At 35.0% G+C, this 72,089-nt stretch overlaps 1 protein-coding gene across 1 annotated transcript; it reads left to right on the top strand.

Moving 5' to 3' along the window:
* Positions 1-28,834: 28,834 nt before the first annotated feature.
* LOC145664658 (innexin inx2-like) lies at positions 28,835-56,293 on the top strand. The gene is made up of 3 exons (XM_081731498.1): positions 28,835-28,932; positions 31,180-31,236; positions 54,336-56,293. The coding sequence occupies exon 3, from the start codon at positions 54,337-54,339 to the stop codon at positions 55,552-55,554; it is 1,218 nt and encodes a 405-aa protein (XP_081587624.1). The 5' UTR covers positions 28,835-28,932; positions 31,180-31,236; position 54,336; the 3' UTR covers positions 55,555-56,293.
* The last annotated feature ends 15,796 nt before the right edge of the window (positions 56,294-72,089 follow it).

The raw sequence follows: 72,089 nt of genomic DNA, 5'->3' as shown, positions 1-72,089 counted from the left end.
TCTGACAGGTACTCAGTCCATGTAGGTTACACTGCTCTTGACCCTTGTTCTAGCCTCTTCACATATATCTTGGCGAGGCGAACATATTTTCCTGGTACACCTCTATTTCTCATGCATCTTTAGATCTGTTGACGTAGTACTCTGTCCAGGTGCTCTGGCGTAGTACCTGACGTAGAACTTTCTTCAGGTCGATAAATACAACATATGTTTCCTTCTTCTTTTCTTGGTATTTTCCGTCATTTGTATAATTGCAAAAATCGCATCTGTTGTTACCCCGATCTAGCATGAATGCGAAATTCCAATTGTTCTTCCTCTATTGATGTCCTCTCGCGAAGCCATCTCTTAATTCATTTTTCTCAAATCTGTATTGTATGAGACATTAGCTTAATCCCTCCATTATTACTGCAATCTTGAATATCACCATTCTCCTTAAAAATTAGTATTATTATACTATCTCTCCATTCTTTGGCAAATACCTCTTCCATTAAATTTAACAATAGATCTATTCCTTTTTCGCCGAAGAATTTCTATAATTCCACAGGTATTTCATCCGGGCCAGTTGCTTTGCCTTTTTTTTTTTTTTTTCATTTTGCATACCGCTAATATTTCTTCTTTCTTTATGTTGTTTGTAACTACTTGCTTTGATACCCGTTCCAAGATAACTTTCATTTTTTTTCATTTAAGAGCTCTCTATAGTAATTTCCAATTACACATCGACTTAATTCACCACTCAATACAATTCCTATCTCATTTTTACTTTGTTGATTTGCTCCATTATACGGTAGTTTATATCCACTTCCTAGGTTCTTTGCTTTATTTCCTCCCCATTTTGTTTTCTGAACACAGTGCTTTTATCTTCTTCTTGCCATTAGATCTACAACTTCATTTGTTTTCCGGTCATTGACCTCACATTTAAGGTTTCAAATCGTATCTGGACTAGCTTCTCTAACTGAATTCTCCCGTTACTCAGTAACTTTCACTGATTTTCCACAACGGGCAGGCGAGGCCTTTTTCCAATCCAAGATTAAAGCGTACCGTAATATTTTAGTTTTATTCATTTATTTATTTATACAGTTGAATGCTCTTCCTGACGCTGACCGTCACTATTTATCCGAACTTCAGACCGGCACTGAATTTTGCTAGCTTGCGTTCCCAGTGGTTGATTTTAGTACTCTCCCTAAATTCCTCCATTCGACGATGGATTTCACGACTTCATAGACCTTCCGCTGTCTAAAAGCGCACAACACTCCGTTGCTCCTCTTTCGACACCTCTACGGTTGCTGCTCGGTTTTCATAATTTCTCATCCCTTGCTGGACACGTAAGGCCATTTAGCGAATGAAACGCAGGCGAATCATTTTCAAACACCAGTAACTACATTTCTGGTTAGTCTCCGTATTTCTAAATAACAGTTTTTGTGCAAATCTTCTGCCTCATTATTTATTCCCTGCTCCTTATACAGTTGTTTATGCAAAATAATAATAATAATAATAATAATAATAATAATAATAATAATAATAATAATAATAATAATAATAAAAGTTTGATACCTTTTGAAGAAACTACGTATTCAATTAACATAGTGCCATATTTCAAAGGAGAAAAGCACCCTGAAGTCGTGATTTACATAAAACATTATCTTAAATGCTTATCGAGGCATAACTATGGTCTCGGACATAGTTTCTCCTAACAAAAGCAATTTCAGACATTCTCTTTATTCCTTGTTATCATGCATCACAATAATCGCAGAACATTACGAGTAGGAGGACACACAATGTAATATCAGAAAGGAACCACTTCACAAAGATTGACGCCACTCATGACATTGGCGCGGGAACTCCAAGCTAACAATGTCTAGTGGCACACTCCGTAACTACAAAACGTATCCATATTGTGTTGTAATTCCGGTTACTTTTGTGTACCCTCTCCTATTGCTGATTGTTATATGAACAATTACACTTCCACGACACCATACCTTACCTGTCTCTCCATATGTTATGTATATTTCTACATAGCTTATGGCATTTTCAGCAGCGCCCTAACACTTGGTCTGATGCCTACATTTTCATCTGACCCGATGTCCTATGGCCCAGATGTCTCTCCTGAAGTTTTCGTGCTCCCCTGTCTGTCTTCCCCCTATCCAGCCATTCTTTCAGCCACCCCATTGAAGCTGGTAGTTGAAAAGTCTTAAGTTGGCCTAATATCCGAAAAGAAGAGTCATTAACAGAAGAACATTGTGAAGACTCAAGATGGAGAATGCCCTTCTACCAAGACGTTATGCGAGAAGCTATTCAGGATACGTAATTTAATGGCTGCTGAATGAAGCTGAAGAAAATAATTAATATCTGTATTGATTGTGAGTGATGATTAAACGAGAGGGAAAAGGGAAATACCAGTGAAGGAAGACTTGTAACCGTCAAATTGAATGAAGAAGAAGAACAGAAGACAGAAGCTAACGTTGGAGATTTATATTTGCTTGTCAAAGACATTAGCCGTGGTAACATATATGCTTATGTTTTGTAAATAAATGTAAATTTTTGCCTTCAATTCAATGAGTTTTTTTTTTGTCAATAGGTTTCTCATATATATTTACAGTGTATATCTTCTATCTTCTATCTATTCTATATAAAACTACATGAACTGACATAAATTAAAGGGGTACTTCTGGTTGACGTGGAAAGTTGAAATTTAGCATAGTTGCAGCTTTCTGGGACTAACCCACAGGAAAATTACCAAAAGTGAATATTCTTAATTTTTAGGGGGTGTAAGGGGGATGAAGAATTTCCCCATGTTATTTAAATGGGTCTTTTTGGACCTATAATCTCATGTTTTAGGTATTTAGAATTAAAATAAAACCTTGAAATTCGGTATACTTGTGCGTTTTCGTTAGCATTATATAAGTAAACTAGTACAAGTAAAAATTTGCAACTTTAGAGTGGGTTTATGGGCAGAATTAAAATAAAACCTTGAAATTCGGTATGCTTGTGCGTTTTCGTTAGCATTATATAAGTAATCCAGTACAAGTAAAAAATTCCAACTTTAGAGTGGGTTTATGGGGAACTGAAAAATCTTTCCCATGTTATTTATATGGGATACCTTTTACACCCCAAAATTATTGGGCATTTCCTGTAGGGCTACAATAATTAAATTTGACATGATTGTAGCCTTTTGGGACTAACCGACAGAAAGTTGCCAAAAGTGAATATTCTTAATTTTTAGGGGATTTAAAGGGGAGATGAAGAACTTCCCCATGTTATTTAAATGGGCCTTTTTGTTTTTTTTTTAGGTACATGAAATTAGAATACAAACTTGACATTCGGTATGCTTGTACGTTTTCGTTAGCGTTAGCTAAGAAAAAGAGTAGAGCAACTCACATTATGCTTTATTTTTTGTTTAATTATGCTTTAATTTTTCCAAATTTTGCTTTATTATGCTTTATTGTTAATTTCAATTATTGCTTTACATTAATCGTGTAGAATTTATAATATTTACTACATATTAAATATTCTAAATATCTTGATCTATTTATTAATATTTTATGCAACCAGTTTCTTCCATATTTAATGAATTTTCTACTTAATGCACTGTAAAGAGATATGCTTTACTCGAGTCAGATTTTTATTATCATTTGTGTGCACCTTAGAGGTGCATATAAAAAAAAAAGGAAAGTAAAAGATGCCACCATAAAAATACAGAAAGTGCTCAAGTTCAAGAGGTACACATAACAATATAGTGTGAAGTTATTGTGCACTTTTTCCACATTTCGAATCATCATTCATAACTGCGCAGTTATACTTAGAGGAAAACTATTGCTTATTCATTATTGGCGGGAAGTTTTCTTCTTTTTTTCCCCTCTATTTCAAAGGATTACACCGAAAACATACAGAAATAAAACAAACTTTTCATTGTTGCATTGTTATGTTCTCAAAGATTTTGAATTGTAAATACTGGTTTTAAAAATATTAATACAGTATGTGAAACTTGCAATTAAACAGAATTTTCCTAGAATTGTGCTATATATTTTAAATTATGCTTTATGCTTTATTTTCTAAAATTATGCTTTATTATGCTTTTGAAATTAGCTTCTTCTGGACCCTTAGACAACCACAACCATGTTCAAGGTACCAACCATATGTGTAAAATGCCATTATACTTTTTATGCTTTTGGATTGCCCTATAAATAAGTAAAAATAAAAATTCCAACTTTAGAGTGGTTTTGCGGAGAACTGAAAAATGCTTTTGGGTTGCCCTATAAATGAGTAAAAATAAAAATTCCAACTTTAGAGTGGTTTTGTGGAAAACTGAAAAATCTTTCCCATGTTATTTATAGTGTACGTCTTCTACACCCCAAAATGTTAGGCACTTCTGGCTCGATTAGAATGATGAAATTTGGCATCATTGTAGCCTTTTGCGACTAACCCACAGGAAAATTGCCAAAAGTGAAAATTTTTAGTTTTTAAGGGGTCTAAAACGGAATGAAGAAATTCCCATGTTATTTAAGTGGGCGTTTTCTTGGGTTACAAAACCTTATCTTTTATATAGTTGAAATAGTAAAAGAAAATGAAATTCGGTAGAACTGTGGGTTTAAGAGGTGCAAAGCCGTAGGAGGGGGTGTAGGAGCGAAGCCCCGAACTGGGCAAATTTAGGAAATTTGAGAGCAAATGCGCAAAATTCATTCTTGATGGAAAGGTTGATACATAACAGAGGCGAGACTGTAGGCCGAGCAAACGCGGGGGACTTGGGGCGGAGCCCCCAGCTAGCCGAAGGCTAATCTATATTATAAAATTGAAAGAGACTATGTTTGTGACTCTTAATCTCTTAAACCGCCCGAACTATCTCGATCAAATTTTCAACATAGATCAGATTTGGGACTAGAAAGTTTCTTATAATTTCACCTTGACGAACCTAGGGGAAAAGGAGAGAGGTATATACAGTCAGTTTTCTAATGGTCATTTTTTTTATCTCGTGTGGAATTTAATGGTAGAGTATTGTAGATAATATCATTTTGTTCCTTATAAGGTAGGGAATGATAAAAGTGATGGTGGACATGTCAAACCCGCGACTGGGAGGGGGTGGGGGAAAATGATGCGTTATCGCTTCCTTAACCCCTTATAACTTCGCTCCTAATCATTCGATTTTAATTTTCTTTTTTTAAAAAAGAAAGATCTAAGTACGTTCTACACATTATGTTATTAGCACCTTTTACGTAAATGTGGCCATGTTGGTTAAACTTTCAAGAAAAGGATATTTCCTAAGAAAAATATTTCATTTGACAAAATTATCATTTTTGTATTATTTATTTATGTCAAATAGCTAAATATATAAAAGGAACATGAAATATGAATAAATTTTTATTTTAAAAATCTTATTATATAAAACATAAGGAAAAGAACAGTATACAAAATCTAATATTTCATTCAAGAGAAAAAAAATGTTGTAATTATCATTACACCTATTCTTACAATTTATTATATTATGTGATCCATATTAATATTAATCTGTAGATGTTAATAAGTATTTTAGTAATATGTTTTAATTATCATGGAATAAGTACTTCAGTCATGTGTTTTCTTATTATATTTATTTACTGAAAAGTAAAGGAAAGTTTTCTTCTGGTGTGAGTTTACATGTTAGTCATCGGGACACTTCCAGAATCCAAAGTTGTCCTTCTTACTTCTTCAATCTTCATAACATTAATTCTTCCTAATATTTTAATATACACTACACTACACCCTGACACCACATTCAGAACGCTAAAAGGGGTACAAAGGAAACACAAACACCTAGTAACAGATTCCATATCTGCATAGTCCGCTTCGAGGTACCTATCTCATAACTATGATTGAAATTCATCGCTGAGAGAAGCTCTTTAGGTCCACAAAAAATATCACACATTATTGGCTCGTATTGCCCTTTTCTATTAAAGTCCAATCCCAGTTAGTTACTGTAAATAGTTTAGGATTCGCAATATGTGCTTTACATCATATTAGGGCTTTAAAATATGTCCTTTTTATGGCCGGACGCAGAGTATCTTGTGTTGGAGGCATGCATGATCCATCGACTTGCTTTTTAGTGAAAAACCACCATCGCTATTCTTTCAGGGATGTTATCTTCGGGATTCTTAAGTATACAGAGCGTATAAATGCTTCCAGAACTTGGAACGTTTCTTCATTAAAAGTATCTGTTCCCAGTGATGACAAAGTATTAAGTAGGCATTAGTGTCCATAAATGTATTAATGAAACTTCTTTTCGTTTTACCATAAAATGAATCGGTAGTATCAGTCCCTGAGAGAGAATGCAATCCAATCAAAGCACCAGCTCGCTTGTGATCTAACGCTGTTTTAGCTCCTGGGACAACAAAACAGGTATCCTGTGGAAGTTAAGTGTAGAAATTCGTCGCCAGTGCTAGGACATCGGTATCAGGAGAAAATATGTTTAAATTTCTGCTCCATTTAAACTTGCGAAGAGTGCATGTGATATGATTTTCATATCAGCCTCTTCTTGTGTTGTTACTAGAGCTTCAACATAAATCTGGCTAGTTTTAACTCAAGGTGAAGGAAAAATATATTCAGTCGTAGTTGTTGATGGAATTGCAGAGGTCTACAAACTGAAAGCAGGAAAGGAGACGAGAACAATTTCTGATTTGACAAATCAATTCTGCAAAAATATCTTTTTCAGAATATGGTAAGTTTTCTGAGATTCATATTATGTTTGGTATACCTAGATAATTCTCTTAAATATGCATTAAGAGATCGAAAACAACAAGGTAGTGTTCCTGTAATGCACAAGAAGAATCCAACATAGACATAAAAATATTCTTTTGGAAAAACTTTTTTCTCATGATGGAGTTTACCCAAATCATTTACGTACCAAATCACAAGCTGGGTAAAGTCAGGCAAATTGCGTAACCACCTCATAGCAACTCCTCTGCTATTATTGAAATGCTCTAACGATTCCGAAATACAGTATATTAGACCCTAATGAAACTACATTTTTTTCGCAGAAATTTCGGTGTCTTGTTTTTAACAAACAAACAGACAAATATTTTCGTGTTTGAGCTTTTAGATATAATTTATTATTATTTGGAAGAATGTACAGTGCACATCCTAACCTTCAAAAATTGAACTAGCATGAGTGTACACTTTGCATCCAAAAGTTGTAGATTTTAATCTTGAAATTTGACTAAATACGTGTGGCTTCGTATAAACAAGCCATTAGAAAATAATGAAAATTGGACAATAGTTTCTACTTTTCTGATATAATTGTTAAATAGAATAACGCTGGTATTGACAGAAATCCACTATTTGCCATAATATTAACATTTTTGGAATAGAAGTAATTTAAATAAAGTGGACTCATCTCCTGTGAAAATATCGTTAAAAGTGAAATTTTATATAGGTAGTAATGAAAGTCAAATAAAATTATCCATTTTATTTAAATGAATATAGAAATTATATCGAAAAGTATTTCAACTACAAATTCTTTATACTTAATTGTGTTCTAAATTTAAGAAATCATTTACAGATAGGCGATAGTATAGTTTTATTATGGAAATCCAGCAACAGAGAGCGCCTTTGGCAAGCGCGAGACCCCCACCTTTGAGTGGGTAATACGTAATAAAACATCCTCAGTTTCTCGTAAATGTTAAAATCAGAGTCACATCTAGGGGTGGCTGGGGAGTATTAGTTCTTCAGAAACTTTCAGTTCTTCATTTAGACAAATGTATGTTTAAAACTAAGCAACCAAGAATGTGAAGTGAGCTCGAGTTAGCCCCCCTTCCATAATATATTCCCTCTCTTTGCCTTAGTGTTCTGACTACGGACCTGCTTAGAAATATATATATAATCCACATATATAATAGATTGTCATATTATGAGAATAAAATGTGTTGCTTAATGACATTAAAATATCTATACCTTTTAAATAGGTATTCAAATGAGATTGAGCATGTTTTGTTATGGGGGACTGGTAGCCATTGTTCGTAATTTAACCAATGGAGATGATAGACTTATACGGGCCAGTGAAATATGTAGACTGGCTTTTAGTAGGTTCTAGATACAAATATGAACCAATAAAAAAAAACTTGCGACATTTATTCCATGTCATCTTAGGAACGACAAAAGTTAATGCGAAAACCGTCACAAAAGAGCTGCAACATATAAAATGATCTGTGATCAAACCTAGCGAAAATGAACTCTTAATATAACTAAAAGACTATTAATAATAGCTAAGATAATGGGTGTCCTCAGTGGTGGAAAGGAAGGCCATTTGCCTCATACTACATTTCCAAAGGGGTTAAGTTCTTCGAAATACATTGCAAAACACAATAAATTTGCTTACTCACCCACTACAATATTTCATATATTTACTGTAGCTAATAAAATTATGCAAGGTGTATTAATAATAATAGTTTTAAATGAAGTATTATCTGCATCAAGGTTTATATATTCGCGACTTCACTTGTGTGTCGGTCATTTGTCCCCTTCCCCTTGGAAAAATCCCGTGGACATTTCTGACTAAAATAGACTATTAATCTATAGAGGTAAAGTTTTTTTTTTTTATGAGCCTCTTCAATATCTTTTCATACTATAGGGTTGTCATACTTCTCCATTGTAAATATAGGACATGTTTTAAAAAAGAACTAAAAGCATATTTCTTAACATACGTTCAATACATACGGTAAGTTACTTTAGCATTTAAAGTACGTAGATTTTTTTTAACAGTATAGAATACTTAATTATCGAATCGTAGGTGCTTTATAAACTTCATAAAGTCATTTCTAACACCAATTAATATTTAACAATGGTCTTCATTATAAATTTATAAGCTGATTTGACATTTCTCAACAGCTATTTGCCTTATAATACTTTCCTTGTATATACTTTCCTGTATATTCGTCTGGCAACCCCATTCAAACATCATTCTCAATCTTGCATTGACGACTTCAACTCAATTTAATAACGTCTTTTGTCACCAGAGCATTGCTTCTTATACTTTTCTGAGTACATGTTTCGGTTTTCTCGAACTGAAACACTTTGAAAGGTTAAAGATTTGCTTTAATTTATAGTGCTTATTCATTTATGTTCATACTAGTATATTATTGCAACGGATAAAGCAGATTTCAAAGATGGTTTTTGTGTAGATATTATTCAACTTGGCAAGTTAGAAGGATTTGTTACTAGTGTTCCAATTTCAATATGGTGAGGGTTGTAATATGATCCCGAAGATGAAAGAAAGCAAGATATCGCTTCTGGAGAATTTGTCTTGGAAACACTAATGAGAATCGAAAATTCAGATAATAAAGCAGTTTGTCTGTTCTGCGACGGTATAGTTGCGCCAAATAACCAAGGAGAACTGTGGGAGCAATGTGTTAACCGCGAAATGTGGGAACACAATGACTGCGCCAGATGCACGAAGAATTCATAGGTTTGTACTTTTTGCAAGTAGACGATACACAGGAACTCTCATAAAAGGGTTTAAACAATTTCTTAGTAAGCCTTTCAATTTGGTTTTAATGGTCCTTTCCATTGGATTTATACCTATGTAATCATTTTGCAATTGTCTTTTAATGAATTACTAGTTTCTCACCTCGTAATATCTTTTTTTTAAAGATTTTGTAATAATTAGAAGATCATTTTATGCATACATTTGCCAAATACTTTTCTAATCCATTTTCTTTTTATTTGTTATTCATGATGTATTATTAGGGTCTCATATTCCAACTGCAAAACCCTGTTTCTTTCTTACAATGACTTACTTTTGGTTTTTTAATTTTTTTCATATCCTTAAAGTTGCTTAAAATAACATTAATTTTTATTAAATATTGTAATTAAAGTTTTCATAAATATTTGAAAAAAAAAAACATAAAACTCAATTTTTAAAATAAAAAAATAAAAATGAGGGAGGTCTAATATTACCTTCATTTCTATATAGAAAAATGTGTGTATGTGTATGGGTACTGTAGTAAAATTTCTGGAAATTTTGAACCACCTGATTTTTTTCCCCTTTTTTCTGGAAGGACTGGAAAATTTGTAGAAGAACGTTTTATTTGTATATCATTTCGGTCAATATTGACCATATTTAACGAACTTTAAAATTTAATCCTGCCTGCTTCAAATTTGTCAACTATAATGGATGCAATTTTCCTAACCTATAGTAATGGAATTGAATAAATAAATAAATAAATATTGATTTTGATATTGATTTTTGATTTATTGATTTTAGAAAGGCATACAACTCGGTTAGGAGAGAAACTTTATACATCGTTCTTACAGAACTTGGAATACCGAGAAAGCTAATTAGATTAATTAAGATATGTTTAAATGAATCCCAAAGTAAAGTCCGGGTAGGAAAATTTTGTCCACGAGCTTTCACGTCGAAAATGGCCTGAAACAAGGAGATGCGTTGTCGCTATTATTATTTAACTTTGTTCTGGAATACGCTATAAGGAAAATCAAAGATAGCAACCAGGGTCTAGAGTTGAACGGTATTCACCAGGTTATGGCGTATGCTGATGATGTAAATTTAATAGGGGATGATAGGAGAACAATAGAAAGAAATGCAGAGATCTTATTAAACGCTTGCAGGGACATGGGTTTAGAAGTAAATGCAGAGAAAACTAAATACATGGAAGTGCGTCGGGACCGTAATACGGCAAATTGTGGGTGCGTTAAAATATTAAATAATACTTTTGATAAAGTGGATAATTTCAAATATCTAGGATCAATATTAACAGAGGAAAATCATATTCACGAAGAAATTAAATGTCGACTAAAAGCAGGGAATTCGTGTTACTCTTCGGTTCAAAATCTCTTGTCGTCGCGAATTCTGTCGAGAAATTTGAAACTTAAAATATACAAAACGATAATCATGTCTGTTGTTCTGTATGGTTGCGAAACATGGTCGCTTACTCTGAGGGAAGAACATAGACTGAAAGTATTTTAGAACAAGATCCTGAGAAGAATATTCGGACCCAAGAGAAACGGGAATGGGGAATGGCGGAAACTTCATAACGAAGAACTACATAATTTATACGGTTTACCCAACATTGTTAGGGTCGTCAAGTCTAGGAGGCTTAGGTGGGCGGGTCATGTAGCAAGAATGGAAGAAAGTAGAATCACTTTCAAAGTCTTGACTGGAAGACCAATCGGAAAAGACCATTAGGAAGACCTAGGCACAGATGGGAGGACAATATTAAGATGGATCTTGCAGAGATAGGGATACAAAGTAGAAAATGGATCCAATTGGCTAAGGATAGAAGTCAGTGGAGAGCTTTTGTGAACGCGGCATTGAACCTCCGGGTCCCATAGGCCATAGAGTTAGTTAGTTAGAAATCTAGTATTTTTAAGAGTATTCGAAAAGTCTTCATCTGATTCAGGCTGTTTTGTGATCTTAACCGCTTTGTTGACAGTGTTTATGTTCTAAGAGGGAAGGAAATAGAAATTGAACGGAAGGTTCTTCCTATGTCCACACTTTCCTGTTATTCTAATTACTTATCCTTCCTCCTTTCTCTTTCTGTCTTGATCTTTTACTAATAAGACGCCGTACTTCGTGTATCTCCTTATTTCCATCCCTAGCATATAAAGTCATCGCATATAAAGGCTGAAAGAACACTAGAACTCCCGAGAGCTTCTACGACACATTTCTCTCCTTTAAATTAAGAAATGATCCACTAAAAATGTTTCAAATAACACATTTAAATGCATAAACACGGTAATACGTATCGGAAATGTGTCCAATGATGCGTTGAGCAGTACGTTTCTTCAAAATCGTTGTTTTCTTGAATAAAAACTCATTGTCTTTAATAATATCTGTGTTTTACTAATACCTTGCGCTTCTTATGATTACGTTAAGCACTAAGCTTGAAGTTCTCGTTAGAAATTGTTATAAGACTACCGTGAATTCTTGATGTTTCAATACGAAATACCTAAGAACAACATTTTCTTCGCTTTAGTCTTTGAGATGGAAATTCCAAAATTTGTACAAATGTATTAAATTTTTTTTCGGTGAGTTGATAATAATTTTATTTTTAATATTTTAGTTAAATAACTTATACAATTTACTATAAAGTGTTCAGAATTTGAATTCTTGAAGAAATAAATATGCATGAGAAATTTTCAATAGATGTTAGCAGTATATGTATTGACAAAAAAATCCTTAGCGCAACGGTATCATTCTAGATTATCCAGGAACATGCAGCAGTAACACTTCCAATGACGACTCTAAGATTATAGAGAATATGATATGAACAAATTAATGTTTTTATTATATATATATTATCCACATAATTTAATATATATTTATTTATATATATATTATTCCACAACCTGCATTTTCCTATTTTATATTACCTTACGTTAAGTATCACATTTTGTAAGAAACACTGAACAGCAGAAGGATTTTGCTCGCTGCCCGCTCTTCATCTTTTTCAACATTGATGTATTAAAATTGTGTTTTTCGTACATCAATCTGGTACTAAAAAATCTCCTCTACATGCAACGGCTTCTGTCTTCCTATATAATGGTTGTTAAAAGCTTTCTCTTTTCCGTGTAAGTCTGCCGCATTAAATTTACCCCCTTTCTGAAATTCACGAATGGAAAGATTTTCAGATTCTGTATACCGAAACCCAATATCAGTTACGTGTATGAGTACCTCTTTTCCCTGTGTCTGTTGTGTCCGATTCGTGCGCGTGACTAATTTATTAGTAATATTTTCTGAATAAAAAATAACTCCCTCGATCAAATACCTGTCTTTATGTTCAGAAACTGAAAAGAAGCTTAATCTTAAACTTTGTGTTTAGTGTCGAGGTTATGAAGGATGGTATTTGCTATTAACATGGGCTCCGGGGTTTTGTATTCGGTGCAGTTGGCAAGTGCAAAAATTATCATTCAATATCAACTTTCGTAATGTAGACCGTACCCACCACACTATCTCGCCTCCAAAAGAATCATGCCACGATCTCCAGCTAGAAAGATGAGAATTTTCATCCAATAACCAGTTGTTGCACACCTTTTAAGATATCACTATTGAGACGAAATGTGTGCTAGATTATTCAATATTTTTTAAATTCTGAAACATTTTTCCAAATCAGATTATTCTTTCAGAAACTAAAAGCAAACATTTTCTTCTTATAATACAACAATAAATCAATTCATACTGCGTTTCTTGAAGTTTTCAATTTATCTATGATAAATCAGGTATGCTATTTTGAAAGTGTAGGCCAGGAAATGGGTGTAAGTTTGGGAACAGTGAAATCTTTGTCAAGAACGAGATGGCCATGCCGCTCTGAAGCTGTTTCTGCAGTGAAAACGGATACTCTGCAATTATATTTGCTTTGAAAGAAATCACTCAAATAGTCATAAGGGTGATGTGAGAGCAAAAGGGAATGGACTAAAACAGCAAGTCAGATCGTTTGAGTTCATCTTTTGTCTTACAACGTTACATCCAGGCCTAGAAATGATCGTGATGGTTAGCAAGTTACTCCAGTCAAGATGTCAATCTACTTTCGGTTGTATTTAATATCAGATCGCTTCGCAATGCTGAGCAATCCATGAGAAACTCATCTCAATTCATGAAATTTCACAACTAAGCTATTAAGATCTGTGATAGTCTGAAGATTTCAATTCCTCCAATGAACAAGCTCAAAATTACAAAGAGTCTTGACAAAACAGTCAGCTCTCAGTACTTGTACGAAACACAGGGAGAGGAGATGAGATTTTCTTGTTATTATCCTCTTTTTAGACTTAGTTGTTTGTGGTATTGATGACAGATTTAGTCAAACTGTTGGGGTCATCAGCACCGTAGGAAATCTGGTTGACTTGAATGTAAGGGGATGAAGAAATAATCCACTTAGCTAGAACATTCAAATTGTCAGGCGACGAGTTGGCAACAGAACTAAGACTTCTGAAAGGAAAATCGCCTGTATCTAAGGGAAGTCTGTTACGCTACAGGAGTAGTTCCAATGATTGGAGGAAGAGGATGTCTACTGCAGTCTACTCTGTAATCCGGTGTTTCTCTTCTATACCTATCACAAGCTGCACGTGTGAGAGAACTTTCTTCACTCTTACTCAAGTTAAAAAGTAAATTGAGAGCAACTCAGAAGCAAGATAGATTGAATGTTCTCCTATTATTGTTTGTGAAACAGGAAAGAGTTTTGTCTGTTGATTTAGATGAAGTTGTTGATGAATTTATGAACATTGTGTCTTTTGACAGACAGACTGTTATAGATTATGTGCATTTTGATGTATTTGTTTAGAACATTTATGAACATTTTGTGTGTGTGTGTGTGTAATTTCTATGCAATTTGATTTTTTTTACTACTATATAGTAATGCTCCAGTAATGTTCGGCACTGTCATTTGTGAATTTATACTCTTTTAAAAGCCTTAGTGCAGTTAATAAACCGAATGACTGTATTGCAAAGCTACAAATATATTAAAAAGGCACAAGGCCTAATTTGTTTTCTTTGTACACACCCAAATATAAAGTTCTAGCTACGCGTATAACATCAAAGATGTACATGTGCTCTTACGAAAGTACAGCGTGCCCATAAAATTACTATCATGTTTTGAAGTGGTATTACGTAGCTTTGGATAATAGTATTTAAATGAAATTGGTTATATTTTATAGAAAATCTCAAATATATTTTACTATACCACATTAAAAGTGGGCCCCACGAGTGGCAATGCAGACATCAAGACGATATTCCCATTCACTCCACACACGCTCCAACGTGAAAAGGACTGGATGATAGCACTGATACAAATTTGCACTTCTTGCAGGTTTTGAGACAATGGGGGTACAAAGACACAATCTTTTACGTAACCCCATAAAAAGATGTCACAGATCGCTAAGTGAGGCGACCTCGGCTGCCACTTGTAGAAGATATAATAATCAATTCCAGCACGTCCAATCCATCTTCTTGGAAACCACTCATTCAGGTGTTCCCGAAAATGTAAATGCCAATGAGGAGGTGCTCCATCTTACTGGAAAATAAAGCCATTTTGCCTTCTTCTTCCAATTGTGGAAATAACCAATTAGTGAACATGTCAAGATAAGTTGGACCCTTGACAGTGGCCTCTCAAAACAAAAATGAGCCATAGACTTGACATTTTGATACGGCACAAAAGACATTCAATTTAAGGGAGTCACTTTCAACTTCGAAAATGGCATGTGGATTCTTGCTCTCCCAAATCCTAACACCGCTTGTTCACTTTTCCACTAACATGGAATGGTGCCTCATCACCGAAAATTATTTTTCCTGACAATTCTTCATTATTCTCCATTAGTACAATAAAATGTTCACAGAAATCTAATCGATTCACTGTATCAACAAGTTTCAACTTTGCACTAATTGCAGCTTGTAGGGGTGTAACTTCAGTCACGTACACAGGATCTTAGATATGGTGGATTTAAGGATGTTTAACTGCTGACTAGTTTTACGCACAGACTTCTGGGCTACGTACAAATGCCTCCCGCACTTGTTCCTCAATTCTCACATTGACAGGTGGTCTCCCTGAATGGCCTTTCCTTTGATGACATATGCAGCCACGATCCACAAAATCACTGTACCAATTCAAAATTGACGTGTGTGTAGGAGCCTTATGTTGAAACCTTCGCCTAAAAGCACGCTGAACCTGCACCAGCCTCTACGTGCTGTGATATGCCCTAACACACCAACGTCATTCTTGTGGGGTTGCCATAACTCCTTAAAACTTATTCTTTAATAATAACACAACACAACGAAAGGAAATAAATTTACGTTAGCACATTACAGCATAACAGTACAGAAACATAAAAGCTTCCCAAGTGACCTCCAGCAGTAATAGCAATTGCCTGCTAAATACCCAACAACAATTCGCAATGAACCCGTGATTCATTCACGAAGTCAACATGGGTGAATTTACTTTTTCTGTGTTTGATCCCGTCCATTATTCACATTATTAACCCTTGTTGACATGCACAAAAATATTTGAGTTTCTCTTTCCAATCTAACCAATTTCATTTCAATATCATTATCCAAAGCGACATAATACCACTTTAAAGATTGATTGTATTTTTATGGACACTCTGCATATGTGGCAATCTAATTTGGAAACACAGCGTGTCAACGAGAACTTACATAATGTGCTATGAAAACTTATAAAATGTTCTAAACAACGTACTAAAAGTTCCCTGAAATCCCAGGTGACATTCGCCGCCATATTGGAAAATGGCCGCTGGATGTGTCAAATGTACAATACCCAGATAAAAATAGCAATATCTTCGCTGTGGTTGAACATAAAGAGATAAACTTAGTGTCGTTTTATAGAACACAGATGACACAATATTTTTAAAGTGAAACATTTTTTATAAAATGCATACTTTTAGAAATATTTAACTCTAAATTCTAAAATTCCGAAAAATACCGTCAAACTGATTTAAAATTTTATTGAACTTACAAAGTTATTATTAACAAGTTAAAATTTGACATGGATGTTGATAAAGATTATTTAAGTGATATACTAAAATCCCACAACTTCTTCGTTCGCCATATTGGAAAATGTCTAAATGTCCGAAGTAATCTATTATATAAAAGAGAACGCACAAATTCTTTGTTAGCTCATCACGCTAATACGGCTGAACCAATTTCTTTCATTTTTGGGGGGTTATTAGGATTTGGACCCTAAATGGTTTTTATCATATCACTTTAATTTTTAATTACCAGTGTCTTGAGATAATTGACCATTCAAGTGTCCATAACGTACAAATCCTTTGTTAGTTCATCATAGGTATAAAAATAAACGTATTTATATGCAACCCGCATGACCGTGTCACTCGGCGGGTTAACATAAATGACAGGCGCTATAATGTTAACATTTACTGCAATCTACTATGGTTTTTATCATATCACTTGAAAGCGAAAAAGTAAAAATTATCTAAGTAACAAAGTTTATTGCGTTCCGGGGTGACCGCAGCGAAGCGGGGCGGGTTAACATAAATGACAGGCGATATAATGTTAACATTTACTGCAATCTTCTATGGTTTTTATCATATCACTTGAAAGCGAAAAAGTAAAAATTATCTAAGTAACAACGTTTATTGCGTTCCGGGGTGACCGCAGCGAAGCGGGGTGAACGCTGCTAGTTGAAACATAATATTTTGTTAAGTGAAATACAAAATCTGAACCGGGCTAAATAATTGAGAAACTGTAAATGCAGTCGATCGAAATTTAATTGAGATCAATGACTTTGGGGGGATTGGGGGCGAGGGGAAACATTATGACGTGTTGAAGGTTGTTCTCCGCCATCTTCCAATCAATGTGTTTATTTTAAATGGTAACATGGTCGTGTGACATATTTTAAGAACATCCTCATTCGAAGAGAAACCCAATGGTAAGTTATTTTTACAAAACCTACAACAGTTTTGAAGTTGTGAATAGATTTAGGATATGTGAACAATATATGCGAAATGTTGAGAAATGTGCTGTGCGAAGTCTCGAATTGAAGGATCGAGATAAAGTAAAAAACAAGCTTTGTAACACCTCACATTACGCATTCTTTAATAACAAGAAAAAGAGAGAGATAACACACATGAGACAATTACAATCACATGACATGTTCAGCATACCCACCGTTCTGTTCTATGCATTTCCTTAAACGTGATACCTAGTGTTTGAGCACTCTGAAAAGCATAATTGGTGGTATTTGTTCACAGACAGTAATGATTCTCCTTTTAAGGTAGCCAATGTCAATAATTTTACACTGGTAGACAATAGCTTTAAAGTGCCCCCAAAGATAGAAATTCAATAGAGATAGGTCGGGGACCTTGGTAGACACTCTACTGGTGCATGCTGACCTATCCAGCAATCGGGAAAGTGATCATTGAGCCATCGATTGCATTACGAACATAGTGGGTGCCCCATCTTGTTGCCAATTTTGATGGAATCACCCTTCCTCTTCCAACAAAAGTGGCATAAAATGTTTTCAAGCATATCTTCATATTTTCAGCATCCAAGGTTTCATAAATGAAAATAGGTCCAATAGGTCAATGAATGAAAACAGGTAAAAAAAAAGTTTTCTCCTGATATTCCATACCACACCATTACCTTACCTGCATCTTACCTCTGATGCATCTATCCCAGGGATGCAAATAAGCAACAAAATTTTACTCTCCGAAGAAAAAAGCCACTATCCCACATCTCACAATAGAAGTCATTTACTTACCTTCGGTATGATATTAAATACTCGTCTGCACTGATGAACCACTCGCTTCGGGCGAGTGGCTATTTGCATCCCTGATCTATCCAATTAAGATTTGTATTAGCCCAGTATCGGACATTTTGGTTGTTAATCTCACCTGTTACATGGAAATTTGAGTCGTCACTAAAAACAATGTTTTGAAGAAACACTGGGTCACGATCTATCTGGGCCAACGCTTACTCACAAAACTCCATTGGTCTATCTAAATCATCCAGTGGCAGTCTTTGTTTCAACTTTCATTTTTAAGGGTTCCACTTCTCCCTTTTTCATATTCTTTGAACACTTTTGACACTAACATTATGTTCACTTGATAGACGTCGCACACTCTTCATAGGACTTTTTACCAATACACCCAACACAACTGCTGATGTGTCTGGATCAGTTGCATTTCGTAGTCGTCCTGATGGAGGAAAATCTTCATTTCCCTTTGCCATGAATTTGCAGATTAGTTTTCGTACAGCAGTGTCTGTCACCGGCTCGCGATTAGGATGTCGCTCTTTGAAGACGAATGTTAATGCTGAACTGCATCCTCCAGCCAAAAGGAAAATTTCGATTCTTTCCTCTCGAGTTAGCATCCTGTTCTACCTACAAGAAAAAAGAAAAAGTCGGTTCCTGTCTATACAATGTTCCACAACTAACAAAATTTAAGTTCAGATGATAACTATTCTAGCCTAAATCCATTCACAACTTCGTTGCAGATTTTGAAAAAAAAAAAAGAAAGAAAAGAAAGCTTTACCGTAGGATTTCTCGGTATTGGGTAAAATGTTCGGTACAGGGCTAATACAAATCTTAATTAAATAGATGTTTCAAAGGTGCAAGGTGCAGGTAAGGTAATGGTGTGGTGTGGAATATGGGGCAAAAATCTTATTGGATCTGTTCTCATTGAATGGACCTATTGGACCTATTTTCATTTATGGGACCTTGGATGCTGAAAATATGAAGATATGCTTGAAAACACTTTATGCCACTTTTGTTGGAAGAGGAAGGGTGATTCCATCAAAATTGGCAACAAGATGGGGCACCCACTATGTTCGTAATGTAATCAATGGCTCAATGAACAGTTTCCCGGTTGCTGGATAAGTCAGCATGCACCAGTTGAGTGTCTACCAAGGTCCCCGACCTATCTCTATTGAATTTCTATCTTTGGGGGCACTTTAAAGCTATTGTCTACCAGTGTAAAATTATTGACATTGGCTACCTTAAAAGGAGAATCATTACTGTCTGTGAACAAATACCACCAATTATGCTTTTCAGAGTGCTCAAACACTAGGTATCACGTTTAAGGAAATGCATAGAACAGAACGGTGGGTATGCTGAACATGTCATGTGATTGTAATTGTCTCATGTGTGTTATCTCTCTCTTTTTCTTGTTATTAAAGAATGCGTAATGTGAGATGTTACAAAGCTTGTTTTTTACTTTATCTCGATCCTTCAATTCGAGACTTCGCACAGCACATTTCTCAACATTTCGCATATATTGTTCACATATCCTAAATCTATTCACAACTTCAAAACTGTTGTAGGTTTTGTAAAAATAACCTTATCATTGGGTTTCTCTTCGAATGAGGATGTTCTTAAAATATGTCACACGACCATGTTACCATTTAAAATAAACACATTGATTGGAAGATGGCGGAGGACAACCTTCAACACGTCATAATGTTTCCCCTCGCCCCCAATCCCCCCAAAGTCATTGATCTCAATTAAATTTCGATCGACTGCATTTACAATTTCTCAATTATTTAGCCCGGTCCAGATTTTGTATTTCACTTAACAAAATATTATGTTTCAATTACTTCGGACATTTAGACATTTTCCAATATGGCGAACGAAGAAGTTGTGGGATTTTAGTATATCACTTAAATAATCTTTATCAACATCCATATCAAATTTTAACTTGTTAATAATGACTTCGTAAGTTCAATAAAATTTTAAATCAGTTTGACGGTATTTTTCGGAATTTTAGAATTTAGAGTTAAATATTTCTAAAAGTATGCGTTTTATAAAAAATGTTTCACTTTAAAAATATTGTGTTATCTATGTTCTATAAAACGACACTAAGTTTATCTCTTTATGTTACACCACAGCGAAGATATTGCTATTTTTATCTGGGTGTTGTTGATTTGACAATCCAGCGTCCATTTTCCAATATGGCGGCGAATGGCACCTGAGATAGCAGGGGACGCTTAGTATGTTGTTTAGAACATCATTCTCAACATCTGTACCAATTTTCAGCTTGTTGTTAATTTGTTTCTTTTTTTTTGCTAATTTGACTGCATTAATTATGCCTGTTAGGTTAAGGAAGACGATAACTATAACAAGTGTGTGGTGATGGAAGAATTGGTGGAATGAGAAAAAGGGAGGAAACTATAGTTTGTGAGCACGAGGATGATGACAAGGATGATGATGATGACGAGGATGATGACAACAAACTGACTTGACCGGAAATCGAACCAGGGATCCCACGTACCAGAACTAAGATCTCTACCACTGAGTCACCTTCTCCCCACTGGAAGCAAAGCGCTCTATGTTTATGATAAGTGCGTTAGTCATGGACAGCTGCAAACATTATTTAATGCATTTGGAATGCGTCAATATCCGGCATAACAGGATGTCTTTGGACAATTCTAATAACTGAGCAATAGAAAGGAAGTGGTTATTGTAAACATTCCATTGAACAATAGCTTTGTATATCAAATGTCCATCAGCTTGAGGAATGTAATGTAATTATAAGTTATATTAATTGTTATGTTATTCGTCTTAGATATTCGTCGAAAAATATTACACTTATAACTGGTAACGTTCGTTGTCTGAACACTTAAGTCTCAATTTTGTTCAATTTATTACATTCTATAATTTTATTAGTATTCAACGAAAGAAATGTCCTTAGAAGGAAATATAATAATCGATAGATCTAAATCAGCTGAACAAAACGAGATGGGTGAATGTAAACCATAATATGTAGTTTTCGTGAAAATTGAGAAAACTTTTTTTTTTTTTGTGAATCTTAAACTTAATGTTGTACGATTACCTATTGATGTTGTACGATAAAGTATTGTCTTAATCCATTGACACTGTACGATAATGAATTGGTGTTGTACTATAGCCAATTGATACTATACGATAACCTATCGGTATTGTACAGTTACGAAAGAAAGTAATCTTCAGTTGACAACATTCTTTTCGTACTAACTCAACAATAAATTAACCTATTACAGTACCGATTTTGATAAGTTATTAAATTATAACTATCCTATGAATAACAACAAAAAGATTCAAATTAATTCATTTGTTCGCGAGTTATTTGCAAAAGAAACTTTGTCAACTGTCAAATACTTTCTTTTCCGTGTGTACGGTAACCTATTGATACTGTAAGGTTTTTTTTTTTTTTAAAAAAAAAACTGATGTTCGAAGCATGTTCCGATGATGCTCCAGAAGCAATCAGAGATCAAACCTCACAGTATAGGCCGTTCCTCACCACTAGCTCACTCCCAAGAGAACTGGATCGCAGGATAAAGCCAATAACCCGGGTTTTATTTTAACTAGAGCTTGAAACCTTTGCAGTTGATGGTTCCAGAAGATATTATCAAAGATTCAACCTCACAGTATAGGCCGTTCCTCACTACTAGCTCACTCCCAAGAGAACTGGATTACAGGACCGTGTCATTAGCTCCGGTTTTATTTTTCAGTTACCAAACTTTTTGATAGAGGCTTGAAACCTTTGTAGTTTGTGGTACCAGAAGGAATGATCAAAGATCAAACCTCACAGTATAGGCCGTTCCTCACCACTAGCTCACTCCCAAGAGAACTGGATCGCAGGACAAAGCCAATAACCCGGGTTTTATTTTAACTATGATAGAGGCTTGAAACCTTTGCAGTTGATGGTTCCAGAAGATATTATCAAAGATTCAACCTCACAGTATAGGCCGCTCCTTATTACTAGCTCACTCCCAAGAGAACTGACCATGTCATTAGCTCGGGTTTTATTTTTCAGTTACCAAACTTTTTGATAGAGGCTTGAAACCTTTGTAGTTTGTGGTACCAGAAGGAATGATCAAAGATCAAACCTCACAGTATAGGCCGTTCCTCACCACTAGCTCACTCCCAAGAGAACTGGATCGCAGGACAAAGCCAATAACCCGGGTTTTATTTTAACTATGATAGAGGCTTGAAACCTTTGCAGTTGATGGTTCCAGAAGATATTATCAAAGATTCAACCTCACAGTATAGGCCGCTCCTCATTACTAGCTCACTCCCAAGAGAACTGACCATGTCATTAGCTCCGGTTTTATTTTTCAGTTACCAAACTTTTTGATAGAGGCCTTTGTAGTTTGTGGTACCAGAAGGAATGATCAAAGATCAAACCTTACAGTATAGGCCGTTCCTCACCACTAGCTCGCTCCCAAGAGAACTGGATTGCAGTACTGTTACTGGCCCCGGTCTTACTTTTCGATTACCAAACTTGACATATATCAATTTGCATAGAATTTGCATAATCAATACCTTCTTACACATTTTTCTATTATATATTCTATTTTATTGCCTGAAATTCTGAACAGGTATCTAGCTACAAAGTTGCACAGCAATGAGCAACATATGAAAACTGATGAGTGAAGATAAGTAAAATTATCAGTTTGCCCAGATTGAGAGAAGATTTCATATATTTTAGTATATATTATAAGTAGCCGTGAAACAAGTATACATAAATGAGTAAGTCACTTAAAATATAGAAATAAAAAATAAATAAAGGAAATGTGATTATATTAAGCTAAATAGTACAATACATGTACAAATGAGGCGCGTAGTATCAAAATCCGCCACATTCATTTCGTTTAGTTTCGAGTAATCTCGCAAAACATGTAGTTAAACTCCATATACACACATACCAAGTCTCATATTTGAACTAGTTGTTTTAGTATGAAATATTAAGCTTTTAAACAAAATTCAGTTTCCATGGAATTCCTTTAGATCAAGCATATAACAAGCGACATATAACTCACTTTCGATTTAAAAATGGACTTGGTAGCTTTTGATCCGGGCGCCTCGAATATCGAGCGGTCTAATGTTTTCCGTGAGAACGCCTGAGTCAAACTATGTTTAGTCTGTTATACTTAGGTGGTGACCACATATGGACACCAGACAACGTTCACTGAGCGTCTGGAGAGTAATTGGGGAGATATTTGAGAGGAAGACACAACTGACTGATAAAGAAAGCCAACATCCACAGCGATGTGCTGCTCATTAATCCCTCTATTTCAAGTCTTGGAAATCTTCACACTTGTCGAAATTCCAATGCTTTGTCCTTTGGTGTACGTGGTTCCGAGTTTGACTCTCGGTGACAAATATAGAAAATATTAAAATGATTCCGTTTCCATATTGAATTGTATGTTCATATCTCATATAACCCTCCTGCTGAAATAGGACGATAAACATGAAAGAAGAAATAAGTTTTGGGTTAGCAGTTAACCTTTCGAGCTATCGAGTCAGACTAGCATGAGATACATAGTACCTAGCATCAGGCTAGCATTTATACATAGTATTTTATGTATACATGAGATACTATGTATAAAATTACTGAAAGATTTGCTGGTGATATAGATGATTAACTTCGGAAGCATTCTCAGACATAGAATTTATGGTGATAAACGCAATTATTGGATGATCAAATTTTATGATACCTAAGGCGTACGTATAACCACAATGTAAAATATATGAAAGATACAGAATTCAATAAATTCGGCGCAGAGAACTTACTAATATGAGTTTACATTCACTCTAGGTCTAGGTCTGTTCTTGATTGGTTGTTTGGGAGAGTTAGCATTCCGTTAAGCAGTCTGGCTATATGATACGTGGACCTACATCTTAACATGGGATTCGAACTACATGAGGTCACCGTAACTTATAGGCGCGAGATCGCTCTGCCTGTTTCTGAATTTTAACTTAAATGTTATTTATGAAATTCGAGAAACTACTATATTGCATTATCGTTATGAGAACGGAAGAGTTACTTGTTTCATTACAGTTAAAATAAAAATTTCCCCGTTTCACCAGGGCGTATGATGCTCTCCTAAAATATTCTCAAAAGTCTCTTGTACAAAAAATAACATTCATTGATTTATCTACACCATTAATATTCTTCACAGTTTGTAAAGCACTGCAATCCTTAATTAGACAAGGAAAACAGTCTTCTGTACGTGGAAATAGATATTATTCAGACAATTTATGATACTACATTCTATATTTGTAGTACTTTCATGAATCATAAAAGTACATGTAAGATCTGGGACGAATGTCTAATTTGACCTCATGAAGGGAGGAAAAGGGCATCCATCAATAATCATGACGCAAGAGGTTAGCTTAAATTATGTAGCTCCCTGCATAGTTTATTAGCTGCAATATGTTGTTTTTAATGCAGAAGAGAGTGAAGCTCACTTTAGATAATTTGGGACATGTTTCATTTTTAAGATTCATTCCTAAAGCTCCTTCAGAAAATGTCAATATCTTTTATAAAGTAAGTGTATTGTAAAACCTTTCTCCCCTTTTTTTCACCATTTATGTAATTATACTTGATTCTCTTGTGCTCTGAACTACACATATACGAAACGTTCAGTGAGTACTGTATAAACGAAGGATGCAGAGGGAAACAACAAATACCAATCTAATATTTCATATGTTATAAATGTATGATGATATATTTAGTTTTATTTTTGATGTCCTCCACTATCCTCTGCTATTCTTATATGGTTCTTCACCTTCTTTGGACTGTCTTCATCCCCAAATATATCAAAGTTATTTACTTCAGTGCTGCTTTGTGTTGATTGTTGTCTGCTCTCAAGTCATCAATGTTGCACTCACATAGCACGTGTTTGAGAAAAGTAATTCCCTGCTTCTACTTCGAGAAAAGCTTACAAACCAACATCTACTTTAACATAAGATCAACTAATTTTATTTGTTGGTGAAACAAACAACAGCGTTACAGGTACACAACATTGAAGGAGATTGGTTGAAAGGTTTTAGTTTCATTTTGACGTTGTCTTTCACGGACAGATTAGTAATTTGTATCCTAGACATTATACTAACCAGCCCATAGCAACAACCGAGCAGGTGGCCTATTAAGCAAGGATGATATTCATAACTACTCCTATAGCAGTAGGTGAGGATACTTAGTCGAAAAAGTGTAAAAGCATTTTCAAGCTATCCATCCTGAGAGAGGCTTTCCTTTGTTTTCCTCATTCAGATCAGGCAAATATCTGGATGGTACCTAACATATAGGTTACAGGTTGCTTTCTTCCTTCCCATTCCTCAGCGATTACCGAGGGACGTCACCCCTATACATGACGGGCTAACATGGCCATAGATGCCAAAAGCCCAGGGATATATCTGGAACCGTTCTTTGATAACCCATGCCTTTGTACCAACTAGGTATACCAGTTCTATCAACAAACACGATTTCTAACTTTTGGCCCTCTGCACCCCAGGGGGGGGACGATCGGGGCAATCGCCCCCCCCCAGAAGAGTAAACTTTCTTATTTTATATATATAAATAAAACTCATCCCAAAGTTTGAAGCCCTTTAAAGTAGCAATATGACAATCCACTGCCCCCCCCCTCCCAGAAGTCGGTCCTGGATCCGCCCCTGCTGCACCCTGGTTAAAACTGATGATGGTCCATTAAGTCTTTCTTGAGATTTTGTGTCTCACGGACAAACAAACAGAAGAAATATGTAAAGGCGTTTGGTAATCTAAACTCTTTAGAAACAACCCTCGTCATTAAGTTCTCCATATTATTTATCAGAGCAAATTAATTACAATATTCCATGGACAGGAATTTACCGCAGACGAGTCTCCCTGTGCTCCTGACATACAGTACATCAAGGAACGCTCGGTTAGAGGTCTTTCAAACACAACTGACAGAACGGCGACCGCCTGCTCAATTAGAACAACCATGGCGACTAGTTGATTCAACAAATACACACATGCACAGAAAACAATCGAACGGAGTCTATGTTCCTACGCTCTTTTCATAATATAGTCGTAATGATTAATTTCAACTTCACATCTAAGTTTTAAATGTATGATGAACGACAAGAGCAAATATTGGAAAACCTTCATCTCTTTAATTACTTGTATTTCCCGAGACTAAGTCTTACTTGCACGCTAGAGTATAAGGAGAATAAGGAAGATTTTAAGTTCGTACATCTAATAGTTTTCAAGTTCTTTGGAATTAAAAAAAAAACTCAAGTACAGTTCCTTCCTTAGAGTTCATGTTTCTCAAAACTGCCATTAATTATTAGGGTGGGCCGATTTTCAACTTTTCTCGAAAATCGGTTCGGCGAAGCGGTTTAAGCATTGAAAATTGTTCAATTTAAGAGAAGAACTTCAAATAAGCGGGCTTTGGGAAGATGAACTACGTATAGTTCAAGCTGTCCCTAAGGTGAAATCTAAAAACAACAAACAAACAAACGAAATATATTCATTTTACACAGGCAAAAACGTGAAATATGGTAACTTGTAGTGCGTGTTGCATACATTTTCCATAAAACCTCGAGGCGGCACATAAAGGCGTTGACTAAGAATTCTGAAAACAAAAATATGTACAGTTTGCCCACTAAAGACACCCTTTAACTGCTTTGCCGACCTGATTTTCGGAAAAAGGTTGAAAATCGGCCCACCCTACCATATACAGTTGTGATGAACATTTATGCAGAAAATGAATTTCGTACGGCTAACCGTTTTCGAGCTCTGCTGGAAAAGGAAAGAAATGTTGGGCCCTTTTCTTGAATGGGGAAATGGATATCTTTAACCAGACTTAGTCTCAGCCAAAGGTCTGTGGATGCTATTTGAAAAAAAAAATGAAAAGAAAAGAAAGAAAAAAAACAACCTTGAAGCTTCTACCCATAAAAATATCGGATGAATAAAAAAGAATATTAAATAGAGCCTTATTTCCAAATTAGGTTTTTAATTCATTGCTCATTGTTTATGAATATAATGTGTACAAAATGTCAAGTTCGTAAGCTGAAAAGCCTCGAGAAGAAATGTTTCAAATTCTTCACTTAACCCTTTCCTGTGTTATCTACTGTCTGGAATTTATGGATAGCATTTACACAATATATTACATTCCTACAATTTCGTAGAAATGAAATCTTTGAGTTTTACGTCCTACATTTATGTCGGCTAGGCTAAAAGAGACGGTGACGATGAGAAATGAAGCAAATGGTGGAATGAAGAAAGTTGGAGAAAACGGTTGAACCCCGAGAAAACCCACTTGTACGTATTTGTCCATCACAAAGTTCACTTGGCGAGAGCTGGGATCGAATCAGGGACCCCCGTTCACCAGAGGTGAACACTCTTCCACTGAGCTACTGCGGCCCCGAACTCTCTTTTAGATAATTCGAAGTAATGCAGTACATGAATTTATCGCACAGAATACGAACAGAAAAGTGAAGTTTTAGCTGGTATTTAGTATCCAGATCCAGTCATGGAAACAAGGACATGTAATCAAAATTCATCTGAAGATGGAGACGAGATGAAGGAACAACGTATGTTAACTCAGTTGAAATTTCTGGAAAAGGTTTAAAAATTAAGATGATTTATTGATGTCAATCAAAAGTTATTAATGGCGTTTTCTAATAAATGAAATTAATGGTTTTTACCAGTGTTGGATTACACAAATAATATACTGCCTTAAAAGTAAGGCCTACTGCTTATATATTCAAGTACAGTAATTTTGTTTGGTTATTCTTACGTACAGTATTTAAAATGTATATTTTTGGATAAGTCGATTATTTGCGCCTTCTCTTGTACTTTGAATTAACTCACAACCAATTCACTGAATAGACAAATACAAATATGTAGGTTATGTCTTAAGAGGATTCTTAATATATTTTAATTTAAGTGTAAAACTCTTCGAGGTTTTTTATAATGACAGGAAAATATGGAAGTTCTTTGAACATTTTCCTAGGCCCAAATCTCAACAATACTTCAAAAATAGTATTTTTCAATACTATCTATCTTTTGAAGTACCTTGTTAAAATAAATACACCATCATAATAAAAAACGTCCTTACTCAAAACTATTACTGTTCTGATATTAGGGGAAAAAAGTACTAGGATGATAGTTTTCCATTTAAACGTATTTTGTTTAATATATTGTGTTACATTTGAAATACATTTTAAACATTATTAGGGAATAATTATACTGATATTATATTTAAAATTTATTTGGCTAAGTGTGAGAAAACTGGAATTAGAAAAATGAATGATGAAAGAGGGGAACAAAACTACGTAAGTCAAGTGACGGTTATTGCATGAGAGGAATGCCACGTGACAGGAAAACTCAGCGCATGAATAAACAATGCGAACTGCTTCTGATTGGCTAGTTCTTATCAACTATACGTCATGGCAGAAAAGAGTTCCAAATAGTGTTCTATTAAAATGGTTTCTTTTAAAGGATTTTTCCTTCTCTACAAACATAATTATATATTTTTTTTTTTCGAAGTTCTTACAGAACTAGTTGTTCTTTAGAAAACATTCATGGAAAGCATAAATAGCGGAAGAAGAAAGTTTCGTCAACGACTTCGGTAGTGCAAAGGCTGCTGTAAGCTATATATCAAGGGATTAGACTTGCAACCGCCTCATTCTAACGTTAGTGACAGAGAGTGAAAGCAGCAAGTGCGAGAAGGTGCTAAAACAGCGAAAAGTAAGTTTCTTCTTCTTCTTCTTCTTCTTCTTTTTTAAAAATAGATTTTCTGGTTATATTTCATATTAAGATATTTTTTATTCAAATATTTATTACAATTCACAATTATTCGACATTCAAATAAAATAACAACAGGCATAAATGAGGAATAGAACAATAATTGCTAACAGAATAACAGAAAAATAGAATAATTTGAATAAAATTTTAACAATTACATTAAATAAATTTATGAAATAATTAAGTCAGCAGGAAATATATTTCGATAGTCGAACCAAAGGAAGAGGTAGAAAACCACCTATCAACGGCATCATATCTAGTGTTACTGTCTGCTTTTCTACGCCATCCAATGATATTACACCTTATTTGTATAGTATGTCGTCCAGTTGTATAAATGCTGAGTGCTGTCCTTTGTGTTAGAGAAGAAACACCTCATCTAGTTTTATATTAAGTGTGTGTAACTTTTGTAGAATGTTTGATTATCTTTTGGTGCTTAAAATTTTTGATGGTGTCCTATCATCGTAAGGCAATTGTGACATTATTCGGCGTACGATGTGAAATTCAGAACACATAGAAAGCTAGAAATGGCGCTGGAATCCAGTTTCCTGATCTTGAATATCCATAACTGACTAACATATCATTCCATTGTTCTCAGCTTAGTGTGGTTTGTAGGAACGTGGAATATATCTAATAAATACCAAGAAAAGTATTTTGGTTCCTGTGTCGAGAAATTATCTGTTTTTGTTCATATGTTTGGTTCTCTGATCTCTCATTAGTAACACATAGAATGGTCAAATATAAACAAGAAATTAATATTTATATTAGGGAGTTGATTTTCAGCAAGATAATTTATACTCAGTACATGAACAAATGTCTTACTTCAAACACTGATAGTATGTCTATCTTATCGTTTCTTTCACTCCTATAATATTTTATTTGTTAACAGTTGATTTTCAGGTAGTGAGAAAAGATAGACAGGTACTGTACTTTGACATGTCCGATTTTTAAAGTCTAATTTTAGATGTCAAATAATAATGAAATTATATTTGTAGTTTTACGTCCAACTTATACGACCTGAATGCTGAGAGACACGAAACGTTAACGGAAGTGAATAATTATGAAAGGGTTAGTGGAATGACTATGTGGAAGGAAGGAGGAGAAAATTCACAGATATGATGTTTCCATCACAGACTGTGACCTCTTATCGAACTAGGAACCCTTGCTTCAGAGGGAAACGCTAAACCACCGAATCACCATGCCACCATCCAATATTTAGAAGTGTTTTCAATTCAGACAATTACAGAAATTACACAAATTATATCCTCCTTCAAACTTTTTTTTTTCTAAAAGCATAATTGAAATATTTTTCACCATTCTAAATCCCTTATCCTCTTCTTTACAGATTTAAAAGGGAACATAAGAATAGCTCAAGATAGGCTCTGCCTGCCCGGACAGGTTGTAGATTTATATGTGGCTTGTATTTTTCCTTTTGAAACCTCTTAATTCTAATAGTTTTTTGCAAGTACCTCACGATGCTCTGGTAACACCAAAACTTTTATTCATTCAGAGAAAATCAAAGACTAATAACGTTGACAAAAGACACATGTGATAACATAGGAAGAAGTGTGTTACTAATGAATATATTATTTTGTATTTAATTTACTCCCTTTCCTTGTATTGATTGATTCCCTATGATTTTGATTAGAAAGACTGACGAAAGCTTTGATTTATCTGCCTTTTTTCATTTAAAAAAAAAAAAACAGACTTAAAATTGTATTTGAAATATGACAAGTACCACAAGATATAGTATTTTCCCCTACAACATTTTTGTAGAAATAATTCAAATATGGTTGATAAACATAAGTCTCTTTCTGGCCATGTTTATTATAATAAGAATTCTATTATTAGATTGGTGGAATAGATTTTTGAAAGACCCCGTTAGTTTATCTTTGAGAGTAAAACTTTATTTTAATTATCTTAAAATGACAAAATTACTGATTGTACTTTCCCGCTCGTAATATTATTATTGGAGTATTTAAATAATTCAGTTGCATAGTTGTTTTAAATCTGTCATTCATTATGTTAGTGAAACTTAAAAAAAATAATCTTAGCAGCTACTATTATCAAATTGATTGATACTGCCAGAATTTTAATTCACTTTGTAATAATCGTGATGGTAATAATTCAAACAAAGTAGGGAATACTGAAGTGATAAATACTAAAGTTATTTTTTTTCTTTTCTTCACTTAGGAATTTTGAGGAAAATAGTGTTGTCATTCAGGTGGAAATTCAGGTGTCTTGATTGAGGTAAGCTATCGAAGCTTTTTTTTTTCACTACTAATATGCTATCATTACATGTATATTCTATTATTACATTATCAATCCATATACAGTTTCCATGGGTATTGGTGTTTCAGCTGTGAAACAATTGTTTGTACAGCAAATTCCTAGTTTTAATTTAAGAACTTCCAATTGAGACAGTAGTTTCTTTTCTACATTTAAACCTTGTTTCTTTGTTTCGATTATTTGAAAGGGTCTTTCCTAGTAAGATAGTGAAATCGGTCCTTGATCCAAATTGGGTCGCTATTGACCCAAAAGGTTATCCTTGACCTAAAACTACTTCAAAAAAAATTTGACCTCCTACCCCCTCCCCTTTCCAAAATATCGTATCATACATGCTCAAAATGGAATATTTTTAAATTTTGGTGGGGGTGGTCGAAAAATTTTGAAAGTTTCACAGATTGTAGATACTATATAGGTATAAATGTGCAATTTTTTTCAAAACCATCTATGCGTATTTTCTTTATTTTTTGCGTGTTGAAAATTTCAAAGAATTGTAGAAACAAATTTGGGGGGGGGGCATGTCGCTGATTTTTTTGTTTAAAAAATTTGTTATACCCTTAGGTACAACATACATTTTTTTCGTGGCCTGAAAGTGATGGTAACATTGCCAAAAAGAAATAAAACTAAAAACAAACGTTTTTTTTTTTTTTTTGTACAGTTTTCCCAACATTAGGGCCCCTCAAGATGAGGGTCCCTTCAAACAATCATTTACCGAAGTTCACAATTTTCATTTCTCTTGCGTCCCTTCCGCTTCTGTCGTTCTTCGGCTGCTTCGATTGTGTCCCTTTCGGAATAGAAACACCAAATATATCTCCGTAATAGTGCTTCCACTTCAACCGATCTTGCAGAACAAAGTTACACAGCTCGTGGTAGAGAGCGCCACTGTGTGTGTGGCCAGTGAAGCAAGCACTGATAGATACGAGGAGCCGACGCGAGGTGTAACATAAGATATGATCAAACTTTATATGATTCCATAGGAAAAAGAAATTGAGATGAAAAAAAAATCTTGCGTTATGTACTTGGCTACAGTTAACACCAACCTCAATAGTTTATTGTAGATTCATTTATGTTTTTATAAGAAAATTTTGTTAGTGAATAGTTCTTCGTATTTGAGGGTTAAATTACTATAAACAAGTGTCTCGTTACCCTTCCTTCTGGTCAAGTTAGTAGCGTTAGCATGCGCAAGTTTTGTAAACAGGGTTTCGGATTTTATTCCCGGTCAGAAAACATTGAAACTTGAAGGCATTACAGTGGTTTCGATTCCACTTGAAAGTGTAGGTTTACATCTCTAGTAGTCGCGATGCTGAAGAGGTGCTAAACTTCAAACAACTTAGAAAATCTCTCGAATTGCTCGTTAGACAGTATGGTAATCACAATAACTATGTACGAAGTTTAATTATTTATATTTTATAGAGGAATGAACTTTGTTTAAATACCATATCCGCTTAATTTCTGTTTCGTTTAAGTTAAAGATTCGTTTTCACCGGGGATTTATAAGATGGGAGTAAGCATCATAGTGAATTTGGCTATGTTTGTGAAGGATCATAAGTTCAAAACTGGAGGAGAGTAGGAAAACTTCAGTCAATCTCAACCAGAAACAATCCACTGCATATGAATTTTATTTCACATCTTCTGGTGTCAGACTGAAAATGTGTTTCGGTCCCTTCCAATATATTCTCTAATCCTCACAAAGCCTCGCTCCCAGTGCCGGATATAGGTTTGATGGAGCCCGAAGCTATTGAAATTAGTGGGGCCCTTTATATGTCCAGCTTTCTTTTTCAGTGATAAAATATCGCCGCCTTTTGGGTTTGAATATATACTAAATAGTAATTTATTGACCTAATAGATGTCTAAATACGTACACATAAAATATGTATTTTATTAACGTAAATATTGATCAATATACAACATTTTATAATCTTACAACATTTACAACACATTGCAAAATTTTTTTAGAGACACAACTTACAGACTTGGAAGCTTGCTGTAACATGAAATACAAGAGATATCAATATACAAGGTGTCCAATATACAATGCAACCCGGAGTTCGGAATAGTAGAACTTTTGAACCTGAAGTGATAACGAATAATGTTTATACCGAAATGAAGTCTTGTTCATGCATATATTTTTAAACTAGAAAGCAACGATTGAAGTACACTAGGAACCACACAGTGTTGCCAGATGTAACCGAAGGTGTATTTTTTTTTTTTTTTTGCAAAGAATGTAAATTGACTCATAACTCATACGTATGGATATCCTGTCGTTAATTTTCAGTTTGTTTAGTTGGAGTAGTTTGGAAAATAAAATATTTTTTTATTTCCATCGAGAGCTAATCGGATGAGGCCTCTGTAAAGGGAAACTACGGAAATCGTAGTTTTCATAAATTAATACTCTGAATTGGCAAATTTGTTGATGTTTCAGTGCATCAAAAGCTGTGTTAAGAATCTGGCTACATTATGCAATTGCTGAAAACAATGAAAAACAAACTTTGAAATAATCATGATAAAACATTTACTTACATGCACCCGGCAACACTGCTACTATCAGAAATGAGTTACCAGCTCTACTGCGGATGCTGGGAGTGTCTCTTGTTTTGATTCGAACACTGGTTCACACGTTTCACCAGGTTGGCAGCAACTTTACGAAGATTAGAAGTGTTAATGTTCTCAATGGCACTGCGAATGTTCATTTCCAGGTCTTGAATATTTCGAGAATTGTTCTTGTATACTTTTTGCTTTAAGCAGCCCCATAGAAATGAATAGCAGTGTTGTCGGGTGCATGTAAGTAAAAATTTTATCACGATAATTTCAAAGTTTCTTTTTCATTGTTTTCAGTAATTGCATAATATAGACAGATCCTTAGCACACCTTTTGATGTACTGAGACATCAGCAATCTTGCCAATTCAGAGTGTTAATTTATGAGAACAACGATTTCCCCCTTACAGAGCCCCATCCGATTAGTTACCGGTGCAAATGAAAAATTCTTTTTTCAGCTCCATAGTTTCCAAGCTACTCCAACTAAACAAATTGAAAATTAACGACAGAACATCCATACATATGAGTTATTAGTCAATTTACATGTTTGGAAAAAATTGATTTACACTTTCGGTTACATATGACAACAATGTGTGGTTCCTAGTGTACTTCAATCGTTGTTTCCTAGTTTAAAAATATATGCATGAACAAGGCTTCATTCTGGTATAACCATTATTTGTGTATCACTTCAGGTTCAAAAGTTCTACTATCCCAAACTCCGGGTTGCATTGTATGTTGGACATCCTGTATTTCGCAAACTACTATACAGGGCAAGTCAAAATGATGGACCCGATTTCAGACATTTATTCTGTGAAATCTGATAAACATATGTTATTGTGAGACATGCGTTTCGAAAGGTTAACTTGCAAAGTTTAGTTTCCACCCAATTTTTCCACTTTCTACCGTTAGAAGTCAGCAGCGAGCAGTTAAGGAAAATGGCGTTGAATGGAAGGCAGAGATCATTTTGTGTGCTTCATTATAATGTAAACAAATCTATGATTAGTGTACACATGACTTAACTCCATGTGATTTTTTTTTTAAATGTGGTGGTTTGTAAAGGATCATGTTCACGTACTACCACTTCCAACAACATTGATTGACCTGCATGCCCAGCATGACAGCAGCCATCGCTGATATTAACCGCAATTTACTGGGAAAGATTTGGTAAGTGCTCACATAGAGCATTTGTGAATATTCTCCAAGCAAATTTTGACAGTTTTACCTTTTTTTAGCACATGTTTCATAATAAACCATATTTGTTAGATTTTACACAATAAATTTCTGAAAGCGAATACATCATTTTGACTTTGCCTGTATGTAGCATTATTAATATGACATTATGTTATAAGCTACACACAATACAATTGTAGTTAATAGAATATATTTATATAATATCATCATATTAGTCCACACTGTTCATTGGGACAGCAGACTTTTATAGATCCGCAAAGAAATGCCGAATCTATAAATGGTTGCAAAGTGAAAGCAGATTGGTGAGTCATAGTAACTGTATCTCATGCAAAACTATTTTCTAGCCCACTGCGTATCCTCCTTTCGATTACTTTTGTTTATTTTTGAAGATATTGCAGAAAAACTGGAAAATTAACTGTAGTTTAATTTCGTCCCAATTAAGCCCCTTGCAGATTTCTGCTTCCTTCTGCGCCAACTATGATGAAAGCTCCATTCCGTGCTTCTATACGTATAGGTCGCAACACTTTTAATTTCTAGTTGTTTCTATTGAAGTGATCTGTAGAGGTTTCAAAGTTTCCAGAGATTCAATGTAGAGAAATACAGTCTTAATATCGCTCAGGTTTAGTATTGCCTGAGCTAAATTCCACTTTCAACCAATCTTCTGATTTCTTTCAGGTCTAGTTACTAGAGTAACTCATTCCAAAATGGAATGCAACCCCCGGAGATTACACGAGGTAGTACGATGCAAAATCGTTGAAAATACAGTTATGCAGTTCTGAACACAACAATACATAACAAAATACAGTGCGCTGTTAATATATAAAAACGAACGACTCAGATGCCTAAAACGAATGATCCGTGCTTCTCTTCTTTTCTTTAGTGAACCATTATTGACCTCTATAGATCACCATGATAATGAGTGACAAGGATAGTAATTGTGAATATTTTGAAAATACTTCTTAACACTACTTCTAATCATCATCATCATCATAGGTATTCTGCCTTTATTGGCAGGACACTTGCCGCAGCTGAGAAGCTTCCATGCTCCACGGTCCTCCGCTAACATTTTCGTCTTCGCGTATGATCTTTCTGTTTTAATATCATCCATTAATTGTAGTCTCCTTCGCCCCCTCCCTCTCTTTCCCGCCACCATACCCTCTAGGACGTCCCTCATGATACAATCTCTTCTTAGGCAATGTCTCAACCAGTTTCTCTTCCTCTTCCTAATAATATCTAAAAGTGTTCTTTTCTCACCCACCATTTCTAACACTCTCTCATTCGTTTTGCGCTCTACCCAACTAATTCTTTCCATTCTTCTCCACACCCACATTTCGAAGGCTTCCAGTCGATTTTCGTCACCTTTACGTAATGTCCACGTTTCCCCCACTCCGCACAGTACAACACTCCACACGAAGCATTTTTTGAGTCTTTTTCTCAACTCTTTATTCAAGGTCCCACAAAACAGACTTTTCTTTCTTTTAAAGGCTTCTTTCGCCATTCCTATCCTTGCTTTTATTTCACGTTCGCACTTCATGTCATTACTAAGAATACTACCCAGGTATCGAAAACTATTCACTTGTTCTATTTTCTCCTCTCCTACTTTTATATTTGACACAGACCCCTTCGTTCCAATCACCATGGCTTTTGTCTTTCTAACATTTATTTTCATCCCATATTCTTCAAAGCTCTTTCTCATTTTTTCTAATATTTTATTGATTTTCTTTTCTGATTCTGCAAGAAGTGCCATATCGTCTGCAAATCTTATGCATCTAATCATTCTACCTCCTACCGAAATGCATCATCATCATGTAGGCTCTTTTTCACTATCTCTTCTAGATAGACATTAAGTAGTGATGGCGAGAGGCAGCATCCTTGTCGAACTCCCCTTCCAATTGCACTCTCTTCAGTCCAGTAGCGTAGCCAGGATGTGTGTTTGGGGGGGGGGGCAAGTGCTGTTATAGGTACATAGAAAAATTACAAACAAAAAAATATATAAACATAAAAATATATAAAAAATTACAAACATCAAAGTACCAAAGTACATTGTCGGACCCCTTTGGGGGGGGGGGCCCGGCCCCTCCGGGCCCCCCTTCCCTACGCCACTGCTTCAGTCAGTTCTTCCCCTATCCTAACACTTACTTGTTGGTTCATGTATAAGTTTCTTATGAGTCTTCTATCTTTCCATTCCAACCCTATCTTTGTTAGAGCTCCCAACAACAATTCCCAATTCACGCGGTCAAAAGCCTTTTCTATATCAATAAATACAACATACACCTCTTTCCCTTTTTCTATAAATCTTTCACCGATCGCCCTTAATAATCCAATAGCATCTCTTGTGTTCTTGCCTCTTCTGAACCCGAACTGCTTCTCCTCAACATCTTTATTTGTTCTTCCATATAACCTTCTATTCAGTATTCGGAGCAGAATTTTAGCTGCATGAGATATGAGACTAATAGTTCTATAATCTTCACACTACTTCTAATATAGGGAAGCAAATAAGGAACAAAATTTTATTAGCGCAAGGAAAAAGCTACTAGCTCACATTCCAGTCTTTACAGTTTGAAATAAATAATAGTGATATTAAACACTCGCCCTCACCGATGAACCACTCGTCCCGGGCGAGTGGACGAGAGGTTATTTGCATCCCTGTCTAATACGTACGTTACTGAGAAATATTAAAATTTCGCAATATAAAAGGTATCGCAGCTTAGGACTGTAATTTCTTGATATTTTACTATTATTTCGCGAGCTCGTCGTTTCATGTATTCTTAAATGAATCCACTGTTGCTAGCCTCGATTTCTTGTCGTATTCCAAAGAATACGAGAAAGGGTAGCATTAAAGTTCTACCAGCATACAAGTACAAGGAACCGTAACACTTATACTATGAAGTTTTATTAAAGTAGCTGAATGTAATGCCTGGGAAACAGAGTACTCACTACAAACGGGGCTCTGAAACAGGACTTACATTATAAGTGGGACTGGGAAATAAAGGCCCATTACAGGCAGGGCTGAAAAACAGGTGCCCCATTACTTGTAGGGTTGGGAAGCGGGGTCCCACTATGAGCGGAGCTGGGAAACGAGTCCCATTATACGCGAAGCTGGAAAATAGGACCTCCATTACAAGCGGGGCTCTGAAACATTGGCTCCACTACAACAGGGCTGGGAAACAGAGACCTCATTTCAAGAAGGGCTAGAAAACGTCGCCACATTAAAAGAAAGGCTGGGGGGCTCTATTACAAGCAAGGTTGGAAAACAGGGCCCGTTACTTGCTTCATAAGAGCCTCGTACGTAACAATACAAAATGCCATTAATGTATGTGCATTTTATCTTATTTGCTTTCTCTTATTATTTGGAAATTATATTATAGCCAGTTTTTGTCATAAAATTTTTGGGGCCCCGAAGAGAGTGGGGCCCTAAGCTATAGCTTGTTTAGCTTATATGTAAATCCGGCACTGCTCACTTCCTTTTAATCTTACATATTGAATATAATTGAGGTTATTCATATCTGAGGTAAAACTCCTGAGATTGAAATCCACGTAGTGGTACGGATTTTACCTTAAAAGTTACATCGTTCTCTCATAACAACAATATTGCATTTACACTACCAACAACGGTGCAGATACATCCCTATTAAGAAATACACGATCATAACACTGTTACTTATGGTTGATTGGTTGAAGTTTGCGTCCATTTCCTGCTCTGAGGCTATATGAGACTTGTATCTACAGTTTAAGGTGGAATCCGTACCAACATAATGTGTTCAAATTTTAAAGTTCTCCCACCAGCAATCGAACCCGGAAAATAATGGTGCACGTGCTAGCCACTCACCAGCAGGGAGGACTAGTATAGGGATGGATAATATACAGAGTGTTTCAAAACAACACCGACAACGTTTGGGAGGTGACTACCAAGATAAGACCAAGACACCAAGATGAGACAAAAAGTATAGACCAATTTGGATGCACACATGCTTCCTTTCGGAGTTATAGGCTGACGAAAACATGAAAAAATGAACTTTAATGGCCCATAGCTCCAATACTATGGAACCAAACGTAGTCGGGTCAAGACTACACTTAGGAACTAGTATGTCCCCTATCCAAATATCCAAGTTTCAGAATCTTTCGGTGCTTCCGCAACAACTTTTTAAGAGGTAATTGGTGAGTACTTCAAATTATATTCCAGTATCCAAACTCTCTCTATAAAAACTGTTGCGTGAGTACCGCATGGTTCTGAAACTTGGGTATCAGTTTAACGATTCTGAAACTTGGATAATTGAATAGGGGACATATTAGTTCCTAAGTGAAGTCTTGATCCGACTACGTTATGGACCAATTAAGTTCATTTTTTCATGTTTTCGACAGCCTATAACTCCGAAAGGAAGCATTTGTGCACCCAAGTTGGTCTATAATTTTTGTCTCACCTTAGTGTCAGGAATCACCTCCCAAACGTTATCGGTGTTGTTTTGAAACACCCTGTATATGTGTATGTATGTATATATTCCGCCCCTACCGGTATATCGGCCGCCAGCATTTTGAGTATTGTCTTCAGTTAACTTTTTGCGTACTTAGAAAGCTATCCAATTGTAATTTCTACTCTGTTTCTTTTATATTCCCCATATCACGTTGTTCTTCGAAAACGTTCTAATCACTTTTTAATTTTCTTCACCACTGCATCATGTTGTTCTCGTTCATTTTTAGTCCCAGGATATCATTATTCTTTAGTTCAGTTCATTAAATGTTATCATTTTTTTTGTCCGTATCCTTTCAAAATGCTCACGTTTTTCTCTCCGAAGAGAGTAATACTCCACTAAAAACATTTGGTGAGTCACTTCCTTATTTACCTAATTATTCAGAGACTTAAATGTACCTGTTCTTCCATAAAGGCTTTTCCCGACATTCTGATGCTCTCTGTCAGTTCACGTTCATGTTTAACGTTTTCAGAAGTAATACGTACCTACTCATTTGTTCTCTCTTTTCTCACCTAACTCTCTTAGCTTTTATCACAATCCGTTTTATTGTTATAGTCTTTCAATTCATCGTATATTCTTCTGTACTTGTCGAACAGCATGTTTATATTTCCATGTCCATAGATTTCCATGTCTATATTTCCACAAGATCATCCTCATAATGATGGAAATATGGAGTATTTAAAGCAAAACATGAGTTTTTTTTAAAAAAAATTCAACATAACAGCAAAATTGAAAACAATTTTACCCACAAATATAGAGGATATTAACATATGCCAACATATTGGACCGAGAATCCGAACGTTGACATATACAATTTTATCCACACATAACTCAATGTATTAATAACCATAATAGCAAAGGGGCAATTTGAAGAGATTTCTTATAATAAACTTAACCATTAAATTTTAGGTAGAGCAAATAATTAGTTAAGATGGATAAATTAAATTGTAGAAATAAAAGTAGAGATATCAGGTCAGAATATTACCCAAAATCTGGTGCTGAGGCCTTACGTTAAAATTTATAATAACTGTCATAATGAATTTTGAAGATAGGATAAGAATTAAACGAATTTTGAGACAAGGTCGAATATTAAGGTGTAATATCAATTAATAACCAGCATTGTACTCACCCAGACTTTGACGAGTGAAAATTTTGAGATGTCGATCCTTCCAGTCAGACGGTCACTTCAGAACTCCACCTAATTCCCTACTCTTTTTCGTCCACCTACCTTTTCTTCCTCGTTTTGGTAGCGACATTTCTTCCGCTTACCATTACATTTTTAGAGTTACTTCATAACGTGAAGTAGGATGTCTTATTATTTCCTTGATACATTGCTGCATAACATATTTTTATATTTCCTATTTAGAAGAATGTTTTAACTAGACATAGTTTTAAATTATTATGAGACTTCCTTGATTTCTTTCTATTAATCCTAATGCATTCAAAGTTTAAGATTCTCTTACCGGAAATCGAGCCCCGAATCCTGTGAACTAAGGACTCAAGCACACCATTTTTTTTTTTTTTAAATTGTATTTTCAACTTCCATATACTTTGTTGAATTTCTACCAGGCTCGAAAGTACTGTTGCCCACGAGACGAGACATTTCTCGTCTCGTTATGAAAACGAGGCGATAATTGAGTTGAAAAGTATTTTTTTTTTTAATTCAAGACGAGACGAATTCTCGTCTCGCTTTTGATAGTCGAGTTCATTCAAATCTTAGATCTCGAAGCTGTTTTAGTGTTACATGGTTCACAGAATAAGAGGAATAAATTGACAAACTGATTGTAGGAATACGACGAAGAACATTTATCAATGTTTAAAGTTGCGTAAGACATTACACAATATGCTCCGATAATAAATACGGGTTAAATGTACTCTATCAGATCTTTCGTATCCTCTCGTCATACGTAGGCATTCTAACTTCTGGGATGAAATTAAGAAAAATCAATGCATAAATTTTGTTCATAAATGTACAAAATATTTCTGAGAATCAAGACGAGACGTAAAAGAATTCTTTGAAAATAGGGACTTCTACAAAATTTACGAGACGAAACGACAAAAAACATAAAACCATTTACAACTATACAATTAGAAGGATATTATTCTTGGAACTATAACTCGAAATTTTAAAAGAAAGCGTTTCTTCTACTTGATTTCCTATATGGATTAATATTGGAACCGAAAGTGGAAGTAAATTGATACCACTTCTGGTTTCAGTTGAAAGAAAGAGAAGAGTAGAGGGGGAACCTATTTTCTGCGGTAGCTCAATCCATTTTCTTAAATACCGTTGTTGCTATCTATTACCGTTATTGGTTGTACTGATCAACGTTTGAACTGGAGATGGACGATTTGTACCACATCCGGTTTGAAAATAAAGTTTAAGGGAGGAAACTTGGGACACTGGATCCATATGAAAAATCTCTTTGTCAGTTTCTGTTACTGATTTTGCTCTGATATCTGTCCACGGACACACTTGACAGCAGGGGCGGATCCAGGATCGACTTCTGGGGGGGGGGGGCGGTGGGTTGTCATACTGCTACTTTTAAGGGCTCCAAAGTTTGGGATGGGTTTTATTTATATATATAAAATAAGAAAGTTTCCTCTTCTGTGGGGGGCGATCTCCCCGATCGCCCCCCTGGATCCGCCCTTGCTTGACGGACGTATGTGTCCGATCTATAAGACTTCTCGTGCTTCTGTATACTTGTATACTGTAACATTGGAAGCCTATTGATTGCTTCAGAATATAATTTTTCAAACAATACTCGTAGTTTACTCAAGCAAGTCAGTGTTAGAAATATTTTCAAGGAGAGAGATTTCTAAAATACTACTCCTACTCCTCCTCCTCCTCCTCCTACTACTACTACTACTAATAATAATAGAAGTAATATATATTTAGCAGTCCTATAAATCATGTTAACTGTGAATTATACGTAGTGTAAACTGGAAAATTTCGAACTTTTCGAATTTCTGCACATTGGCCACCAGAAAGAGTATTTTTTTGTTTACAATTGGTCACTAATCCTTCGTTCATTTCCTTATGGCTGTCATAATTGTTATTACTCACACAGCATCGTGAAATTTCTTTATACTACGAAGTGCATAATGGAATTTTGACCTACCAGAAATAATCTGTGTGAGTGAACTCATACATATTACACAATTATAAAGCCATACGGTCGGCCGTAGCCTTTTTTGGACAGAATGTTTTAATTGATTGCACTTTATAAACTATCCTTGTTGAACCGATACGATACTGCCGTGATATATCAAATGATCGTGTTGTATCTAGAATCAAGATACATGGTAGGGTACATCTTTTCGAGTTCCTTTCCTTCAGAATATGGGATGAGAATAAACCTTAAAAAAAAAAAAAAAAAAATATGATTAGATTGAAGCGGCCTGTATGAATTGTTTAGGCACCTACTTTTGATAAGTAGGTAATGTAACTAGTGACAGGTTGTTAGTATAAGTCATAATAACAAGTATATACTAACTATAGTTAGTATAGTTAGTATAGTTAGGAGAAGGAGATGTAATGAACAGTAAAGAAACGAACAATTAATATCAAAAGAAAAATATAGCTGAGGGTACAGTGCATGCGAGCTTTCAACTGGGACACATGAACTGACTGTGACGTGTCGGTTATATAAACATATGTTAGAACTGCACCTTTAGAAGGCGACGGCTGAAGTGATCAAGTAGGCTTGGATGAATCTACAAGTTTATTATTATTCCTCTAGGTATTGAAGGTCCAATTTTGTATTATTATTATTATTATTATTATTATTATTATTATTATTATTATTATTATTATTATTATTATTATTATTATTATTATAGCATAATGAATCAGCCAGGAATTCTTGTATATTCTATATCTACTAACTTCAAGGTCGATGCGTGCCACCTAAACAATCATCAAAAAGTATAGAAAGAAAAAAAGTGATTTTTAGCCACAAATGATCACTTCCCACACTACCCACCTTAATATTTCAAAAGAAAGAAAAGGAAAGAAAGTTTTCTTCAATACACCTTAATATTTTTATACAGGGTGGACCATTTATCTTCATACACCTTTATAGTATGCTAATATCGACAGTGATACATTATCCGACATACCTTGTAATGCCATAAAATTAACAACGTTCACAGCTCAATGTAAAGTGACATTTTTTTCAAGCGGAGCTGTATCAAGTTAATGTATATTTCAAACCTACTGTAAAAAGAAAACATAAATTATCGCATCTATCATGCAGTGTTGTAAACTAAGGACGCAATAGTATCACACATACAGAAAAACGACCAAACTTTGAGGAGTTCTACAACATCGATGACAGTAAGTGAGATGAGCAAGGTAATGCTGATCCAAAGTAACTTAACATGAAATACTGTGGTCATCATATGACGTTTCTCGAATAAGTAGAAATAAAGTCACAAGGAACTAATATTTTACTTTATTCAAAGGACTTTACGCTGAAAACGTGTTGAGATAGATATCACTTCGAATTACATACTTGGTTTCCAATAGACATACATATGAAAATACTGTTTACACCAATTAGAAATCTCAAACTATATGAAAGATATAAAATAATGGTGAAATTTGACATTTTGCTTAGAATGAAAACTTTTTAAAACATTTTTTTGATTTGCTTTGCCTGTATAACAGTAAAAGAATACTTCTGGGTAAATATAAGTACATTACCTACGTAAGATCTCGAAAGTATATGATTCTAAGTAGTGTTACAAGTTAAATAATTTTTACCATATCTCCAGAACAGTTTGTGATATCAAATTGCTATAAAAGGCATTGTGATCTTCAATTCTCTAGAAAATTACCTACGTACGGTAATTGGACGAGAAATTTATCTACTTAGATGAGTCGATTTTTCGAAATAAAGGCGTTTTTAAAAAGTAAAATTTTTATCCCTTTGTAACTTTGTATTCATTCAAAATCCGTTATATCATGATTATAGTATTAGACACTAAAATGCTTTCGATGTGCATTGTCCCATTTGTCTCATTTGCGTTATTACTGCTGTAAAGGTCCCCAAATTTTAGATGTTTATGATACTGTAGCGTTATTAGTTTTCAAGGCTGCATATCAAGTATATACAACTAACCAAGAAAGTTCTGTCGCCTTCTCACTCACCACCTTTGAACATCGATATGCCACCTAAGACGTACCTGGAAGATCAAAAATAGTCCCCAACAGTATGGACCACTTTCTGCCAACATATTGGAATCCCGTAGGTCCCATCGCGGTACAACTTGGTGGGCCGAGAAGTGAAGAAGATAGCTCATACATTTTTAACCTCTACTACGCATTTGAACTGGCGTCCTCTAAGGTGATTGTCCAAGGAATGGACTAGGTGATAATTGGATGGTGCAATGTAACGGGAGTATGGCGGGTGCAATAATGTTTCCATCTAAGATGTAGAATGGTGTCCAGGATCATTCTAGCCAAGTGGGACTTAGCATTGTTCTGTAACAGGAGGATCCCTTTGCGATTCAGAAGTGCTTGCTCCATAGTTTTGAGTTGTTTTTTTTTTTTTTTTGAATACTGCTCAACTGCTGACTGTACACAGTTGCATTGGTAATCTGACCAGCTGGTAGCAGTCCTCGATGCACGATGCCGCGAGCAGTCCACCAAACACACAGGAGGACCTTCTTCTGGTGCAGTACTGGTATCGACAGTTTCGGAACCGGTTCATGGGATGCTATCCAATGATGACGACGCCGTGGAGCTTCGTACAGGATCTACTTCTCAACATCCTGTCCAGAAATGGCTCGTTCTTCAGACGAGGCAGCAAAGAAACACAAGAGTCTGCTCGCGTTGCCTTCTGGCCCGGAGTCAAATCATGTGGGACCCATCGACCCAACCTGTAGTGCTTCCCAAGTTGATAGAGGTGCTGCCGAATGGTTTCTCCACTCATACTGAATTGTAGTCATAGTTCCTCACATGTCTGGCCACTGTTAGCCTCAATTGCTGTCTGAAGATCTTCATTTTTGACATGTGTTGTTCTTCCAGCACGTGGTACGTCTTCGAGTGTTTCGTCACCTTCCTTAAATTAGGTAAACCACCGCTGCACTGTCCATGTAGTCATGCCAACCTCAACAAAGGCCTGGCATATCTTCCGCCCCTCTGCAGCTTCGTTTGACCCCAGTTTGATCTCGTGCAGCATGCACCCCCTTATGACGCTCTGTGGAGGCCCCATCTTCACTCTCTCCTTACGCACATTTAGGGTGCAACTGAACTGCTACAACCAGGTAGTATGTTGGATATACCTACACAAACAACCGACTTTCGCATTATCTCCATTCGCATTCAACTCACAATGTGAGGGCCAATGGAACACAGACCTCCACAAGAAGCGACAGAACTTTCTTGGTTAACTTTATAGTGTGTTTTCCTCTTAAATATAGAATTGAAATATGTAATAACTGACGTTGTACCACTTGAAAAAATAACACTTCATATACGATGGGTAACATTGTTAATCTTGTGTTCCGATATTCTCATGGTACGAAATTTCAGCGTTTTTTTGTATATTCGTTTAAAGTTACAAGGGTATTAAAATAAATTATCCACCCTATGCATATAGGGTGGGCAATTTATGTTGATATGCCCTTGTAAGTTTATGATTGTTTTTCGAGTTTTGTGATACTGTTGCGGCATTGGTTTGCAATACTGCATAACAAGTGTGGTAGTCTATTTTTTCCTTTTATATGTAGATTTGAAATATGTAAAAATATTATGTAGTGTCATTTAAAAATATACTCTTTATATTGATTTAGAACACTGATAACTTTGTGATATTATAGAGTATACCAAACGATGTCAACCTGCTAATAATTACAAGGTACAACATTTCAACTTCTTTTGTTAGTTTAAAAGTTACAAGAGCGTATCAGATAAATGTTTAACCCTAAATATTAGGGTGATTCTCACTTTTAAACTTCCGAGGTATTTTGGGTCTTACTCCCTGAAATGGTTTCATATCATACCAAAGGAAAATATGAAGAAAAAATAGCTCAATTGAATAATATTTAATTTTAACCCAGCGGCCTTAAGACTTCAATGCAATACATATATAGCTACTTAATTTATCGTTTTTATGCATCACACGTAACGATGTGTAAGTTGCCACCGTTATAATCATTGTTGCAGATGACTTGGGATCATTAGTTCCCTGATGAGAGCAATGCGCTTTAAATTTTTACTAAAGCTGATGGGAGATTCTGAGATAGGTCTAGGTTTCGGATTGTGTCATGAAGACCCAAAATTACAAAGCATTTGGACCATGCAAATAGATTCTTATATGCAAATTTGGAATCATTGTCATATGACGTTACCGGAGTTCGGGCACGCAATTTTCCTCCTTTGCAGTAAGCATTTTATTAACGTATAGACTCAGTCCTTGGGTTGTAGGGGGGTAAGCTTTGTACCTTCGACCTCGAGTAAACTTAAATTTAGCAGGAGCATACTTCTTATCCTTGTTGGTTAAACGTCGCACTATCTAAACGAGAAGGGGTAGAAATCATCAGTCTCTGACTTGAATGTTACTTCTATATTAGTATAGGATACGCTCCTTTGGCGTGGGAGACTTGGTTCGATTTGTGGTGGGAGCATATATGGTTTGTATCCCACGTTAATCAGTAGGTCCCATCTCATATAGCCTCGCTGCTGGAAGGGACGCTAAACTCGAAATCAACTCCACTCATTCTGTAGGACTATACGATAACAAGTGAGTTTCATTTCACAGTGTGAAACTATGGTACACTTTCAAACTATGGAAATTCAATTCTCAGCCTTGAAACAATACATCTATAATTACTAGTTAGAATTAGGGATGGCCACAAAGTTCCGGTTCCGGCGGAACCGGTTCCGCGAAGAACCGATTCTTGGAGATCCGGTTTTCAGAACCGGTTCCGGATCCGGTTCCAGACCTGGATCCGAAGAACCGGTTCTAGACCTGGATCCGAAGAACCGGTTCCAGACCTGGATCCGATGAACCAGTTCCAGACCTGGATCCGAAGAACCGGTTCCAGACCTGGATCCGAAGAACCGGTTCTAGACCTGGATCCGAAAAACCGGTTCCGGAACCGAATCTTCTAGAACCGGATCCGTTCAGACCCGAAAACCGGTTCCATCCCTAGTTAGAATAGATGAATAAGTTGAAAGATAGAACTTGTTCCTCGGACGCTGAATACATATCAAAAAGACCACTACTTGCTATCTCTTCTGTTTTTGCTCTATGGAGATTAATATTGAAATTACAAGTGTTGATTGATATCTGTCACTTTCGGTTGCAATAGAGGAATACAATCAGAGGTGAAACATATTCTTGCGGACTGAAACCATATCAAGTAAAGTGCTTATTTGCTATCTATTTCTGTTTTATCCATTATGAGGTAAGTGTTCTAACCGAAGAGTCATAGATTTTCACCACCTCTGATTTAACAGATGGATAGAAGTCGAGACAAAGCTCAGTTTTGGGACGTTGAATATGTGTCAAAAACAGCTTTCACAGCTTTTGTTGTATGGAAATAAGTATATAGCTACAGACCCCTTTCAAAAATTAAAAAAAAAATCATCACAAATATCCTTAGTATTGACATACGGGAAGAATGATTTTTTCTCAATTAATGTGAAACTCGGCGTCGGGTTAGCAAAAGTTATGCATTTATCAAATCTGGAATATTATTTTGGTAATGTACCGCCTTAAGGGGACACAGGAGATGAAGCATAAGTTATTGGATCTTTATAAAGTTTCAACTTTTTCAAGTTTTGGAAAATCCAATGTGTGTCAGATTGATCACAAATATTACAAAATTAATATTCCGATGCTCCTTGCATGTGCCAGTGACTGATATTGGGCTACAGCCACCCTTCCAAAAATCATATAATTTACGGTAAATATCCTTTGCAGGGACGTACGGGAAGGAGGTAAATATGCTTTACAACCAATGTGCAATTTGTCATTATTGTAGAAGAATGTTTTGATTTTCTTTTTTTTTTTTAAATTCGAATCTAATGTAAATGAATATCGTCTGTCATTGTAACAGATTGAGGATGTAGCTTCGTTTTTTTGGCATCACTGGAATATAATCAAAGAATTTTGCGTTTTTAAAAACCAAATTGGTCTCTTCTTATGGCATAAAATCACACATAAAGTCATCAGCATATTTTTTGCACACTTAAGAAAACCAGCTCGAAATAGAACACAAAATGACAATGGAAAATGCCGCAGGTACCACGAACAAAAAGATTTTAATGAGAAGTAATATGTTAAAAATTAAAATACTGTTTACTTTATTCATAGAAAAAGTGTATCTTTTCCCTACTTCTTCCACAATAACTGTATGATCCCACTTTCCACGCAGTAGCCTACTCGTATACTGCGCATTTAAGCACGTCAGGAAATCGTATACTATGGACACATGGTTGTAATAAAAACAAATGTCTCGCGAGGAATAAGGATCAGGTTAAGTCAGGCTATACCATAAGCCCAAGAAAAAATATTATCCTTTTCTGAAAACAACACTTTTCTTTTGGCTCAGTTGTCATTAACTAAATTGCTTAAAGATTTCATAAATCTAAGTGTAAGACAGATAAAATGAACCTACTTTATTCAGCATGCCCTCGTGAACGAGCAAATGAATGAATTAATGCGATTTACTAGAGCCACTGTGAACACCTTCAACATATCTGGATGACTACGCTCTGGACAATTCTTTGTTTTATGTTGTCCAATAAGGAGGAATGGCCGTAATAAAATTTCAGACGCATGCACCATCATAGGTATAAGCAAAAGAGTGTGTTTGTATTTTCTAACTAAAAATGCAAATTTACCCATGTCACACTCTCATTAGGCAAAAGAAATTCTGAGTCCACGCCCCTAAAAGAAATTCATATATGGGTATTATCTTATTGTCACAAACATTTTTTTCTAAAAATAATGCCAAATTTCACATTGTAAAAAAAAAGTACTTCTGCCAGTAGGAATAATCATATTGCGTAAGAATAATCATATTGAATTTATGATGCTTTTCAAAGATAGCTGTAGTAACATATTAGTCACTGGTACATAAAAGCAGTATGGAGTATTAATTATGTGCATCTTGCAACTAATTTGACACTCATGAGCACTCCCAAAATAAAATTTGGAATTTCTATCAGTCCTCCCCCTATGACCACCAAAGGTACCAAATTACCCTCCCTGCCCTGGGTCTCCTATTGCCAAAATAATATTCCAGATTTTTACTAGCACAACGCCTAATTTCACATTAATTGACAAAATATAGCTTCTTCCGTATGTCCCTGCTAAGGATATTTATTATAAATTTTTAATGTAATTGTTGAAAGGGGGGCTGTAATTTAATATCAGTCACTGGCACATGCAAAGAGCATCGGAATATTAATTTTGCATTGTTTGTGATCAATCTGACACACATTGGATTTTCCCAAATAAAATTTGAAACTTTATAAAGATCCAATCACTTATGCTTCAACCCCTGTGTCCCCCTAAGGTGGTACATTACCAAAATAATATTCCAGATTTGGTAAACGCATAACTGTTTGCTAATCGACGCCGAGTTTCACATTAATTGAGAAAAAAATCATTCTTTCTGTACGTCAATACTAAGGATATTTATGATGATTTACTTAATTTTTGAAAGGGGGCTATAGCCCCATATAAGTCACTGGCACATGCATGGAGCATTAGAATATTAATTCTGTGATATTTCTGAATAATCGGACGCTCACTGGCATTTCCGGAACAATTTTTTGAATTTTTATAAAGGTGAATTATCTGATGCTTCGCCCCCTGTGCCCTCACTGAGAAAAAAAATTGTAGGTGACATACTTAAAAAGATAGGTTACATGAGTAATTCCTGTAGTTTTTGGACTTAACGTACAGCAGACGTATAACTGAAAACGCATGTTTTATAATACTTTCTGTATAAGTGTTCCATCTGTACGTACTTTCCGTATGAAACAATGTAGGCGGTCAGGATCTCACATACAAATGGACGTATATAACATACAGCTGAGGAATGTAACATAAGTATATGCATGTGATATACGGAAAACTGTTAGATGTCAGACATCCTGCAACGGCATGATGTAACATCTAAGGGCAGTGCCTATGTAGCATACGGATAACGTATGCTCCGTACTGATTTCTATAGTAAGCAAGAGGATACCGTATATTTGTACAATATACCGCTGTCCGGAGAACGGATTTTTCTCAGTGCTCCTAAGGTATTGGTTACCAAAATAAGATTCCAGATATGAAAAACGCATACTTTTTTGATACAACGACGCCAAATTTCACATTAATTGACAAAAAATACCTTCTTCTCGTATGTCTCTACTAGGGATATACGTAAATGGTGATTTTTTATTTTTGAAGGGAAGATATAGCCCCATATAAGTGTCTAGCACATGCAAGGAGCATTAGAATATTAATTCTGTGATATCTGTGAATAATCTGACGCTCACTGGCATTTCCAGAACAAATTTTTGAATTTTTGTAAAGATAAATCATCTAATGCTTCGCCCCCTGTGCCCCCCTAAGACGGTGGTTACCAAAATAACATTCCATATATGAAAAACGCATACTTTTATGCTACAACGACGCCAAATTTCACATTAATTAACAAAAAATACCTTCTTTTCGTATGTCCCTACTAAGGATATTTATGGTGCTTTTTTATTTTTGATAGGGGGCTATAGCCCCACATAAGTCACTGGCACATGCAAGGAGCATTAGAATATTAATTTTGTAACATTTGTGAAAAATCTGACGTTCACTGGCATTTCCGGAACAAATTTTTGAATTTTTATAAAGATCCATCATCTAATGCTTCGCCCCCTGTGCCCCCCTAAGGCGGTGCGTTACCAAAATAGCATTCCAGATTTCAAAAACGCATACTCTTTTGCTACAATGACGCCAAATTTTACATTAATTAATAAAAAAATACCTTCTTCTCGTATGTCCCTACTAAGGATATTTATGATGATTTTCTTATTTTTGAAAGGGGGCTGTAGCCCCATTATCAGTCATTCTTACATGTAAGGAGCATTGGAGCATTAATTCTGTGACATTCGTGATTAATCTGACGCTTACTGGCACTCTGAAAATAAGTTTTGGGATTTTGGCAACACATCACCCAGCAGCTTTTTACACCCCTTGCTCCCAAAAAGGGGAGCCTTCCCAAAATAATGTTTGAGACGGCTTCACTAGCTTTGTGGATGAGTGTTTTTGCATTTCGTAACAGATACATTCCAAAATTTAACATGGAATCTCCCATAAAGAAAATGAACTTTTGTGTTTACACCCCCAAAAGGGGGGCTAAACAGCAATTTTCTCCTATTTCCTTTAGAAATTCGAAAAATTCAGATATTTCTCAATAAGAGTGCCAAATTGTATATTAATAGTGTGAAAACTTCATCTTCTCCCAGTGCTGTAGAAAATTACACGAATTATGGAACAGTCTGTATATATGTATATATATATATATATATATATATATATATATATATATATATATATATATATATATATATATATATATATATATATATATATATATATATATATATATATATATATATATATTTTTTTTTTTTTTTTGAAAAATGAGATAAATACTTTTATAATTTATTTACTGTAAAGTTCATATAAACACGATGAGAAGAGTCTTTAAAATTATCAATCTTACTGAAAAATATAATGGTTTGTTTGTTACTTCTATCTCTGATACTTGGGTCCTGCACTTTGTGAAGGGCAAATACCATGAACGTAGGTGTTCTCGGAGTTTTCTCATTTTCTATCAGTTCCTTCATCCTACCATCCTATCTCATTATCGCATCTTCTTTAGCCTCGGTGTATAATCTTGGGAAGTTAATATAAACAAAACTATTCAGACCCAAAACACATTTTAAGCTCAATTTCATGACAATTCCACTTTTGCCAGGTAGAGAAATCTGAATATTTAAAACGCTAGAATAATACTGATGTTTTATTATGTTAAAACAACCCCTTCTCATTTTAAGTGAAAAGTCTCCGACGACTGAGAGAAAGATAGGATTCTTATAACGGCATTTCTTATTAGAAGTTCAGTAGCTTCTATTTCTGTATATTTACGTCATTTCGCAATTAACAACCATTCTACTTGCGCCAATGAATAAACATGAGAACATTTGCACATTTCCTTCTTGTTTCTTCGCTTTTTATGTTCTAGGTAGACCAATATTAAATTAAAATCCACAATTACATTTATATTTAACATTACAACTGTAAGAATTATAAATTAAACGTGATAGTTAGCAGATTACTACAAACATGAGGCGAGCATAATGCAAATTTTCGACCAAAGATCTAGTTTTTACGATCGTGATATCGTGGGGTTAAATAAAATGCAAAGATGCTGGTACTAATAGTTTGGCTCTTTCATTATTTGCTTTAAGAAATACACAATAGTGGTTTAATTTTAATATTCGGAATTGTTAATATTTGCCTTATGTCCGTATCCAAATTCAAAGATATGATTCACTCAATTAAGTATTCAAGTGGTCTCATGAATACTTATGGATGCACACGGGACGAGACGTAAAGCTGTTTCGTCTTGTCCTACAAGATGATGTCTCGTCTCGAAAATATATTACTTCCTCGTCTCGAGAAGTTCTGTTTCATCCCGTCTAGAATTTTGAAACAAGACAGAAATACATAATTTCATTAAAGGCGTGTTCAAAATCCAAGTTTATTCGATAATATTTTAAATAATATCACTTAAACGTGTATTATATACATACATATATACCAAGGAGAGTCTAGAAAGCATGCTTCCCTAGGACTATAAGGATAAAGAATACACAACGACCTTACAATATCTATTACCACAGAAGAATCACAGGTGACACTACTTTTAAACATATCCACCACCGAATTCAGACACTTGTCGTATTCTGGGGTGAACTTCTATACTAGGGTGGTAATAATCTATAACCTAGAAGTGGCACCACTACATGACAGTCACTAGCAATTGTTCATCACTGTCAAAATCTTTACCGGATAGGAATACATTTAGGTGTAAGAAGAGAGAAAATCGCTCAGAGCAAGATTCGAGCTACACAGGGGTAGTCAAACACTTCGCAGTGGAATAGTTGTTCAAGCTCGGTTGTCGTAAATAGAAATAGTGGACAAAGGTTTTTGTGCTTAAGGGAATCATACAAGTTACGTAATAGTTAATAAAGCTTGATTTCAAACATGAATAAACAAGTTTAAACATTTTGTTACCTTAGAAATTCAAAGTAATAAATTATGCTGTTTGTTCGAAGGCAGGTAGCAATTTCAGAATGAATACTTCTTACGAAACATTTTTTTAAAAATATGACTAATTTTTCGAGATATTCGAGATGGGACGAGAGATGACTCGTGACTCCCCTTTCGTCTCAAATTTCACAAAGAGCATCCTCATCTCGTGTCCATCCCTACCACCCATTTAACTCCTATGGAACCATCATAGAGGAATAAATATCAATTTGAGATCCTCCGTCACCACATTATCTTTCCTCCAACAGAGTTTCTTTCTGCATTTGCTTCACTGTACACATTTGAACTGATATATACTACAACAAATTAATATATTTATCAGGCATATACTTGTGTGTTTCCAAAAACATATGACTTTTTATATATATTGCGTGTATGCTTGCTTGTTTCAAATGTGATAATTTATTAATCATATGATATTTATAAAATTTATATTATTTACTCTTAGTTGTATCATTTGCTAATTGATATTAATGTGAAGTATATTTTTAGATACTTAAAATTTAATTTCTTAATTTGCAGGATGGCAAGAAGTCCTCTTCATCGCCGTATGAAACAAACACTTCGCAGAGTAAAGAATGCATTCCGTCAAGAGGCCTTCGAAGGCGTCTTTACAAGTGACACGGTTTTTAAACTCCACAAGTTCACCGCAATTATTCTGATTTTCTTCACCATTATTGTGGAGAGTTACCAATACATTGGGAAACCAATTCAATGCACGATGGCAGGAAATGAGGCAACGTCACAAGTTTTAATTGATAGGATGTGCTGGGCTACCTCATCTTTCCAGTTCCCTGATGACTATATTTCTGTCAACTCCAAAGCAGTCTACGAGGTCAAGTATCGTTTGATCCCGTTCATCCTTTTCACTGTAGCCATTTGCTTCTTCTTACCCTATTGGGGATTTACATCGAAGAGAGAGATACAGATTCCAGTTACTGCATCAACATTTTTGAGGCATCGAAGATTGGAGAATGATCTGCTTAATCCGTGGGGATTCAGTTCAACCTATTTCAAGAGTCCGCTTCGACTTCTGTTCTGCCAGATTCTTAATATGGTAAACGTGATTATTTCGTTTTGCTTTGTCAACAGGTTTCTGGGATATCCACTGACAAATTATGGAATTGAGTTTCTGACTTTTCCAGCAATACCACCATCGAAGAGGAGTGACAAATTGATGAAGATCTTCCCTCAAAATATCAAATGCAATTTGGGTTATTACGGAATGAAGGGTGAGACAGCGTGCACAATTCCAATCAATGCATTCAATGAGATCATCTTCATAATTTTTTGGATTTGGTTCTTCTGTTTGGCTATGATTTCTGTTGTTGAGTTACTGTTGAATATAATAGTCGCTATCCGGTCACGTCAACGTGGAGTAAATTTACGATTCAGATACACGTCTGCAACGGAGAAGGATGCGAGGATGGCGAAAGAGATGCTACAAATCAATATTAATCCTGAGGAGCTGAATGATAACAACGAGGCTTGTGCTAAAGACCAAGACGAACAGGGCATCAAGGAAAGAGAAATTTCGGACATACTATACACGAATGATGTCTTCTACTTCGATTTCTCTCCGGACAACTTTGATGAGCGCAAAGACGAACTTTTGAGATTCTCACGTCAACTTACGGATGAAGAGGAAAAATCACAGAACAAAATAACTAAAGAAGAAGCTCAAAATGATTTGCCCGAAAAGGTCAAAAATTGCTTCGTTTGTGGAGTCCCAAGGAACTAGTTATCCTCTAAAATTTCGACTAACGTACAAGTTATCAGTTCATGTCATTACTAATACTACTAACGATTTTAATGCGAATGTGAAGTTAGTTTATTTTCGAATTTCATTCCATTTGTTTTCACTCTCAAACTTCTCTAACATATTTCACTAGCTCAGTAACATATTTCATTCATTATTTTACTAACATACTTTATTAATCATATAGTTGATTTATACACTATATTTTCTGATTTTTATTAAACGTTTGTACTGCCAAAAAATGTATCATTTAAGTCATTCAAGATTGTGAAGTAATACTGAAAAATTGTTCGGTCGCAAAATTTTGTGATCATAAGACTGGGTAAAAAAATGTATAAATAAATGAATTTGATTAAATTGTGAATTGGCAAATCGAATATTTAGCAATTTCGAAAATTGTACTTTTCATGCGAAATATTGAATATAAATCTTGAAAATATAAGAATACAGTTGAAGATTTAGTTATAAATTGTGATAATTTTTATTATTATTATGAAAGTATTGAACCAAGTTTTTGTTCAGTTGATACGTCAAGAAAATATGTATTTGGTTTTGTGAAGCTATTGAATTTTTGGTTTGTATTTGTAAGAGCTCAACTTTCATGATATTGTTCTAATTAAGAACTTAAGAACAGTTATAATTCGTAATTTTTTATATTAATATATAATATTCAGTTGATTGTATTACTTCAAAAGAAACAATAAAAGCTAAATATAATTCATTATTTTAAAGTTTAATTTTGCTTCAATGAAGCAATATTATTTGATTATGTTAAATTTCTGGAGAACTGAATATGAAGCCAATGGTACATATTAGTGAACACGTAATGTAATTATTAATTACAAAAGCTGTTTTCCTTAAATACAAAGGACTATATTCAGAAACAATTTTGCATGATTAACATCTTACTAAGAAATTAACTAATGCATGATTATAATATTTCTGTATTGTTGAGTATTTTTATTATGTCATTCGTAACTGATCGTATATAAATAGACACATTCCACGACCTACCCGTAAGGTTTTCAAAGCACATTAGCAGCAAAAAAGACAAGAGAAATAATTATAATTGCTTCCGTTTTATTTTATTCTCATAATATGTTTGATCATTCCTGTACAAAATTCGTGCTTTGTATCTTTCGATAAAAGTCTTGGATAATCATGGGTTAATCAAATTTTCGACGCGACGCTAATCACACGTAAAATCTTTTCTAGATACGGCCTATGCCGTTTACAGATGTTCTTACCTATTTTTTTTCTAGGAATACGACACATATTAAATAAGAAGTTTGGGTTTTATCAGGAGAATTGCTCTCTATTAATATAAAAAAAAAAGTTTGGAGATTATTTGAGCTTCTGTTTTGACCTTGTTTAGCTGTGAATCTTCGTGTAATATGCATTTCAAAGATTGCATCAGGAAATAGTTTCCCAAAAATACAAATTTGACGTTTTAAATAGTATTTTTTTTTATTTTCAATATTTGTGCTAGATGTACTGTCTATTATATTTAGGATTTAGATTTCTGGGCTTTCGGTACCTATGGCCATGTATGCCCGTCACGTAAGAGGGATGACGTCTCTCGGCGAACACACTATCCGGGGAAAAAGAAGGAAGAAAGGATTGCGGAAGGAAGGAAGTGGCCTGGGACCTAAATGGTAGATAAACCCTGGTATTTGCCTGGCGTGAGTGAGGGAAACCCAAGAAGGTATACGGACAAAATCTCGCGGCCGAAACATCGCCGCCCAAAATCTCGCCGGCCAAAACCTCGCGGGCCAAAATCTCGCCGGGCCAAAACCTCGCGTGGCCAAAACCTCGCCGCCCAAAACCTCGCATGGCCAAAACCTCGCCGCCCAAAACCTCGCGGGACAAAATCTCGCCGGGCCAAAACCTCGCGTGGCCAAAACCTCGCGGGACAAAATCTCGCCGGGCCAAAACCTCGCCGCCCAAAATCTCGCCGGGACAAAACCTCGCCGCGATGAAACTTTTCTTTAAAATTTACCCAATGTGTTTCCTAATATGCAATTCCACATTACAAATAATAATAATAATAATAAGATACAAAACATCGTGTGCGTGGGCTTTCTCGGGTTATTCCCGTTTCCTCCCACTTTCTTTATTCGATCATTTCCTTCATTCTGGTCATCTACGTCTCCTTTAACCTATAGGACATAATCAAGGGACGTCGTAAAAACTCATATATTATTTCATACTTTCATAAATATTATTAGATTTTTGTTAAAATTTTAAGTTTTTGGATGTTCCAAAGTTCACGAAACTAACCTCGTTAGTTGTCATTACTTTCCTTATGCAGACTTTCTTTCCCTATAACCAGTTTAAAAACATCCTGTCACCCTACCTTCACATTGAAATCCTCTAATACAGAAATAGAATTTTCATATGGTATCGCGGGACTTGGTCAAATACCCGTGATACTTCTTCTGAAACAGCGTATTTTATACCGTCATCCTTATCATCTGTTGGAACATTTACATTTTGGTCAGGCGAGATTTTGGGTATGGCGATATTTTGGGGCGCGAGGTTTTGGCCCGGCGAGATTTTGGCCCGCGAGGTTTTGGCCCCGCGAGATTTTGGGCAGCGAGGTTTTGGCCAGGCGGGGTTTTGGCCTGGCGAGATTTTGTCCCGCGAGGTTTTGGGCGGCGAGGTTTTGGCCAGGCGAGGTTTCGGCCTGGCGAGATTTTGGGACGCGAGGTTTTGGAAGGCGAGGTTTTGACCAGGCGAGGTTTTGGTCCGCGAGGTTGTCGCCGCGAGATTCTGGCCGCGAGGTTTTGTACCCAAACCACCCAAGAAACAACCCATTCAGAATGGTAGGGGCCGCGGTGGCTCAGTAGTAGAGCGTTCACCTCCGGTGCTTGGGGTCCCGGGTTCGATCCCAGTCCCCGCCAAGTGAACTTTGTGGTGCATAAACACCATGTGCGTGGGTTTTCTCGGGATTTTCCCGTTTCCTCCCACTCTATTCATTCCACCATTTCATTCGTTATTCATAATCACCGTCTTCTTTAGCCTAACCGGCATAATCGTGGGACGTAAAACTCAAATCGTATCATTTCATTTTTCATTCAGGATGGCTGGCCTGAAAAAGCTTTTGACATTTTTTCGACCGAGTGGCCCCACCGTGAATCAAACCCGGCACTACTCGCACCGTACTGTCTATTGTAAAGGTTAAAACTTCCTGGAGGCAAAATAAAATTATTATATTTTGTTACCTAACACTGTAATTAGTTGTGATTTAATGAATGTGAAAGGTAGCTTTCAGTATATAAAATTGTCATTTTAATAACGATATGTTGTGATAGTAGTAGTGAAAAAGGAAACACAAGTAATGATTCAGAAATTTTACATTTTTCTAATATCTAAATTACATTGAATGTACTTTGGGTAACACTGTTTTATGTTCCACGCCGAATCAATTCTACGTTGATCTATTGTTTTTATATCCTTGTGAGAATTCCTCAGTGATCTATTTCTGATGAAAGAATTATAATAAATCACAAACGACGAGTCTCCTCATTTATCATCGCAGGCTTCTATTTAATTTCAGACATCATAGCAGAGAGGCGTCTTTTCTATCAGATTATTGTACTACAAAGTTACAGGGATTATCTGAAGGCGATGTGTATTACACTGTGAAAGTGGCAAGAAATATAAGCAAAATCTATATTTGGAGACAAATATTTTATTCAAGGAGATGAATAAAACGAAGAAAGTAACAAGTGACTAAAGAAAAAAATCAGTGTGTACCCTAGTATGAGATCTTGAATCATTTTTTAAAGTGTAGACAGAAAGCAGTCACATTTGCGTATTTTAAAACAACATCAATAATGTGTTACACTACTAATAGTCTAACAATTATGCAGTTGTAATCTGTATCGGAACTTTTTAGTTGTTTTTCATGCAATTAACATCGAAGTATCATTAATTGCATCGATATCATATTCTTGAAAATATCAACATCAACAAACGCGAACAACTTTTATTGTTATTCTTTCAACAAAACCATTCCCTTTTACATCCGGAATATTTAAGAAAGGGAAAAGGAGATAGATAGATAGGTATAGAGAGAGAAGAAATGAAAGTTTCTGTTAAACATTTTTTTTTTAAATTTCACTTCATAGTTATAGAAGACTATCACAAATTTAGGTTAATACTAATATGCAGATATTTATATTATGGATTAGAAAGAAAGGAACCAAAACACTATCATTGTGGTTATGGACGTTGTTGACTTCAAAGTTAGGTAAGTTAGAGCTCTTAAAGTTGCTTAACAAGAAAGCAATAAATCTGAAGACCATATAGGGTATATAGGGTGTTGTTGACTTCAAGATCACACAATACAGAGTTACTTACCATTATTTCTTTTATGCAGTTATATTTTTGAATTGTTTGCATTCTATTATTACCAGTACCTTTAAGAAATTTACCGTTGCTCCATTTATTTATTTCTAAATTTGTTACCATGAAAATGAAATGAAATATTTTAATTTAACGCCCTACGATTATACCGTTTAGACTACGGGAGACGATGATTAAGGCAGTTGAGCGATGACTAAAGAAATAGTGGAATGAGAAAGTGGGAGGAAACGGGAGTGCTCCGAGAAAACCTACGGAAACAATGTTGTCCACTACAATCTTACTTGACCTGGAATAGAACCGCGGACCCCACGCACCAGCGATAAGCGCACTAGCACTGTGCCACCGTGCTTCCTATTAAAACGTTTCCTTAATTCAAAGATCTTTCCAATAATTTTCAAAAAATGAAAAGAAAAGTTCTCTTAGAGTTCTGAATTTAAATTGCCTTGAACACCACATGACCTTACATTTTATATATGTGAATTTCAATTGTTTTGGAACTACGAACTTCCTCCAGAACTAACAGAATCTTGAGTTCAAAAATCCAGTAAAAGAACGTCTTATTTTGTGCGTTTTGATATGCAAGGTGTGAATATCTTACTTACTTGTGTGGATACTAAATAAACAAAAGAATAAATAATGAACTTTCAACAAACGAAATGGAAAATTTAGTTTATTTCCTAATGTTAATATTCCGAAAAATTATTAGGATGCATGATGGCTCAGTGGTAGATATATTACTTCTTTTCTAAGGATTCTTGGTTGGATCCTTCGTCCTATAAGAATAAGATGGATATCCTATTGACCGTGGTATTTCTCCGGATGTTTCTGTTTACTCTCACATTCTCATTCAACTCGTTATATCATAATGGTTCACTTCGATTGATCATCTGTCTCCTTTAACATACAGGACTAAGTAAAGATGTAAAAAATAGACATTTCATTTCGTCTCATGTGTGAAAACTCATTGTAATTTTTGATTGGGAGAGCATGCTTTCTAATGATACTGAAATAGGCGAATTCTTCTGGACAGGTATGTTATTATTATACTCTGAAGTTCCCTACTTCCATGCCTTAAGTTAGATTATTATATTATAGTTTTTTTAAACATATGTATTATGGATACTTAATTCACTTACACAAATTTAGGACATGTGTTTAGGATTTAGATTACAGAGAAAATTAAATTTATTAGATAGATCTTTTAGTCCATTGTACGTAATGGATCTAAATTAAACTTTGTGTAATGACATTTTTTGTTCAATGTAAACCTGTGCGTCACATGCACGTATTGAATGCAAATGACATAAAGCAAGGGAAACTGTGTGATACACTGATTAGGTGTTGGTCTTTGAGTGTAAAAACGAATTCAGTTTGAAGTTGCGTTATTTCCTTCGTTTGGTATCTCTACATAAACTAATGTCTAAATAATAAGTAATAATTCAACTTATTCGGTCCGTGTGTGTTTTACCGTTTAACATATATGACTAGTTTGGAAATATTGGGTCGCAGTGGCTCAGTTGTAAAGCATTCACCACTTGTTCGTAAGGTTCCTGGTTCGATCCGAGTTCGCACGAAGTGGGATTTGTAGTGAACAAAATCTTTGCGAGGGTTTTTGGAAGTTCTCTTTCCCCCACTTTTTTTGTTTAACCATTTCATTCATTTGCACCTTCATCGTCTCCTTTAGGTTGTGGTCATAAACGTAGGACGTAAAACTGAAACACTACATTTCATTTCAAAAGTTTGGTTATTGATGGAAAGGAAAATATTTTGGATACACTATACAATGAATTGTAGCTTTTCCATGTTATAAAATTGATGTTAAGAAATGGGATGAAAATAAGTTTTATGTTCATACAAATTCAAGGATAAAAAATAGATTATGCATTTCTCATGAATCTTGTTTTTTTTTTCTTTCTTTCTTCCACCTATGCAGTATATCATGGAGCCCAGGAGTATACCCCTAACTGCCAGAGCTAAGATAAATAAAACTTCGATTACATAACTCTTACATAGAGTATGTCCTTTATTAAAAATGTCCAAGTACAGCACTCTTCCACTTCGATTTCCTCACTATTCTGTCATTAATTTTCTTTCGAAAGAATGCCTATTCAATTACATCTTACATAGCGCACGGACGTCCACGAGATGTCCGAGACTAATCCGCAATGGACAACGGGACATCAGGGATCATCCAAATTCACTCCCGGAACATCCATAGGACCTCCGCGGGATATTCAGATGTCCGCTAATAACCCAGAAAATGGGATATTCAATGGGACCTCAAAGGGATATCCACAGATACATCGTAGGATAATGTGGTCCTAGATGCGTCAGGTGTGGGATTTTCCTGGGATCTCGTGTCCCATCCGGGGCGTCCCGTGGACATTCCACGTGGAAATCCTTTAGAGCGTTCCAAGCAGCACGTCCATGGGATGTCTATTCATTGTCCCGATAATCCCTGGTTCTATATGGGATAATTGGGATCAAAATGGGACATCCTAGGGACGTCGTGTGCTATGTGTTATACTGGGAATTTTACTGAAACAGAAGCGGCTGCACAAAAACCTATATATAATTCAGTTTCAAAGAGCTGGCTTTTATTTCTTATATATATATATATATATATATATATATATATATATATATATATATATATATATATATATATATATATATATATATATATATATATATATGTGGTATGAAGGTTTATGCTTATTTTTTTTATGTTTAGGATTACGTAGCACATCATCACAAAAATCACCTGGAATAATATTCTTACAGTTTTATTCAGTGTTAGACGTTTGGCCTTAGATAGTTTATATCTCCTTATTCTTGCACAAAAGAAAAATATGTTCGGAGTGGTGCAAAATATTAGCCCCTGTAAGACTTTAGGATGTTAACAATTTTGCAGTAAAAATTAGACTGAGAGCAAATTATTGGTCAAATCTATTGACAGAGAAAATATTATTGTTTTTTCATATAAAAGAAAAAAACTCAGAATGAACTGTATTTTTGCTTTAAGGGACACCCAACCTCTTCTGGTTCTTTCGTAATAAACGAAAGTATAGTATAGTCTTTACAAACATTCCATTGAACAATAGATTTATATTCCGGATGTTACCATTTTCATTTGTTATGTTGTAGTAAAATTCTTAGATTGGCTTCATTAGGAATGCATGAATATTCTGCATAACAGGATGTTCTTTCGCAACTGTAAATACTTTGATCAAGTATTAGTTGTGTAATAAACCAAGGTATACAATAGTCTTTGCAAACATTGAATTAAACAATAGATTTTTCTACTGGATGTTGCCATGAACATAGTTTTTTTTTTTTTAGTCCAGCTAAGTTGATGACTAATATTCCATGTATTGTAATTAGAAACCACACTACTTTCTATGATATTATTAGTTAAAATATGTCTAAAGTTCCCGGTGGGGACATTCAGTCGAAAAAGTGTAAAAACCTTTTTCAGTCCAGTCACCCTGCGTGAGGTTTTCCTGCGTTTTCCTCATTCAGACCAGGCAAATGCTGGAGTTGTACCCAACTTACAGGTTCCAGGCCGCTTCCTTCCTTCCCTTTTCCCGGATAATGTGCTCGCCGATGGACATCATCCCTCAAACGTAACGGACTAAATGGCTTTAGAGGCCGAAAGCCCAGAAACCTAAATCGTAAATCCTAAATGTTTAAAATATTTTATTTTTATTGATTATGTTGGGTTACTTAAAGAGTGAATAGGGTTGCCACATATTTAAGATAAATAAGGTTTTACTATGTTTAGGGGAAAAGGATAAGTGATATTCTGAATTTACATATAATAAACACATGTATGATTTCACAAAGTAACGTAGAATATCTTTAATTGGAAACGGGAACTGTGTCATTAAAAATAATTGCACACAACACAAACACACACAAAAATTGTATCAGAATTTCCGATGGGAGCTCGTGTGGTCATTTCCTATGTTAGTTGTAGGTCCCCGTCTCATATAGCCTTTGCACTGAAAGGGACGCTAAACTCAAACCATGTAAATATATTACACAAATCCTTGTTGCCTTTTAAGGTGGATCACTAGGTGTTCTCGGTGCTATATTAAATCGTGCTTGAATAGTGCGGCGTTGCCAAATAGTGTTGAGTGTTTAGTGATGCCAGATAATAAAGGGAGTAATCATGAAATTCTGCTTGGATACTTAATGGAGAAATTAGTTTTCGATCCTTATCGCAATCTCGCTTCTCTAACCGCAACGCTAGAATTCAGGAATTTTATTATTGTGACTACTACAGTAAACATACAAATTTGGCAACTACGCATTATGGCGTTCTGCGCAAGTTTCGTCTCAAAATCTATTTCCTTAAATGTAATTTAATATTTAATAAAATAAATAATTAAATAAATTTTAATTAAATAAAATATGAAACATAACACGAAAAACGGTGAAACAATATATCTATTTCGTGATTTGATTGTTACCTTACAATACTTTACACTTTAACAAAAGTGACACTGACCAAAGCTTAAAACCGACTTTATTTTAAATTATAATTTGTAACTGTTTCATTTATTTTCGATAGTGTCTGAAGAAGGATATGCTAGATATCCGAAAGAGTTACAAATTATAATTTAAAATAAAGTGGGTTTTAAGCTATGGTCAGTGTCTCTTTTGTTAAAATAATCAATCCAAATCCATGAATAGTCTTAATACTTTACACATAAAAAATAAACATTTCATAAAATTGAACACTTCTATAAGATCTAACAGCAAGTGCCATCTTGTGTGCTCATTGTAAAACGAATCAAAGTTACCTTTTTTGATATCAAGAGACACAATCAAATGAATCAGTGTCTTGTGCTGTAGCTGAAACATTACTCTATCTTAAAATGCAATATTTATAATATGTAACGTTTTATTGCGCAGTAGTTAAGGGAATAAGCTAAAATATATACTGACTTTCGGGTGGTGATCCACCTTAATTGTATTGTAATGAAAAATTTTGATATATTAACAGTTCAACACCCTTTTCCATACATTGAAAAATTCCTTTCAGTGGATATGAAGATTGACAACCTTTTGGATATTTGCTTTTATTAGTACAGAATAGCTTTTGTTTTTGGCATTACTTTAATACGATCGCTGGGAATTGAGATAATATTGAGATGGTTTTTGACAGATGAAGGCTAAGTTGCTAAAAATAAATTATTCTAGAAAGGTGTAGATCAGGTTGCATAGAAGGTACAGAAGAAAACGGAAGAAATCAAGAGATAGAAACGTATAATATAAAACATGTCAGAGAAACTTAAAACTTATGGGGAAAATGTATGAACTAGTAAGCTTAACACTCAAATTAGGCTGATTAATTATTTGTATAGTATTCAGTGTTACTAGTATATTGTAATATCATGAAACTCGTTATGCTACTATATCACCTTTCGAATGATATTGATGGCATTAATCGAGAAGCAATCCAATTTCATTCGTGATGCAAGATACTTCATTGAAACATAGGGATGGATAAAAAATAGTTGAAGCCAGTGTTCAGCAAACAGATTCTTGTAAAAACACATGTAACATTCAAAATATATTTTGATTAGAACATATCGGGATAGAGTCATAACACAATCATTTATCAAATTTAAAATTGATTTCCCTCATTATTTGAGAGCGATACGTCATTAGGAATATTTTGGTAACTGTGTCATGAACCACGTCGGAGAAACACTCCTGGGTTATTAGAACTGATTGTGTAGTACACTCATGTCCAAAATTATTGTTGCATATCTATAAATATGTTGTTGGAGGAATATAATTTGATAACGAATTCGACCGATATTTCTTATAATGTTGGTATGTGTATAATGGGCAAAGACATGTATGTGGCAAATTTCATATCAAAAGAGCAGTAAATAAGAACAATAAAACGAAACCAAACCTTTCTTGTCCATTTAGCAACATTTTGTTTTACTCATTCTAATTTTCGTATTTATATTTCTTTTTCTATGAAATTTACCACAAATATACATTTCCCGATTATACACATAGTATCAGTATTAAAAGTATCCTGCAAAATCATTATCAAATTATATTCTCACAAAAAGACTGTTATAGATATACGACAATCATTTTGGACATGAGTGTACATATTCTTCTAGCTATTTGAATATGTGACATAATCATACACGATGGTAATTATCAGATCATAGTTATAATACTTCTTTCAAACTGCTTAAAAACAAAAAGATGAAGGAATAACTGTTCTGAATACTTTTTATAAGGAAAGAAGCTGCAAGTTGTGGGGTACAAGCAGTATAATCGTAACTGGTAAACGTTCATGTGTCACTGACATGAGGAAATAACATTACATAAAATCTCCTAGTTAACATTGTATCTGTTCTGGATATACTGGAGATAAATAAACAAGTTTGTTCCAGTATAACAAAAACTATGAATTGTATTGGCAAGTAGCAATACAATTTATCCTCAGACATTTCATCTTTTTCATCTTGATGTCAGTTTTTTTATTGATTATGTTCTGATCTTTGAGAAATATTACAGTTAACCACTAGACGCTCGCCAGAGATTTTAATAAAATCACAGACTCTCACGTTGGGAGCTCTGGTGACCTGCCTTAATTATCACAGAATCATGATTCATACACTGTTGGAAAGCTTATAGAACACAGATTACAACGATGTAACATTCGTGCTATTTCTGTGATATTCGTAGAAGAAGAAGATGTTTGTAGTATTTACGTAAAAAAAAATTCCTAAAATTGGCCAAATTTGCCCCCTCCCTACTCCTACCCTATAAGGAAGAAGTACAACAGGATATTACAATGTAGTGTCCTATTTCATTGCTTCAGATGACAATTTTTATGAATATACCCCCAAGAGGAAATGACCCAAAATCCTGCTGAGAAAAACAAAACAAAAAAACACGACCTTTACCCTGCTCCCCCTCCGTGGTACCCCTCATATATATAAAATTCACACCGGATTAAAGCTGCATTCTTCAGAAATACATTGGTACCAAACCATCTTCCGACCTTAATTAGAGGTTGAACTATTGAGGTTTAAAGCCCCGACGCAGCAGTTGTGTCAATGGGCGTTTAAAGATTAAACAAGTACCGGTGTCAGGTGTACACCACGTGAAGCAGTTTAGTTTGTATAGTGGGATATTTTTCTAGTTAATATTAATAGCGCAAGTGGTAATATACTTATGGTACTTCCGATTGTAGTAGAGAGATTGGAAAAACGTGGAAAATATGCTTGAATCGCTTAATTGTTTTACAGAAAAGAACTTCTCGCTATCTGCTATAGTTCTTAATCTTTGATAATATGGTAGTATATTTATAGTACAGGCTTCAGCAGAGGAATTAGAATAGAAACAGAATATGTTCCTGTGCCTCCTTCTTAGTTACAGAAAACCTCTTTTCAGTAGCTGATACAGTTTTTATAGTATAGACATTATAAATAAACCGGAAATGGTTGCTTTGTTCCACTTCCTGTTTGAATAAGGGTTAATACGCTACCTATTCTTAGAAAAGACTCTAAATGGATACTAAGAAACGCTTCTTGCTATCTCATTTCGTTTTTTGTTCTATGTAGGTCAGTATTGAAACCCAAAGCTGTCGTGAATTCTGCTATTTCCGGTTTTAGTAGAGAGTTAAAGATGGATATGAAATGAATTCTGTTTACGCTTAATCCATTTGCACAAAATTGCTTCTCTCTATCTATTTCCGGTTTTGATCAATATCGATCAACATAAACACCAGAAGTGCTTGATTTGTATCACGCCCTGTTTGAACATGACCTCCGAAAGCGAACGCGATTTTAAACTTGTGACCCTCTGCATCTGAATAAAGTAATTCTTTAGATTTTTTGTCTTCCTGAAGGACGGACCCTTGAACAGGGTAAACATCTTAGCAAACTCATTAAAACTTAAAATGTTGGAATAAATATAATTTTAGGCTTTCAGTAATCATAGTGTTTAGTGTCATCTTGCTAGCTGAATCATGAACAGTGTTGCCAACAACCTCTGAAGAAAATAGACTAGATGGCCTTCAGAAATAAGCTTTTCTACGCAAAAACTGGCTAAATTTTGAATTGCTAATCTATAACCCCACATTATAGATTTTAAACCTCTTTTTTATGTGTAGGATTATAAGTGTAACAGTAAAATTTGAAATGTTGAATTTTATTCGCTGAAGACTAACAAGCAACATACATGACTTTAAATTACAATAAAATCAATCAAGAAATCATCTGATTTGTGAAAGTCAACAGCTATATTATCAATGGAATTGAAATGTCATAATCGATGACGTCACAGCTAGCAGAGGCACTGGAACTGGATGTACCATCGTTGGATTGTGGATTGGTTGCGTTTATATAGACTGCCATTGTTCAAATTTTCAGTAGTACTTCTTTCGGCAGGTCATAATCCTTACAAATACTTATTATTTCTCCGTACATGAACAAGAATCAATACGATTGCATAGAAAGCTTTCAAGCTAATTAGATATCCAATGTTTGTTTCCTTTAACAAACAAAAACCATTTCTGTGGTTTGAAGAACCGAACAGTTTACTAAAAACTTTCATTCTTGAAGTAAAGTGCGAAGATTAAAACAATGAAAAAGTAACAAACGAGGGCGTTACGAAGCGACAGTAAAATTCTTTCTGAATCAATAGGTATTGTTAAGTAGTTGAAATCTGTGAGTGAGAAGAGAGAACAATAAAAAAAAATGTTGCCCACCCTCTATAATCTGTGAGTGGGAATAGAGTGAATGATAATAACAATAAACAAGTGTTTATTCCGTATTAAAACACCCTGGGCAGAGTCGATCTGACTAAGGTGATTAGTGCCATGCTAAAGAGTTCGACTAATATGTTTCTTGCTGTAGTCAGGCCTTTAGTATGACGCTAATCATATGTCGAAACGACTCTGCATTAGGCGGCCTCTGCCTAGAGCAGTGCTAGGGTACGCATATCCCTGGGGATCCGCGAAGATGTTTCTAGGGGTACATAATGCTGCTTCTGGGGGTCTGCTGGAACTGTCTGTTGACAATTCACTGCAAATGAAATTCGATAACTTGTCAATTTGTGACTTTCGATTTATGCGCGAAAAGAGTACAATGAAATTAGTGACAGCCATTTCACAACATTTTCACATGTCCATCAACATATTTGTGTGAACAGGGCTTCTCTGCATTAACAGCAATAAAAGCGAAGCATAGAAATTGCTTGGATCCAGAATCAGCTATGATTCTCGCACTCTCGAAGATTTGACCAAGAATCGAGGAGTTGGCGTCCCTTAATAAGCTCAGTCATCTCATTAACGGGTTAGTTCTAAAGTTAATTTTAGTTTTTAAACTTTCAATATTGTCCTCAGTATGCGAATTATCAGGAAGGATGAGGGGAAAATCCTCCTTAGCAGAACTGGATGTCTTCCGTATGTTTTGAAATTTCCCATATTATTTTTCCAGATGTGTACTTTATCCCCCTGTAAATAGTCTTTTATGGGCACACTGATTGTCTTTTTGTTGGCTCTGTATTTGCCCCCTTTTTACTCAACAAAACATGTGTATTAAGTTTAAAAAGTTAATTCCGTTTAAACAGATTTAGGGGTGCACAATTGGATGGCGAACTGTGTTTAGGTGTACGAGGGGGAAAAAAGGTTGAATAGTACTGGTCTAGAGAATTCAATTAATACGATAATGCATAATGGCAGATAGGCTAACTTTTAAAAATTACACTTTAGTTTCAAAGAAAAAAAGTACTTTTAGAATTAATTTAACGGCTAATAAAAAGCCAAAATGGCAAAAGAGTTTCGTAAAATAAGCTATATTGAAGGCTATAAGCATTTCGTAGATTTGCATGGCTGAATGCCTCTTCAAACAGGCTAGATTTAACCAAAAAATAGGCTAAATTGGCATCACTGATCATGAAAGGCTGGATAAGGATACAAGTAAAAAGAAAAAGAAGTTCTTTCTAATAGGTAGCGCGATTATCGCACAGTATTAATTTTTAGGATTACAAAATAGTTTTTTTTTCTCAAAAACTATTCACGAAGATTTATGCTGACTCATGTCCATTTATTTAACTCCACGAGATTTATCGATTAATATATATACAGTATATCCTGTTTGGAAATTTCTTCCCATTAAACGATATTAATATTCTAGAATTACGTAAACAAGTATCTTTTTTTTAAAAAAAAAAAGTCATATAGAGATCCTTACTTTCTTATAATTACTATTTGCCTTTAAGTTTTCGCTTTATCAACTATCAAGGCGTAAAACACGTGACTTCTTTTTCCTTATTGGGAAACTGAAGGCACTGCACTCATCTATAATTCTAAGATTTATTTGCAGCTACTAAAAGGCTTTCCATGCCTAATACAGATTAGTCACTCCTGGTACTCTGTTGAAGAAAAGGAGTGAGTCAGCTAATAAGAAACTACTGTCGCGTTGTGTTACCAGGTATTATTAACTGATCTGTCTCACGTGACCTTGACTTTTTCTTATACCATAAATTCTGTTGTTTCTTCATTGAGTTGTTCTATAAAAACTGTTTCGTTACAAAAAATAACACTTTTTAATAGCAATAAATAAAATTAAAATCAATTATAGCGATTTATATTATACGACTAAATGGTGCACAACTAACTTTCGTGTTTAACTGTAGCTGGTTATTGAATTTCGCCACAGGGCACCAACTAACTACCATCAGTAAAATATGCCTCTTTATGCTTGGAGAGGGATAAATTATAGTATTCTGTGGATTTATGTGCATATTTTTACTAAATATAAACAAAAATGTATGGGTACACAACTCACACTTATCATTAAACTAATTTCTCGTATTGTGATAGGTTTTAATCAAATCATTTGATTGTATAATCAAACCTTAAAAATGACGTTTTTTAATATGAACAAAATTGCTGTTACCCTGTTGAAATGATTTGTAGAAACTATCCTGAAAGAAATTATTCAATACAAATGAATTATGAAGTTGTTGCAGGTTATTAATATTATAGATAAATTATTCATTTGTGAAATTAGAACATTGTTATTTTGTTTTCAGGGTATTAATATAAAATTCATGCTCCGTCTATGAACTGACTAAACTGGATTTGTCCAAGAGAAATTAATAGATTAATGAAGTTATAGAAATATTTATGAATACATAAATAAAAGTGGAAACCATTTTCAGGAAAACCATTATAACGAAACTACATTGAATGTTAATTAAATAAACGATTTTTTCACAGTCTTACCTAGAAATATTCACAATCTCAGCTCCTATTCTTACGTGCTTATTTTTGCCTTCAAAGATAATCTTAAAACACGATGAATAGATATGTACAACAAATGAGCACAGAAGAATCTAATTTCGGTAGATAACAAATAAAATATTTATGTAAAATGGAATTAGACTCGTTTAATGATTAGCGCGGTGAAAGTCATTTTCATATCCCCTCCTTAACAGATAGAGCTTCCGAAACCGGTGAGTCGCTACCACCCATACACCAGTACCTGTTAAACTGCAAAGGGTCAGTGTAAATAAACAATACATTAGCTAACAAAGTGCATCATCTTAGTGATTCAAGGTGTTTGCAGCCAAATGTGGTACGTAGTCATCGAATGTAAAATTAAAGAATACATGCTTCTTTTATTTTCTAGACAAAAAAAAAAAGGTTCTTGAGTAAAATACTACTGCCTGAACGTGTTAAATTTGACATCAAGAGCAAAGAAAGATGTAGTCTGAATCGAATGAAATTAGTGACATATTTATTTTAGACGTAAAATAAGGAAATACGTATGTATTTCGTATTTTTCTTAAGAAATTGGTTGGGTGAGATAGAGCTTTAAAACGGCTGACAGAAAAATGTCAAAATTACTAATGAGTTTAGTTCAGAAAAGTACATACAGGATTGTAACGAAACTATGTAGAGATACAGTACACTTAAAACAAAAGAAGATGTACTTAATGTTCTTTAAGGAAAAACTGTTTTTGGTTGCAGGAGTCCTGGCTAGAGAAAAGTGGGAGGAAAAACGTAAAACAAGAAGAGAGGAAGAAGAAGGGGAATTAGATGTGTATAGAAAAATGAGAAGGAAAAGAAGCAAACACGTAGTTTCTATTTA

Source organism: Thermobia domestica, chromosome 11, assembly GCF_964235325.1.
Source record: "Thermobia domestica chromosome 11, izTheDome1.hap1.1, whole genome shotgun sequence".
NCBI lineage: Eukaryota > Metazoa > Arthropoda > Insecta > Zygentoma > Lepismatidae > Thermobia > Thermobia domestica.
This window is presented reverse-complemented; position numbering and strand designations above follow the sequence as displayed.

What these genes read in the sequence shown, in the direction of transcription:
- LOC145664658 (XM_081731498.1), top strand. Translation starts at nt 54,337, where the DNA reads ATGGCAAGAAGTCCTCTTCATCGCCGTATGAAACAAACACTTCGCAGA.